Source organism: Sceloporus undulatus, chromosome 4, assembly GCF_019175285.1.
Source record: "Sceloporus undulatus isolate JIND9_A2432 ecotype Alabama chromosome 4, SceUnd_v1.1, whole genome shotgun sequence".
Lineage (NCBI taxonomy): Eukaryota > Metazoa > Chordata > Lepidosauria > Squamata > Phrynosomatidae > Sceloporus > Sceloporus undulatus.
The window spans coordinates 6372882-6435936 of NC_056525.1; the positions used below are offsets into that span (position 1 = coordinate 6372882).

General features: G+C 43.5%; 1 protein-coding gene and 1 non-coding gene across 3 annotated transcripts; both read left to right on the forward strand.

Annotated features, from left to right (window-relative positions):
- Positions 1-18623: 18623 nt before the first annotated feature.
- STK35 (serine/threonine kinase 35) lies at positions 18624-52585 on the forward strand. 2 transcript variants are annotated; one of them, XM_042463688.1, is made up of 3 exons: positions 18624-19417; positions 31922-32673; positions 46610-52585. In XM_042463688.1, the coding sequence occupies exons 1-2, from the start codon at positions 18919-18921 to the stop codon at positions 32632-32634; spliced, it is 1212 nt and encodes a 403-aa protein (XP_042319622.1). In that variant the 5' UTR covers positions 18624-18918; the 3' UTR covers positions 32635-32673; positions 46610-52585. The 2 variants fall into 2 exon arrangements, with proteins under 2 accessions (XP_042319622.1, XP_042319623.1); XM_042463689.1 differs by lacking the exon at positions 46610-52585 and adding an exon at positions 45963-46081.
- LOC121930170 lies at positions 23435-23599 on the forward strand. The gene has a single exon (XR_006103840.1). It is a non-coding gene; the product is annotated as a U1 spliceosomal RNA (small nuclear RNA).
- Positions 52586-63055: the final 10470 nt, after the last annotated feature.

Below are 63055 nucleotides of genomic sequence, written 5' to 3' on the forward strand. Positions count from 1 at the left end.
CAAAGGTTGCACACTGCACGTTTGGCTGTATAAGTTCCAAATTGACTCATGACACTGCACCACTGCCGTGTGACTCTGTGATCGCAAAGTTACACTCTGTCTCCTCGATGTTTGATCTCCGCCTTTGTTATTTTAGCTTTGGCAGACTTACACAGCTACCACCCCTGGTCATAAAATTTCCAGTGGGAGAAGAGATGGGTTTAATCTCGAAATAAGTTGCAGAGTTTAAAGGCATGCCCCCCTGTTCCCCCACCACCACGACCACAGCCACCTACGCTACTTGCTTTGCAAAAGCAGCCCAATCAGCTCTTTCATCACAGAGGCAGTCATTAGGTGACGAAAGTGCCAGGTGATCTGTCACCAGAGAACGACTCCATTCCTTCATGTAAAATTAACTAGCCAAGGAGCTGCTGACGGCACTGAGGACTTTTTCTGGGTTTGCAATTACCTTCTGCCTTCAGGAGTTCTTTTTTAAAGTCACCTTCATCTCAGTGGGGGAGAAATCAGTACAGTTAGCCTCCCTCCTCCTTGGAAATTAACACAGGCCTCCTTTTTCCACCTCTCTTTTCTTTTTTGGTTTGAAAGAATTCAGGGAAAAGGTACTGTACATGGCAGAAACCTAACTTTACATAGCAGGCAGATACTTTACTTTAAAAAATGACAACTCTGTGCACTATGGGAGCAGGACAAGGCAAATTCAGCACTGAACATTATTAGCTCTAATAGGTGGCAGTGGTTCTTTTTGTCGTGTGCCTTCAAGTCATTTCCAATTATGGGGATCCTAAGATGAGCCTATCATAGGATTTTCTGGGGCTGAGAATATGTGACTTGCCCAAGGTCATCCAGTGGGTTTCCATGGCTCAGTGGGGAATTAAGCTCTGATCTCCAGAGCTGTAGCCCAACATTCAATCCACTACACCATACTGGCCTATTATGGCAGTTGTTGCTATTGTTGTTAACTGCTCTCGAGTCGATTTTCACTCTTGGTGACCCTGAGGATGATGTGCCTTCCCCTGAGGCTGAGAGCATGTGACTTGCCCAAGGTCACCCAGTGGGTTTCATGGTTGAGCTGGGAATCGAACCCTGGTCTCTAGAGTCATAGTCCAAGACTCAAACCCTGGCTCTCATACCAAAGACAATACTCCTTTCGGCAGATTTCAGTGTCAGGAGATGTGATGGTGGTCATATGCTCAAGTATCTTTTTTATTTTTATTTTGGTAAAAGAATTAAACACACTCATGAATACAAAGCTATATTAAGGTGGTCAGGATTCTGGAATGGCACATGTTGGGTGAGAAATTAAACAAGTAAAAGAATAAAGAAATTATAAAGAAGTTGGAGACCACCCTAAACAGCAGCACAAAAATCTTCATTAGCAACCCTGCAAATGCAGTGAGGGTGCCAACCTGATCTAACACATATTTTAGTTACAGATGTAACAAACAAAAGCATACCCACTAACGTTTCAGAAATGAAAATTAGGACACATGTGGCCAAGCAACATCTTAGTGTGGTCAAGAGGGGAAAAGTTATTAATGGGGATGTGCACAAGCCTCCTGGGAAAGGAAAGACTTCACCTCCCTGCTGAGTTAGTTGTTTGCAAACTACTTTTGCATTTTGAACAGTTTTCAGCAATTGAAGTAAAACAGGGATGATGGGAGAAGAGGGTGGAAGAGAGAGAAATTGAGAGATTTTAAAAGCAGCTGAAAAAGTAGGATGACAGGATTATTCAGGACTGCCTTGCAGAAAAGTTGGAGGGCATGACAAAATGTGATCAGAACAGGAATGTTGAGAGATTCAGAAATTGTCAGGGTGGCAGCTGCGATGCTGTCCTGTTGTTGTTCAGCACTGTGGTTGTGTGGCTTCAAGTCATTTCTGATTTCATAGAATCATAGAATCGTAGAGTTGGAAGAGTTACCAAGGGCCATCCAGTCCAACCCCATTCTCCCATACAGGAACGCTCAATCAAAGCATCCCCAACAGATGGCCATCCAGCCTCTGATTTATGACAACTCTAACCCTATTTCTTGGCAGAATTTGTTTACCCTTCCTTTCCTCTGAGGCTGAAATAGTGTGACTCACCAAAGGTCACCCAGTGTTTCCTAGTCTATCACTCAAAGCATCCCACCATGCTGGCTCTCTGTTCAGCACTGCTTCCTTAGCATCAGCATCAGCAGCTTCTCCTGGGCTTAATATGTGGTGCAATTTTTGGGGGAATCCCCCACAAATTTCACTAAGAACATCCATCATTTCACCTTGCCTTGTCACCTAGTGATGTGCAAAGCAAGCATTTCTGCATCCTAGATGGGAGATTTTCATCAAACTGTCCTTGGTAGGAGGATTTTTTTCCCTCCTGATGACTGAAAGCCAGAGACTTTTAAAAAGGGTAAAAAAATGCCAGACTGTCAGAAAATGCCCTGTTCCCCAAGCATCCCCTGAATGGAGAGAAAGCAAAATCCAGCAGAGGGGAAATAACCTTTCTCTCATGCTCTTTCTTTTTTAAACAGCAGCTTTTCAAGAGAAGGATTTGTAACTTTGTTAGGGAGACATTTGGAGAACAATGCACTAACTGTCCACCTGGGAAGCAAAACAACAGTGAGAAATGAGAAGGCAAACAGGTATAATTTGCAGCCTGTGACAATGACTGAAAAAGCCATAGGTTAAGTGACTGGGCAGGGGCGTTTTTTGTGCCAAAGTAGTCATTTACCAATTACAAGACTCCAAAGGGGCTTTTGCTAGGAATGTGAATAGCAAATGCCACTCCATTTGAACACACAACCACAGAGAGCCTCACAAGCTCACAGATATCTCAATGTTTTCTTTCAGCGGAACGTGGGGGTTTGCAAATGAGACCTTTTGCAAGACCCTGTGTCCCTGAAATTACACAAGATTGGTATGTTAAGTGTGCTTTTGCTCTTGGGGTGTTATTTCATCCAATTACTCCAACATGGTCTTTTCTCTCTCTCTCTCTCTCTCTTTCTCCTGGGCTGCACCCGCACTGCAGAAATAATCCATTTTGACACCACTTAGCAACCATGGCTCAATGCAAAGGAACTCAGGGAATTGTCATTTTGTGAGACATTTAGCCTTCTCTGTCAGAGAGCTCTGTTGCCACAACAATTTCCCACAATTGACCTCCAGCCCCAACGCAGTTGCCTTCATTTTGTTCACACTAGGTAGACTAAGGCTAGCATCCTGAATTGCATATTCTCCATATCATTTCAAAACTGGGATATATGTGATCAAGCAACATCAGAGTGTGGTCATGATGGGAAAAGCTACTAATGAGGAAGTGCACACAAGGGAGAGGCTGCAGCATTTTGCTTTTGCCTGAGCCTCCTGGGAAGAACAAAAGTGTCCTCTCCTCTCTCCTCTCCCCTTGTTAAGGGCTCATTCCCACTACAGTTTTAACTGGATTGTGAATCAGTTCAAACCGACTCAAATGACCCTGGTCCCCACTTAATTTGAATTTGAAATGATTCCAAAAGGGGGGCCATGATCTTGACCCATTTAACCTGCATCAAAAAGACACTGTTTTTTCCAGTTCTTTTTTGTTGAATCAATTTATTTTGAAATAACACGATTCAGCCAAGTGTGAACCAACATGAGGATTTGAATCTGCTCCCTGTGACGTCCCCAGCTTCCCTGGCCTCTCCAGTCCCCAACCTTCTCCAGCCCCTGGCCTTCTCCAGTCCCCAGCTTCCCTGGCCTCTCCAGTCCCTGGCCTCTTGTCCCTGGCACAAATGTAATGGGAACCACGCTCTGCCACTGAACCGATTCGTCGATTTGGATCAGATACTGAATCAAGTGGTAAGCAAATCAAATGGGCATATCCTTTAAGTTAATCAATTAGTATTAAGCCACAAACAAATACACACACAGGTGTATAATACAATGGTGGACCAGAAGTAGTTGAAACTCTATCACACAGTTTGTTCTCATGTGTCTTTTATAGCCAGCACCGTAACCAGCTGATTGCCCCCTTATTTAACTGTAAGCTGGGCTATTCAGAAATGTATATTAAAATGTTGTTGTAAGATAAATGCATGAATGTTACCTTGTCTGTCAAAACTATCAAAAAGGGGTCAGACTAATGGCAACATACCCTAGAATTAGATGTATAATTATATAACCAGCAATAACCTCCAGTGTTGTGACCCAAGCTGATAATTTAATTTTATGTAAACTTCTTATATCTTTTATGTAACCTTTCTATTTTATATGGTTTTAAGTTATAGCATGTCTTGCCAAGTCGACTGACTGTAAATAAAGATTGAAATAGTTCACTTAAACTATTTGCAGCTGTTTGTATATGTAATAAAGAAACTTGCAAGACATATTTGGTATCCACAAGTAACTGAGATTTAGACAAAAAAACACTTGTATTATAAACAAAATATAATTGATTTAATTAAATACAAACTACAATTGCACTTTGAACACTGTTTTCAGCAATTGAAGTAAAAGGGCATAGGGAGGAAGTGGAAGGAGAAAAGTGAAACTGAGACATATTAAAAACAGCTGAAAAAGTGAAGCAAGAAAGGATTAACTGGGACTGCCCCTACCAAGTTCGGACAGTTGAAGAGTATTTATTATTATTATTTTTATTATTATAGTTTATTTTTATGGTGTTTTCTTGGCAGGATTTGTTCAAAGGAGATTTGCCCTTGCCTTCTCCTGTGGCTGAGAGCATTTCATTTGCTCAAAGTCACCCAATGGGTTTCAATGGCCAAGCTGGGAATCGAATCCTGGTCTCCAGAGTCATAATCCAACACTGTATTAAAAGACAATTAAAGAAACAATTCTCTTAAAAAGACAAATTTCAAACATTTTTTTTTAAAAAAAGAAGATAACATTTCCCATTCCCTCCCACTTTAAGCTAGGCTGCAACAAGGAATTGCAACAGGAGTCCTTGTTCTGATAGTCGTAGCCTCACTTGCTAATAGGAAGGTGCTGGAAACATCATCTTCCTTTCACCCCAATTGGTAACTGAACATTGCTGCTTTGCCCAATGTGGCTCCTGGCCATTAAGGAGAGCTTAGGGAGGGCACTTACATAGCCTTACAGTAAGATTACATTGAATACTAAGCAGTTGTGGATCTGTAATTCTAGATTACAAATCAATAACTGCAATGCAGAATGCCAGCCACAGTATTTAATACAAAAGATTTACATAAATTTAATCTAGAAAACAATGAGATTGAAATAGCCAAAGTTTACTGATACCTTGGATCAATCATCAGTCAGAATGGAGACCTGCGGTTAAGAAATCAGAAGAAGACAAGAACTGGGGGAGGGCAGCTATGAAAGAAGTAGACAAGATCATAAAAAGCAAAGATATAACAATGAACACTAAAGTAAGGATCGTCCAGAGCATTGTATTCCTATCACCATGTATGGATGCAAGAGCTAGACAGTGAAGAAAACAGATTGGAAGAAAATTAATTCATTTGAGATGTGATGCTGGAGAAGCATGCTGAGGATATCATGGGCAGGTAAAAAGACAAACAAATGGGTCCTAGAATAGATCAAGCCTGAACTTGATGCCAGGATGACCAAGGATGGCAGGATGACCAAGATGGGGGTGTTGTACTTTGGCCACATCATGAGAAGGCAGGACATTAGAAAAGACAATTTTGAGCCGGTACATACCGGCCCTTTAAGATGCCCTTGTCACATGCTAGGATTGCCTCAGGGCGGCGCTTCCACGCACTCCTCAACCCTAGCACATGATGAAGGCATCAAAATGGCAGCACCCTGTACACACGGGTGCCCCCATTGTTATGCAAACACCACATGGCATCTGCACAGCGCCGCACGGGACTTGTATGATGAGTGTGCCAGTGGCACACTGTGGCACACTCGTTACACCACCACCACGACATAGATTCCTCCGGCGGGAAGTCGCATGGTTTGGTGGCTGCGGCTTCCCTCCGGCAGAAAAACCGGCTCTAGCATGTGACAAGGGCATCTTAAAGGGCCTCCAGCCTGGACCTTCAGCGAGATATGTACCGGGCCAATGTTAGGGAAGTCAGAGGGCAGCAAAAAGAGGGAAACCACATGCGATGGATAGACTCAGTCAGGGACAGGGAGCTTGCGGCCTGAATCTGCAGGACCTAAGCAGAGCAGTGGAGGATAGGAGGTCTTAGAGATGTCTCATCCACAGGATCAACATGAGTCGGGGTCGACTCAAAGGCAATGTACTGAGGACAGAGCAAGCATGTTTTCTGTTGCTCTAGAGACTAGAACACAGAATAATGGATTCAAACTCTAGGAAAAGAAATTCCACCTCAAGATTAGGAAGAACATCCTGATGGTAATTGCTGTTAGGCAGTGAAAGACTCTGCCTTGGCATGGAGTCTCCATCTTGGGAGGTTTTAACCAAAGACCAGATGGCCATCTGTCAGGAGTGCATTGATTGTGTCTTTTGGGTCTGGGCCTGCAGGACCTGAGCAGAGCAGGTGAGGATAGGAGGAACTGGCGGTGTCTCATCTATAGGGTCTCCACAAATCAAAATCGATTCAAAGGCAGTTATTATACTTCATTATTATTATACTTTATTTATATAGCGCTGTAGATTTAACAACACGAGTCCTGTAGTCATTGTATATATCCTCCACTGAGTACATAGAGAGATCATGCAGCACCTTTAAGACTAACTGAAAGAAAGAAGGTGCTACAAGATCTCTCTACGTACAGATTCTACAGACTTAGGGGCTGTACAGACAGCTCCAAAGGGTGGCATGCAGCTGCCCCTGTTTCAGCCATATTGGGGCCATAGCAACCGCATGTCACGGCCCCAATCTGTCCTTTTTGTACCCTACTGGAGGAGTGCCATGACATGCAGCACGGTGCGCAGTCACTACTCCCTGACTCCACCCGAACCCGGCCCAAACTGCTGGTCTGAACAGCCCCTAACATGGCTATACCTTTGAATTCTCCATTGAGGTTTGCTTTTCCTCCTTTTTATAGTATTTATGGGTCAGATTGGTCCAGCATGTAGCAAGAATGGGACAAGACTGGAAAGGTCCAAAGAAATATTCTACGAAGCAGGAAAAAAGAGGTGGAGATGATTAAATGGGTCTTTGCTGTATATTTCTTTCCCTTTGACAAAAGAATGCTGCGAAAAGCATTGAAAAGGCGAAGACGTTGGGAGACAGCTTAAAAGAAAATGATAAGGTTTTTAGATGAAAAATTTGGCTGGCAGAGATCAGAAGAAGAAGAATGATAAAAGCTTAGAAGATATTATGACTATTGCCAGGGAAATCGTGGACGTGAAAAATAAGTTATCATCTGTAAAGAACTCGATTAGACTCACAAGGAAAATAAGTTATCATCTGTACAGAACACGATTGCGCTCACAGGGGAATAGATTACAAGAAATGGAAAGGAGACTTCAACAACAAGAGACTGTACTCCAGGATCTGACAGCCAAAAAGAAGAAAGCAAGAGTTAGAGATAAGTCTGGAAAGTCAGAGAGAAAACTTAGAAGCACTTGAGTAATGAGGTGCGGAAATATAATCTCAAATTTACAAGGGTCCCTGAAGGCGTAGCAAAATCTGTCCCCATTATAAGACACCCTGGTAAACTACTTATAATTGCTTTCCCAATCTTCTTCTTCTTTTAAAGACATAACCCAACTAGCAGCCAACTCTTTTTCCCCACAGGTGCTTCCAGGTGTACTCTGGAGTGGATTTACTAAGTTGGCTAATACTGCGGAAGAAACACCTCAAGCCAATTAGCTCTTTCTTTTCATTGCTGCTTAATCTTCACTTGAAAACCTCTCTTGCACTTACAGTACCCCCATCCCATGGGCACTGAGCAAAATCAAGAAAGATTGGGGTTGATTTACCCACAGTCTCTCTTCCAAGGCTCTCAGTTGATTGCTTTCTTTTCCGGGAGACAAACTGGCAAATATTTCTTCTTCTTATCCACACCGTCAAAAGCAGAAATAGGAACTGGCTGTGAAAAGATTTTGATAGCATTTCATCTTTGCTTTCCTGACCACTGCCCCTAACATCCCTGGGGAAGTGGTGCTTGACAAGGTGATTATATGGATCGATAGGATTTTACAGAAGAGCAGCATGGTATAATGGTTTGAGCATGGGACTATGACTTTGAAGACCAAGGTTCAAATCCCTGCTCACCCATGGCAACCCGCTGGGTGACCTTGGGCAAGTCACACTCTCTCAGCCTCAGAGGATGGCAATGGCAAACTTCCTCTGAAGAAATTTGCCAATAAACTCTCATTATAGGTTCATTTTAGAATCGCCATAAGTTGAAAATGACTTGAAAGCACACAGTGACATGGATTTGACAGCCCATCAAAAGGCGACAGTTCTGCCATCCCTTGCACTATCTAGATAGTGTGTTTCCACACTGCACAAGAATTTGGAATTCTTCACCAGAGACTGAACTCATGCATTATTCCATTCCTCTGAACCTAAATTCCCAAGGTATTCTGAGTGCTGCCTGTCTACACTATATAATTAAACATATTTCAACCACAGTCACACTCTTTTCAGGGTACCTTCATTCTTTCTAAATAGCTCACCAAACTACAAATCCCATCATTCCATAGGATGGAGCCATGGCAGTCAAAGTAGTATCAAACTGCTATAATTTTGCTGGATGGATATACTAGGGGTTCCTCTACAGTTGCCAGAATACTCTGGGCTGCCCCCCAGAGTATTGTGGCCCTGAATTCCTCCCAAATTCATGCCTTACCTTGTGGGTTTGGCTCTCATCCTCTAACAACAACTTCTCACACGGGTTGCCCAGTGCCACTACTGAGGTCAGACAGAGGCACCTAGCCACACAATCAACACTAGGTGCCTCAGCCCGACTCAGAGTGACTCATGCCTGCAGTAGTGGCATTGGGTAGAGATGGGAACCACAAGTGAAAAGGCAGCTGCAACCATTGCTGAACACCCTCCCCCCCCCAAAAAAAAAACCCTGCAGCAAAAGGTGAGTTTTCCAAATGTGGGTTAGGAGGAGGAAGCCCTGGATTCAGCACAGGACTTGTGAAGACAGTCTGGATGTATTTCAAGGGTTTGGCCCTGCACCACGTAAGCTTGATGCAACAAGCCCGGGGGGGAACTTAGGGTAAAACACCCGTGTAGACAAGTGCTCCTTGTTATCCAAAATACCAGGGTCCGAGGAGAGCACCCATATTAAACTTCCAAATAACGGGATTTCATTAGCTGAAATGAAACCAGCCAAGAGGGCTTGGGCAACTCAAAGCAGGGATCAAGCCTGTTTATTTCATTTCTGAGAAACAGAACTCCAGAGTTCATTTTCAAATATTGTTTTACTTATGATTCAAAGATAATCACCATCAGTGCAAAGACACTCACTCATCTACATGCTCAAGGACTAAGAAATGAAAGATGGTAGCAGATAGTAATTTAAGGGGTGGCAGAGGGATATACTGTGCTGTTTCCAAATGTGGAATCCAATCAGGCGATACTAGGAAGAGAAGTGCCTCAGCAAGATGCCTTAGGATCATGGCATGGCCAGCAATGCTAAGCAGTCAAGCAAGATATGGACAGAGTATCTGTCTGCCCTAAACGAGACCAAATTTTGGGTAAGTAAGCAGGCATATTTTATATATACAGCGCACCTGCGTCATACGTGGGCGCGCCTTACACGGCTTGAACATACGCGCTCAAGCCGTGGGGCACGCGTGGGGCGGAAGGAGCAGCGCGTCCCATTCAATTGAATGGGTGCGCACGCCCATTGCGCCCCACGCGCCGCCGCACCGCCATGCACGAGCCCCATTGTTTACAATGGGGCTTGAGCATAGGCAGAATTTGCCTTACGCGGAGGGATCCGGAACGGATCCCCGCATAAGGCGAGGACCCACTGTATACCAAAACCTGTCCCAGGGCACTATTCAGGATTAAAGGGTAGCTTCCAGGGGAATAGAATGAGAAGGGAAGTTTTGAATGGCTGGACAATCAGTGCAAAGTCCTTGGACAAAAGTGTATTGTTCCCAAGAAGTGTACTTGGATTTCTGTTCACTTGAAACAGCAGGTCTATCGCCCACTATCACTCCTATCAGTGAAGGGACTATGCAGATTCTGATCATGATCGATCTATCCTGGCTATGTGCTCTTGAGTTCCCCCATGCTGAGCCTTTCAGATCTCCTTATATGTGAGCTTTCATTTCCACACCAGGGTGCCCCCATAGCTACAGGCTCTCAGTATCCCTTTTGTGGGACACAGAGGGTTAGACCTTGGGGTAATATCTTCCCTAGAGGATAAGACAAAATCTGAAAATATGGTGAGGATGGTGGAGACATTCTCCTTGTTCCTTGAACTTAGCCAATCCTTTCTCTCACCCTATTGGAAAGAATAGGATACAGCAGAGAGAAGCTGGACAATGCCAAAATAAGATCATTTATAGTGAGCGTGAACTAAAAGCCTGTACAGTGGTACCCCGGGATACGAATTGATCGCGTTACGAAATTTCCGGGATACGAAAAAAATAGATAGGAAAAAACTGTTACGGGTTACGATGTTTTTTTCGGGTTACGAATGTTTTTTTCGGCGCGAAATTCAAACCGCAAAGCGCGGCTAGCGGCTTTCCAGCGCTAGCCGCTAGCCTTTTCAGGTTGCGAAATTACTCGGGTTACGAACGGAGCCGCGGAATGAATTAATTTCGTAACCCGAGGGACTACTGTATATCTGTGTGCTTGGCAACAATCAATTTTGTGAGTTGAGTTGGGCACAAGAGAAGGAAAAGGCAACAATGTCTGTTGGCTTCTATAGTGGGCCCTTATTATCCACTGGGGTTTGGTTATAGGACCCCCCACCCCACCCGTGGATAACAAAATCCATGGATACTCAAGTCCCATTAAACACAATGGCATAGCAAAATGGTGGCCCTTATATAAAATGGCAAAATCAATGTTTGGAATTTATCCTTTTTTTAAAAAAAATCAAGCTGTGGATGCTTGAATCTGTGAATAAAAAAATCCATGGATAAGGAGGGACGACTGTATATTAGTGGAGTAGTGAATCAGTAGGTTGCCTTTGAATCTCTTCAGTACAGTTTTGCCACACCTGCAAACCTTTCAGTAATGATGTTATAAAATTCTTAACATTTCCCGCAGAAGAAGGGACCAAAAAGAATTTGCTTTATAGGTAAGCCAGAGCACCATGAATTTGGACCCTGAAGCAAATAGGTGAGGACTATAATTGGAGCAGAATTGGGTGGGGATCTCTTCATATCTCCTTACCTAACAGCTTCTCCGGAAACCTAAGCATGCAAGGAAACATTGCATAATGTTATGGTTGTAACGGTAGCTCTGCGGCCGACAGTGGCTAGACCCACAAGGATTGCTTTTAGACAGGTAACCCAAAAATGCTGGGGCATATCTGTACAGCTATACCTTAGTTAGCAAACTAGACATGTTCCTGGGATTGACCTTTCTAACAGAAAATTTAGTATCAGAGTCAGAACCAACATGGAAAGGTTTCTGCACTATAAAAAAAAAAGGAGAGCAGCTCCTGTTTCAGCAAAGTTTTTATTCAGAACTATATGCACATGTGAAATGAAACAACCAGGTCAGCTAAGGCTTGCATAAGTGAATCTAGAATCTTCTGGAGCCTGCTTGAGGCTTATTCAAAATGCACCCAGGAATGATTTATTTTCTTATGAGTTTCACACTCATAAATCTGGTGACCAAATTTGCAGAGCTAAGTTTCTTTCATATGATGTGGGGTTGCCGGTGTGATAGTCTTATCTGCTTTCTCTTTTCAGAGCTTTGCTATTCACACATATTTAGAGTGCAGCCACACTGCAGAAATAAAGCAATTTGACATTGCCATGACTCTATTCTGTGGAATCTTGGGATTTGTAGTTCGGCTTGAAAGTATCCAGGAAAAAGATATTGTACTGAAATCATGGCTGTTACCATGATTTCATGCTTTTAAAAATGTCAGTCTGTGCGCTGTGGGTGCAAGACAAGGCAAATTCCTGGACATTATTTACCTTGATAGATGGTGGCAGTTGTTGTTGTGTGCCTTCAGATTATTTCCAATTTATGGCAACCTTAAGGTAAGTCTATCACAGGGTTTTGTGGGGATGAGAGTGTGTGACTCTCCCAGGTCAGCCAGTGGGTTTTTATGGCTCAAACCCTGATCTCCAGAGACATAGGGTTCCATCTATACTGTAGAAATCATGCAAAGGATGGAGCTACAACACCAAAGTCACACCACTTTCAGTGCCGTAGCTCCATCCTATGGAATCCTGGGATTTGTAGTTTTGTTGGGCACCAGCACTCTTTGGCAGAAAGACTAAACACCTTGTAAAAGCCCCTTTAAAATTCAGAGCAAAACTCAACACTAGGGTTGCCAGGTGTCCTTTATTATAGGAACAGTCCCTTGGTTGAGGGCTGGAAAGCTTGTCCTTTAGATGACTGGCAAGTGTCTCTTATTATAAAGGAGGTCCTCTGTTTGAAGGCTGGAGGTTTTTCCTTCTAAAAGACTAAAACTCTCATATTTTGAGGTTCAGGCCCATCATAAAGACAGAAACGTGTCCTAGCTGTAATTCTGAGTATGTGCAATATGATAAATTTACAGGGAAACACATGGCTAAAGGCATGGCTAAACACATTCACCAAAATGGTGAAGGAGCTGGAAACTATTCCCTATGAGGAGCGGCTTAGGGAGCTGTGTATGTTTAGCCTGGAGAAGAGAAGGTTAAGAGGTGATATGATAGCCCTGTTTAAGTATTTGAAGGGATGTCATATTGAGGATGGAGCAAGCTTGTTTTCTGCTGCTCCAGAGAACAGGACCAGGAACAATGGATGCAAGCTCCAGGAAAAGAGATTCCACCTCAACATTAGGAGGAACTTCCTGACAGTAAGGGCTGTTGGACAGTGGAAGACACTCCTTCCTTGGAGCGTAGTCGAGTCTCCTTCTTTGCAAGTTTTTTTAAAAGAGAGGCTGAATGGCTCTTGTGATCTCTTACAGCTCTATGATTCTTACAGCCTTTCTTACCAACGGCAAATCTTCCAGTATTTGATTGGGAAACCTTCCTTTAAATATCTGAAGGGATGTCAAATTGAGGATGGAGCAAGCTTGTTGTTTGTTGCACCAGAGACAAGGACACAGAGCATTCAATCTACAGGAAGAGATTCCACCAAAAGATTGGGAAGAGCTGTTCGATAGTGGAATATACTGCCTCGGAGGGTGGTGGAGTCCCCTTCTTTGGAGGTTTTTAAACAGAGGCTGGATGGCCATCTGTCGGAGATGCTTTGATTGAGAGTTCCTGCATGGCAGTAAGGGGTTGGATTGGTTGATCCTTGGGTTCCCTTCCAATTCTGTTATTCGAAATGCCCCTCATATGCTGCCAATTCCAGGATTCCATAGACAGAACCATGGCATTTAAAGTGGAATAATAGCACTATAAACCTCCAGTGTGAATGGGCTCCAGGTTACCTCAAGTGCCAGTAAAGTCATAAAACAAAGAGCCAAGAAATTGGACATGTCAATTAACGGGGATTCCTGGATTCATATAGGCAGAAAAATGGCATGGATTATTCTATTTATGTCATAAAATAATCGTTCACCGAGCCTTGAAGGTCAGATATGTCTGACGACTGTGTTTTCAATATCACTAAGCAGAAGCTTCCTAAAATCTGTTAGAAAGGGAAGGACAGCTCCTGTCACCATTTTTTAATATAATCAAAACGGAATTAAAAGGGACAGTAGGAATAGCTCAGGCCATTTTCCACTGGAAAACCGCCAACGCTGCCTGACTTTACAAATCCAGTACGCAGTAGTCTTAATTTTATTAGCAGGAAAATAAGCCTTGTGTTAGCTACTAACCCCCATTTCTATGGCATTATGTTTTCAATAGTCAAAAAATGAAAGACACATTTGGCCTCAGTGATCCCTACATTAAGAAATACTGTGCACCCATTCAATGATAAATTTTGTTCTCCTTTGCAGATGTAGTGCAGTGACCTGAATATACTTGAGTTAATATAACAATTGCCATCCCTTTATCCTTCTCTTCTTCAGGCTAAACATATCCAGCTCCCTAAGCCGCTCTTCACAGGGTATGGTTTCCAGACCTTTCACCATTTTGGTCACCTTCCTCTGGACGTGCTCCAGCTGGTCAATATCCCTCTTGAAATGTAATGTCCAAAACTGGGCACAGCATTCCAGATGCAGCCTGATCAAAGCAGAATTACGTGGTACTGTTATTTCCCTCAGTCTAGAGATTATACTCCTGTTGATGTGGCCTAGAATTACATTGGCTTTTTCAACAGTCACATCAAACTGCAGACTCATGTTCACCGTGTGCTCCACTAAGACTCCTAAATCCCTTTTGGACATATTTCTGTCAAGCCAGGTGTCACCTATCCTATATCAGTGTAAGCAGAATAGAGTGGTACAATAACTGTTGTTCAGATATCTTGTAGAATCATAGAGTTGGAAGAGACCGCACGGGCCATCCAGTCCAACCCCCCTGCCATGCAGGAAATCTCAATCAAAGCATCCCCGACAGATGGCCATCCAGCCTCTGTTTGAAGACCTCTAAGGAAGGAGACTCCGCTACACTCCGAGGAAGGAGTGCGTTCCACTGTCGAACAGCCCTTACTGTCAGGAAGTTCCTCCTAATGTTGAGGTGGAATCTCTTTTCCTGGAACTTGTATCCATTGCTCTGGGTCCTAGTCTCTGGAGCAGCAGAAAACAAACTTGCTCCCTCATCAATAGGACATCCCTTGAAATATTTAAACAGGGCTAGTACCTTTGAAACTAACTCAAGAAAGAAGTTGACAGTTGGCAGCATGAGTTATTGTAGTCTTAGGTCTACTTTCTCAGATGCATATAGTGGAGTGGAAACCAGGGGTAGACATATATAGAATCATAGAGTTGCAAGAGACCCCAATGGCCATCCAGTCAACCTCATTCTGCCATGCAGGAACTCTCAATCGAAGCATTTCTGACAGAAGGCCATCCAGCCTGTGTTTAAAGACCGCCAAAGAAGGAGGCTCCATCACTCTCCAAGGGAGTGTGTTCCACTGTCAAACATCTCTGTCAGGAAGGTTTGGGGGCCATAATTATGGATTTTGATATGATCCATGGATAAGTCGAGGGTAAGACTTAGGTGTATGTAATGAAGGATGTAAAGGACAAAGTAAAGGAAAACAATGCCAAAGAACTTACAAAATTCAATCAGACACAACTATTTGTCCTCATAAGGTTGGATGGATGAGAGAGTCAAAGGGAGTCAGTGTTTCCAGCGCAGATTAAACTCTTGCCTTTCACCGTGTGTGTGTGTGTGTGTGTGTGTGTACATTAAAATGCAGTACTTACCTTGTCCTGTGAATAAGCTGACTCAAGTTTTTTGGGTCAATTTTTTAACCTAAATTTAACCTAGACTTATACATGAGTATATACAGTAATTGTTGAGTATAGCATTGTTCTTTTAAACTGTCGAGTCCCAATATTTTTATATTTTTTTTAAAATAATTTTTATTGAACATTTTATTTTATTTTTAAATAGTCTTTATTAAGTAATATCAGATAATACAAAATTAAAATTCTTATACAATCAAATTGAAAGTGGAGTCTTTAGTTCATGATATCAATTTCGTGACCCTGTTTGTGGCTTCCTTCTAGTCCTGTATTTGTAAAGGATACAAATTGTAGCATCAATGTCCATTATAGATTTTTGGTATTTTTCTTCAAAGTACTATACATGAGCAAATGTAATAAATATGCCAAGTCCATTCCTTTTTCATAATTTAAGTGTATCTCCTGGTTGTTTACACTTCTTGCTCTAATACAATATTTTCTCAACTTCTCAGCTCTTTATATCCATTAACAAGCTAAAGCGGTAGTACTAATTTGGATTTTATGTATTTATTTGTTTTAGTTTTCGTAAAAATTAAATTTCTAAAAGATTCTGGTTCTCACTTCTCAGCCTTTTGGCTAAGATCAAGTGAAAATAATCTTTAATGAACATAAAAATCACAAAAAATCTTAAATCATAGCACACAATGTAAATTTACAGTCACAAACTTTCACACAGACACTAACTTTCAAACACACATACGTTATTTTACAACCTTTAGTTATTGTTTTAGTATAGCTAACAACGATGGCCTTCCAATTACTCTTTCCTTTCTTATATCTTCCTATTTTATACCATCCTTTCCCCTTTCTATCTTCCTTAGCTCTTCCTATCTTTGGGGCTCCGGACTTGTTCCGGAGTCAGGCTAAGCCTGAAAATGGAAAAAAAAAAACCGCTTCGAAAACAGCAGAAGCCTTCAAAGAAAAGGCATTTAAAGAAAACCGGAGACAAGGACTACTATGCAGAGGGTCCATTGGATCGTGCCCAGCTAGGAAGAGCCGCGTGGTCAGTGTTGCATAGCATAGCAGTGTTTTACCCAGACAGGCCTGGAAAGAAGGCCCAGGAGCAAATGAAGGAGTTCTTAAACTTATTTGCAAGGTTTTATCCTTGCAGCATGTGTTGCAATGGAATGAAACAAAGAATAACGAAATTTCCATTGGTTGTGTGATTTTCATAACTCAGTGAACAAGAAGCGACAGGAAAAGAGATTCCACTTCAACATTAGGAGGAACTTCCTGACAGTGAGGGCTGTTCGACAGTGGAACACACTTCTCCCTCGGAGAGTGGTGGGGTCTCCTTCTTTGGAAATCATTAAACAGAGGCTGGATGGCCATCTGTCAGGATGCTTTGATTGAGATTTCCTGCATGGCAGAATGGGGTTGGACTGGAAGGCCCTTGTGGTCCCTTCCAACTCTGTGGTTCTACGATTCTATGATTCTAAGCAGAAATTTGTCTGCAGCCTTCTGTCCAAACGCTGGTGGGATGGGCTCTTGTCACTAAGTAAGTGGAGAAAATTTGAATTTGTATTTAAAAAGCTTCAAAGCCAATAACAATTTCCATTAAACATTCTAGAATTTTATCTTTTTAAAAAAAAAAAACAATCTTCCTATCTTTAACTTTCTTTCCTTTACTTCCTCTCCCTTTTCCCTTCTTATTTTCTCCATCTTGTCTAACCTTATCTACTGTAACTTCGTTCTCCCCTCACCTTTCACTCACTCTAACCTTGAATCACTTTCTTACACCTTAAGAGAGGGTTAAGAGGTGATATGATAGCCCCGTTTAAATATTTGAAGGAATGTCACATTGAGGAAGGAGCAAGCTTGTTTACTGTTGTTCCAGAGAACAGGACCTGGAGCAATGGATGCAAGCTCCAGGAAAAGAGATTCCAGTTCAACATTAGGCAGAACTTCCTGAGAGTAAGGGCTGTTCAACAGTGGAACACACTCCCTCAGAAGATGGTGGATTCTCCTTCTTTGGAGGTCTTTAAACAGAGGCTGGATGGCCATCTGTCAGGGACGCTTGGGCTGAGAATTCCTGCATGGCAGAATGGGGCTGGACTGGATGGTTCTTGTGATCTCCTCCAATTCTATGATTCTATGGATTGCGGTGCCCAGAACTGGACAGTCTTCCAGGTGAGGCCTGACCAAAGCAGAACAGAGTGGCGCTATTACTTCCCTCAATCTAGACACTACACCTCTGTCGATGCAGCCTCAAATAGCATTGGCCTTTTTAGCTGCCGCATCAGACTACTGACATATCCCACCGGCGTGTGAGAATGTCAATTCGAATTCAAAATCCCCTTGCGTGTGGAAACGAAGCAGCGACGGTTGTTGGTGAACAAAGCCATTGCGAAGCAGCCTTTGTGCGTGTCATTGTTTTTTGCTGTTAATTGTTTTAATTGCATCGTTCTTTTCAACTGCCGAGCCCCATTTTTTGTTTTAAGAGTGAGAAGCTGGGTGTAAACAAATGCGCTCATGGCCACTGTCATCCCTCTTTAAGCATCCTTTCCAGGGAGAGCAAGGAGCACATGTCTCTCCTGCGTGCGGCTTGGCATCTGCTGCTGAGGCCTGGCTGCCTGCCCCTTCTTCCCTGGAGATGGCCAGTGGCTATTGCATAAGAGGCTTATGTAATGGCTCTCTTCTGCATGAGAGCACCCTCCTCTGCATCCATTCACAGACTCAAAGGAGCATCCTTGGCTGGTGGTCCTCCTTCTCAGGGTGGGACTCCCCCATCTCCAAAGAAAAGGGGGGTCCAGAGGAGAGGCTTCCCAAGGCACCAGGTGAGTGGAGTGACCTTTGAGCCCTTTTCCCTTTGCAAATGGCTGTTTCCTTTTTTTAAATGAGGAAATAAATATTCCTAAAAGGATAAGAAAAAAGAAAAAGATAAGTGAATTCGCCCATTTTGACCAAACACCCCCCGCCTTCAAAATGGACTCTCCCGCCCCAGCTATGAATGAATGTTTACACGCCAAGGAGCGGACTGTTCCAAAAGAAAGAATAGGGGGGTGGGTTCGCGTAAAAGGGGGAAAAACGTAGCCCTTTGTGTCCCTCACTTGTGTCCCAGCGTCAGGGTTTATTTTTATTGGCTTTTTAAAAAACAAAGCTGAGTTTGGGAAAGACTTCATATCACGAATTTGGACGTTTGGGTTTATATTTGCCCCCCTCTGCATGCGCACAAGTGGTACGACCCATGCCCCGCCCCTTTCATTCCGGGCCGCTGATTGGCCGCGCCGTTTTTAAAGGGGCAGGCAAGGCGGGCTTTTTTCCCTCTTCTCTATTGCTAACCTCCGACCTTCCCCTCCCTTTCACGGTCTCCTTCCTTCTTCCGTAGTTCCGTCGGCGGAGGCCGGAGAGAGAGAGGGGGGGGGAGAGAGGAACCGCCGCGAGGGAGTGCGGAAGAGCCCCGTCCCGGAGCTGCGGGGCGGAGGGCGGGATGAAGAAGGGACCCTCCCGGCCGCGGCCACGACGACGACGGCGGCGGCGACACCACTGCTACTCCCACCGCCGCCGCCGCGACCAACTAGGCCGCGCCGCGGCGTTGCCATGGAAACGAAGAACGACGGCGGCCGCCGAGGGACACAAAGGCCACCGGAGCGGCGCCTGAGGCGAGAACGCGTCCCGACGAAGGGGGCCGCCGCCGCCGCCATCGCCGTCATCCCAGCGCCTGCCTCTGCGCCTTCCTCCTCCTCCTCGTCGGCCATGGAGGCCGTCTGCGGCCCGTCCCCCTCGGCGCCCTCGCCGCCGCCGCCGCGGTACCGCCTGGTGTCGGAGATCGGGCGCGGGTCCTACGGCGTGGTCTACGAGGCGGTGTCCGGGCGCAGCGGGGCCCGGCTGGCCGTCAAGCGGATCCGTTGCGACGCCCCGGAGAACGTGGAGCTGGCGCTGGCCGAGTTCTGGGCCCTGACCAGCCTCCGGAGGCGGCACCCGAACGTGATCCGCTTCGAGGAGTGCGTCCTCCAGCGCGACGGCCTCGGGCAGCGCATGAGCCACGGCAACAAGCGCAGCGCCCTCTACCTCCGCCTGGTCGAGACCTCGCTCAAGGGTAAGCCGAGAGTCAGGGACTCCTCCAGGGCCGCCCCTTCCTTCCTTCCTTCCTTCCAGGCAGGAACTCCCGCCCCAGGCACCCCAGGGACATCCAGGGTCATCGAATGAGCCCCACGGGGCCAGAAGGCGGGGGGGGGGAGGGTTTGCCGTTGGCAGCCTCTGAGGCTGAGAGAGTGTGTCTGGGCCGCCTAGGAGCCTTCCAGGCAGAAACTCCCGCTCTAAGCCCTGCCTCTGGCATCCACTTCTGGGCTCCTCTTTCCATGAAGACTCCTCCTGCACTGGCTCCCAGAAGCTTCGCCTGGGATTCTGGGAGCTGGAGTCCAAAAGCCTTTAAAGAGCACTCTGATGTCCTGCCAGGACTGTCTGAATCTCCCCCTGCGTTTCCTTTCCTGTTGGTTCAGGTCATAGTATGTTCTAGTGTAGGAAATGTTCATTGTGTTAGTTGTGGGAGGAGCTATAGCATCCCCTGCATGCTTCCCAGGTTCGGTTTGCCCTTTCCCAGCATGCTCTGCTGGAGCTGGAAGCCTTTAGTTGGGAGCAGTCTTTGCTGTGAGCTGGCAGAGAGCTGTCGTTTGGTGGCAAACAGGCCCAGGCTGCCGGAAAGGGCATTTCTTACACCTTAGCCGAATCAGTTACCAGGAACTAGTTCCCCAATTTAGTTACCAAGAACAAGTTAGCCATTTTAGTTACCAGTAATTAGTTAGCCAAATCAGTTACCAGTAATTAGCTATCTACATCAAGTCAAAGAATTCAGGAGCTGAAAGACCCTGCACCAGCTCCATTGAGTGAGGAGACCAAGCCCAGAGAGACGACATCCTGAAGACTGCTGAAACTCCAACTGTAAAGCATCTTTTATCTAGAGCTGGGCAGGAGAAAACTCTTTACTTTTGGTCTTGAAATTAAACTTCCCCCTTTTTGAACTTTACATTCAGCTTCAGAGACTTTTGGGTAGAAGAGTTTGATCTCACCAGGGTACCAGCGTTGCACAGCCAAATCTGCCACCACCTTTAGTTGGGTGTGTCTTCACAAGCACAGTTTGGGGACCAAAGCATTAAAACCTATAGAATCATAGAGTTACCACAGATTCCAGGAGCCATCCACTCCAACCCCCTTCTGCCATGCAGGAACTCACAAGCAAAGCACTTCCTATGACATCCATTTTTGGACTTCTCTTTCCATTCAAACTGTTTCTATTAAAACATAGAGTTGGAAGAGATCTCAGGATTCAGCCAGTCCAACCTCCCACCTTCTGCCATGCAGGAACTCCCAATCAAGCATCCCCAACAGATGGCCATCCAGCCTCTGCTGAAAGACCTCTAAGGAAGGAGACTCCACTACACTCTGAGGAAGGAGTGTGTTTCACTGTCGAACAGCCCTTACTCTCAGGAAGTTCCTCCTAATGTTGAGGTGGAATCTCTTTTCCTGGAGCTTGTATCTATTGCTCCATTGGGTCCTAGTCTCTGGAGCAGAAGAAAACAAGCTTGCTCCTTCCTCAATATGACATCCTTTCAAATATTTAAACAGGGCTATCATATCACCTCTTAAACTTCTTTTTTTCCAGGCTAAACATCCCCAGCTCCCTGAGTCCTCATAGGGCTTCATGGTTTCCAGACCTTTCACCATTTTAGTTGCCTTCCTTTGGACACACTCCAGTTTCTCAAAGTCCATTTTAAATTGGTGCCTAGAACGGGACACAATATTCTAGGTGGGGCCTGATCAAAGCAGAATACAGTGGCACTTTTACTTCTCTCGATCTAGACACTATACTTTTATTGATGCAGCCTAAAATCCCATTGGCCTTTTTAGCTGCCGCATCGCACTGTTGACTCATGTTCAACTTGTGGTCTACTGGGACTCCTAGATCCCTTCACACATATAAGTTTCTTGTTCAGCCAGGTGTCTCCCATAATCCTATATCTGTACATTTCAGTTTTCTGCCCTAAGTGCAGTACCTTACATTTCTCCCTATTGAAGTTCATTTTGTTAGCTGTGGCCCAGCTTTCTAGTCTGTTCAGGTCATTTTGAAATTTGATCCTGTCCTCTGGAGTATTAGCTATTCCTCCTAATTTGGTGTCAATCTGCAAATTTGATGATTATGTCCCCAATTCTTGGATGAAACATTGATCAAAATGGAGACTGTGTTTGAGGAATTAGAGGAAGACTATGATTGGGAAGAGCAGCTATAAAAACTGGACAAGATCATAAAAAGCAAAGATGTAGAACTGAACACTAAGGATCATCCAAAGCATCATATTCCCTATCGTCATGTACAGATGCAAGCACTGGACAGTGAAGAAAGCGGATAAAAAGAAAATCAACTCATTTGAAATGTGGTGCTGGAGAAGAGTGCTTAGGATACAGTGGACAGCCAAAAAGACCAACAAATGGCTCCTTGACCAGCTCAAGCCTGGAAGCCAAGATGATCAAATTGAGGGTGTTGTACTTTGGCCACATCATGAGAAGACAGACCCCATTAGAAAAGACAATAATATTAGGAGGGAAGTAGGAAGAGAGAAAGACCACACACTAGATGGATAGACTCAGTTAGGGAGGGTACTGGTACAGTATGAGTTTACAGGACCTGAGCAGATCAGTGGAGGACAGGAGGGCTTGGAGATGTCTCATCCACAGGGTCGCCATGAGTCAGGGTCGACTTAAGGACATTTAACAACAACAATGTGATATCTTGGAGGTGAAACCCAAGTCTAAACATGAAATTCATATGTCTTTTATATACAACTTATACACATGCCCTGAAGGTAAATGTATATGTAATATTTTTAGTATTTTTGGTCACGAAATAAAGTTTGTGTACGCTTAAAAGTCGGAAAGCAAAGGTGTCACTATCTCAGCCACCCTTGTGGACAACTTTGGAGTATTTCACAAATCCAGATATAGTAGGAGACTCAACCTGTGTTGGCTTTTCTAGATGTCCAAAGCACAACAGCCTCACTTTAGTCATCTTGGCTTCTAGGGAGAGTTCAGGCATGCTTTGCCCTATGATCCATTTATTTCTCTTTTTAGCAGTCTGTGCTATCTGTAGAACTCTTCTCCAGCACTTCCTTCCAAATGAGTTGATTTTTTTCCCTATCAGCTTTCTTCACTCTCCAACTTGCACAACCATACATAGAAATAGGAAATGCAATGGCATGGGCAATCCTTACTTTAATATTCAATTATATGTCTTCTTTACTTCCAAGATCTTGCCTAGTTCCTTCATAGATGCCCTTCCAAGTCCGAGTCGTCTTCTGATTTCTTGACTGGAATTTCCATTCTGATTAATGACTGAGCCAAGGTTTGGAAAAACTTAAACTATTACTCCTCCCTGTATCGCCAGCCAGGATGGCAATCTTGGCTGAGGGCAAGGGGAGGAGAACAGGGGTTCCTGTGAGTTGTAGTCTTAATAGTTTTTTATCAGAGTACTCAAAGTAGAACAAGAATAGGTGCTGGAGGAGGAGAAATAGCAGTTGGGTGGGGGCAGGGAGCCAAAAAAGAAAAACTAAAGATCTGTAGAGAGAATAGCAAAAAATACAAAGATTTTTAAAGACTTCTGACTGTTTCTTCTGCTGTTTTAAATGCATATAGAATTATAGAGTTGGAAGAGACCATAAGGGCCATCCAGTCCAACCCCATTCTGCCATGCAGGAACTCTCAATCAAAGCATCCCCGACAGATGGCCATCCAGCCTGTTTAAAGGCCTGTAAGGAAGGAGACTCCACCACAATCTCCAAGGGAGTGTGTTCCACTCTCGAACAGCCCTTAGTGTTAGAAAGTTCCTCCTAATGAAATGAAATTCTTTATTATGGTCAAAGACCAGCATCAATATAAAATATAACATAGGAAAATAAAATAATACACCTAAAAAGATTGCTTGGGATAAAAATCTGCCAACTAGAACCCCTCCAAATGTTGAGGTGGAATCTCTTTTCCTGCAGCTTGCATCCATTGTTCCAGGTTCTGTTCTCTGGAGCAGCAGAAAACAAGCTTGCTCCCTCCTCTATATGACATCCCTTAAATACTTAACTGGCAAGGGGAGACACCATGATCATAAAGGTGGTTTTCCCAGGGTGAGACTTATCCATTGCACTCCAGGTGTGCTGACCCCTGCGATTTCCCCAAATGCGGGAAACTTGGCTGCATAATTTGTGGTAGTGGGAGACTGTGTTCACGCTTTCCCCTACCAAAAAAAAAAAAAAAAAATGACATCCCTTCAAGTATTTAAACAGGACTATTGCCCCTTAATCTTCTCTTCTCCAGGCTAAACATACCCAGCTCCCTAAGTCGTTCCTCATAGGACATGGTTTCCAAACCCTTCACCATTTTGGTCGCCTTCCTTTGGACAAACTCCAGTTTCTCAACATCCTTTTTCAATTGTGCTGTCCAGAACTGGACACAATATTCCAGGTGGGGCCTGACCAGAGCAGAACAAATGTTCATACCTCTCTCTGTGAACTACTTTTAACCACATTCTACTTGTAATCTCATACTAATTTTCAAAGCCAACTGTCATTACCTCATTTTAATCTTTTGCCAAAAAAAGTATGTCAGGGTAACTCCTAAGCACTGGGAGAGTCTCCACAGCACTCTTAAGCAGACTATCTTTCTCATACAGTATATTATCTGGTAGCTTTTGGGACCATAAATGGGACTTCCATCCCACAACTTGGAAATGCACATTGGGAGTGTGTGTGTAGAAAAGGTTGGTGTTGCTCCTCGCTCTGTCATCCATTACCAGGTTTTTGAAGTGACCATCTCTAGGACTAGCCTAGGAGGAGAGGATTCTCTTGAATATTTTATAGGAAAGTGTGGGATATGGCTGTCTTGGATTCTGTTCTGGCAAGAAAGCTGAGATGCAAATTCAGGAAATAAATAAAATAAACATGAAATATTTTGTTCCTGCTCCTCATGAAGACGTTCTGTTCCTTGTTTCCAGAATGGAGGAAGGAAAGGTGATTTGTATTCCCTTACATAGGATGTGCTTTCCCCCTTGAACAGTTTAGGAAACATTCCCTAAACTCTTTCCAGCATATACTAATGTAAAAGAAGTGGATGAGAAGCAAGGTGTGGTAGACGGGCTCTGTGCAATATTTATTGGTGGAAAAAAGTTGGTATTCCCCCGCTGTTGGCCTGCTAAACTGCCCTGCACCAGACCTGAGGCGGAAACTGATGGAGATGTGTATGTGAGAGAGGGCAATTTTAATGGATGCTTTTCTTATAGATGAAATTCCTGCGAAACCACACTTTTTACATACTGGTCCTGTAAAATTTCTATGCTTTCAGGCATATAGGGAACCTGTACCTGCTCTTGAATGGGATGCCATAGTGCTAAGCACCTGTATGAACACATACCAATATTTTGGATGTTTAAGATCATGGATGTATGCTCAAAGTTAAATGGAGGAAGACAGGCACATCCTCCTAACAGGAGTTCATGCGCACAGTTTTCATGTATTAAGTTTATTCTGTAGAACTTTGCAAGTTGTTTTACTTAAAATTCAGACATGGCTAGAGATGTCAGGTCTGTAAGTTGAAGCCCTTGTATCTTGGTTTTGCACTGTAAACTGCTTAGAGAGTGCTTAGCACTATAAAGCAGTATAGAAATGTAAGTGCTATTGCTAGTTAATAGTCCACAAATATTTGTCATTGTGCAGTTTTAGTTATTTGCAGTCTAAAAGAAGAGAATAAGCAACTGCTGTATATTTTTTCCATCCTTGTCTTTACATGCAACAGGATCACCATGGTGTTGAGGGCAAAGCTTGATGATAACCACAAGTCTTTTGGATAAGGAACTCATTTAACCTATTGGTCCCTAGGTGTTGTTGGATTTCAACTCATAGAAGGCCTGGGCAGTATAATTAGAGCCTCTAAGAGTTGCAGACCAACAATGCATTGAAGCCCAGGTTTGTGAACCAGTTCTTAGGCCCTTGCAACCATTATTCCCAACAGTGCTAATTCATTTCCTTTGGTGGTAACAGAAGTGCCTTGTTTTCTTTCCCCAGTATTGTTATCCCTGCTGGGTTGCCTCCACACCACTCAGCCTCAACTTGTGGCCCTTGGCTCTTCCAGACTGCACATTTTCTGGCCCAGAAGTTGTAAATTTTCTGAGAGAAGCAGTTCCCAATTCAAATAGGTTTCAGCCCCCCCCCCCACACACACACATTTTAACACGTGTTTTCTTAAAGTTAGATGTAGCTTCTGTCCACATATAGGTTTGAAGCTTTTAGTAGTCTCTGCAACCCCTAACTTTGCTGGGGCAGAATTTTTTCCAATTGATGAGGGTAGTTGACCTAGTGTCCTACAGAAAAGCAGTTCTCCTAAATTCCAGCCAGCATGGCCAAAGATTAGGGGCAGTGGCGTCACCAGGGGAGTGCGGATCGCACCAGGTGACAACGGTTGCTCCCCAAACATCTGCTTTTTGGAAGAAATCAGCTGTGTTCCTTTAAAATGCTGAAGAGATGGTGTGAGTGGGATGAGACTCAGTGGGAGGAGAAAGGAGAGGCTCCAGATGGTTTTAAAACAAATATTTAAATTAATTTTTAAATTTTTTTTACATTTTTACAAAACATCACCTTTTACCAAATTTTCACTTCAACCACATGAAACTATGTACATGTAAATGCACTGAGGCTGTGTGTGATAATATAATTTAAAGGTATAATTTTGATTTTGCTAGTTGTTTTCATGTCACAAGTATTACCATCATAGTGAGTGATATGCAGGAATTATCATTAATGAGTAACAGTAGAAAAAACATCACTAAAGGTTCTGTATGGTGTGGGATTGGAAGAGGTCAATGGGGGGGACAGGTGACACCATGATCTACCACACTGGGTGACGCCAACCCTAGTGATTATGGGAGGTGAAGTCTAAAACATTAAGAGCACAAGCTTACCTATTAGTTTAAGGGAGGGGATGCCAAATAAGAGAGCCAACATGATGTAGTGGTTTGAGTGTTGGGCTACAAATAAAGCAGAAGAGCAAACAGCATCTGGGCCCTTCTGCACAGCAGTTCTTCACCAGAACGTTGCTGGCAATGTTTGTGATGTTGTTGTATTGGGAGTGGGAGAAAGGGTGTGCCACGTGCCACCACAACGTGCGCCGTCCTAGTGCCATAACATTTCCCAGCCTGGTCTTGTGCCGAACTGCGTGCTCTTCATTGGCCCTAGTGTCACTCTGCAGAGCTGGCTTATTATGGATAAGCCAACCTCCCCTCCTTCACGTGTCAGGCTGCATGCTGCAGATGCTGTTCAGCTGCGTGCCATGCAGGAGCTCACAGACCGCCCAGGCGGGCACTACAGACATGTGCGGCATTCATTTTCTGGACATAGGCAGAACTTCTGGTTTGATTGTTTCGGTTGCTGCTAGTCATTCTCTATTAGCTCTTCATTGTAACATGGTGGGTCACTCAAGTGTGAAAAGAGAAGGTGGTCATTGTATGCAATAATACTAGCAGACCTAGTTTTCCTTTGTTTCTAGCGAACGTGGAAGGGGGATGCTGTTTAAGTAAATTTAAGTAAGCTTGTTTAAGTAAATAAATTTGCAAAAATATTAAATTTATAATATGAGATGAGCAGCTGGGAGAGAAGACCACAGCATCCATGAAAGGCCTGCATTGCAACTCTACCTTGTGTTTTACTTGCAAAGATTTGCCCTTGTCTTCAAGTGAGCTTTCTCATACAGTAAGCTTGCTGTCTTTGTGTGTGGCGTCATGTTTATTTTTGTGTAACATTGTCTAAACAGATCCTCATCTTTCCCTGCTACTGGCTGTCATTCTGCTCCATCTAGTTATGCTGTCAAGTTGAGAAAAGTTGAATTGTCTGGTCCCAAAGTGTGTTGCAAAGTTTCTAACAACAGGGCTGCTTTTCAGGATGAAAAAATAAATCTGTGTTAGCCAACAAGCAGGTTTTAAAGCTAGATCTGGCACTCATTAATTGCAGTTCTTACAGAGGAAAACAAGGATGGGGCCCCCTTCTAACCAATTTAAAATTAAATAACAAATAACAAAGCATGCATTGGACATTCCTCTATAGCTAGTTCATTGGAGCATTGCAGGGCTGTTAAGCAGAAGGAAACAAGAGTAAAATAATCTAGCTGTATGCATACTGGTTTCACTGAGAAAACTAGCTGAGTAACTAGTGCCCTTAAGCAAAATGTTGGGCCATTTCAGGAGAAGCTTCAAGAAAAAGGAATTCATGGGCAGTCATAATTTTTGCAGTAAAATAAAAAAGATTGCTTTTTAGCTTGATTCAAGTACATTTAACACAGGATTAACCATTGCCTTTTTTCATCTACCTACTTTTTCTGTAAATAAACCCCACAAACTTAATGGAAAAACCAATCTTAAAGATAAGGAAATCTCTCTAGTATATCTTGCCAAAATCTTTTAACTCTTGCATTTTTGCATTTGCAGTTCTGAAGTTGTGGTTACATAGATGGGATGGATCAACAGTAGCTCAGAGAGAATACTAGTCAACTGAAAACTTTGTGAAACTCCACATTGGTGGTATTGTTGTGTGCCTCCAAGTCATTTCCAATCCTAAAGTGAACCAAATACAGGGTTTTCATGCAAGTTTTGTTCAGAGGGGGTTTGCCTTTGCCTTCCTCTGAGGCTAAGACAGTGAGACTTGCCCACAGTCACTCAGTGTGTTTCCGTGGCAGAGCATGGATTCAAACCCTGGTCTACGGAGGTAGAATTCAAAGATATAGCCATGTTAGTCTGTAGAATCAGTATGTAGAGAGATCTTGTAGCACCTTTGATATTAACTGAAATAAAGAAGTTGGCAGCATGTGCTTTTGTAGACTTCAGTCTACTTCCTCAGATGTATTTAGAGCACACTAAATGCATCTGAGGAAGTAGATTGAAGTTACAAAAACTCATGCTGCCAACTTCTTCATTTAAGTTGGACTCACAGGTGCTACAAGATCTCTCTACATCCTGGTCTACAGAGTTATATCCAGTATACACACCACTATACCTTGCTAGCTCATCCACATTAGTGAACTAAAGCCAAAGTCAGAGCATCGCAGTGGTTCCCAAACTCTGGTCCTTCAGGTGTTTTGGACTTCAGTTGGCCAAGGTGGCAGGGGCTTCTGGGAGGTGAAGTCCAAAACACCTGGAGGACCAAAGTTTGGGAATTGCTGGGCTACAGGAATGCTTGGGCTGATGTCTCTTAGCTGGAGACAGACATTAGGAATTTTTTTTAATAGTATGATGGAAGTATCTTTATAAGAATGAGCATGGTGTAGTGATTTAAGCACTGGACCATAGTTATGGAGATCAGGGTTTGAATCCACACTGAGCCATGGAAACTTTGGTTGAGCCACATCCTCAGCTTCACAGTAGGAAAAGGCAAACCTCCCTCTGAAAAAATCTTGCCAAGAAAACCCTGCGGTCTATGTAAGCTGGGAGTAACTTGAAGGTACACAGCAGCAAATCTTTACCTGTAGTCTCTTTATATGAAGACTGCAACAGGAGCTTTGTTGGCTTTCTGTAGTAAGTTAGAAATCTGCACATCCTGTTTGACCGGAAATGATAGTGGGATGAAGGAGGTAGAAGACATTAGAGGAATGGGGGAGCTCCCTAACTACAGTTCCAACTTGGTTTATCTTTTTTTAAAAAAGCTGTTACAGCAGTATCTGCTGCAATGAACAGACTTTCACAAATGTACCTTTCTAAGAGGGTGAACCATGGCAAATTTATTTAATCCTTTCTGCAAGTGTACTTGGATAGGCCAGTATTTATCTACTGAGAACATCTTCAGGATGTTCCCGTAATAATCTTAAAACATAGTGGCCTCAGCATGTCAAGCAAGGATCACCCCCTCCCTGAAGCATTCTTCATGTGTTGGTTGGCCATACCAAGCAGAAGTTTATGGCACCTGACTGAAAGAGCGGTGGCCACACGAAAGCAATCTTGTTTCTTAACCGGGTGGTATTGAGCATTTAATGGAGCAAAGCTGAGAGCCTTTATGCCTTGTTGCTTCATTAACTGACCCCCAAAGACCTCCATGGTTTGAGTGCAGCCACTGTCTTTTCAGTTTCTATATTGTCACTGCCTTTCCTCTTTCTTTTGTTCACCTCCAGCGATTAGAGGCAACACTGCCCAGCAATTTACAATATCTTCCCCTCCCCACTTTTTCTTGAGTGAAATTAAAGCCTTATTGATCCTGGATTTTTGTTGAGCTACACACCCTTTATGATGTCATTTTTTTTCTTTTTAAAGGTTTTCTCCATCTCTGTTGACAGGACAGGATGGCCAAATTGTGATATAACTTTCAATTTCCATAGTAATAGTCTTGGTGACAGACTTGTTTATGCAAATAATTGGCATTCCTCACTATCTATCTACTACAGAGGCGGTTACTGAAGACTTGGTAGCTTCTTGTTTCATGCTCTGTTCAGTCATACTTGTCTTTTCATTGCAAGGTCTTCCTTTTTGTCTGGTGCACATCCCTAATGTCAACTTTAAAACTTCAGACTTGCTGCAAGGTGGAACAGAAATATGTCTGAGATACAAAAGAACTGAAAAGAGAACACAAGCAATATAGTTCTCCCCTGCCTTATAAAATCAGCTTACCTCATGCCAAGAATTGAGGAGTTCCTACACAATTTTTGCATGTCCTGTTTTTTCCATAGGGTTATCATCTACTGAGCCACTGGGACAACCTGGCAAGGAGTTGGTACAATCATTACTGTTACTCCATTGCATGATTGTACCAGTGCTGCATTACAACGTCACAGAAAATAGACACAGCCTGCAGTTTGATGGAAGTAGATTGGATTATGCATGTTTGTCTCTGCATTCCTTTCTGGCATTAGTGACACTGGCATGCTGCAGTGTAAGCACAGAAGCTGCTAACTGGACTTGCCTTCCTTATTTTTCTCCTTAAGCAATCATCGCAAGGGGGCTTTTTACCTAAATTCAAAATGGGTGAGGTTTTAACTGTCATTTAACTTACTTTGCATTTTGTTGTGACTGGCTTGCCTTGAGCTCTATGTGGAGATGTGTGGTACAGGTTTACCACAAAAGAGCCTGCTCCTAGCAGGGTGATATGCAAATACAGGACCCCCGTCGGTACCAAAATCTGTGGTTGCTTAAGTCCCATTAAATACAATGGTAAGTAAAACAATTCCCCCTACATAAAATGCAAAACACGGTTTGATATTTGGAATTTATACTTAAAGGAGTATCTCTTCCTGTATACACTTGCCTAAACAATGAGACATGCTGCGGAGGTTCTCTATGTCCCACCACTGGAAGCACTATTCTATGTTGATATTTATATTTTATCTTATTATGTAGGTACTTAGGATATATTTGATAGTTTTCCTGTAATGTTTGTGTATGAGATCTTACTGGGCCTGCCACCCTTGTCTGCAGATGTTTCAGTTCAGAGTGAGGAGAGATCTGCAGGATGGAAAAACATGTTTTCTCTCCTTTCCTTTTGTTGGTGGTTTTCTTCCTTATAGTCAGACTCCTTGCAATTTCTACAACAGAACAAAAGCAGCTGATGAGCACTAACTTACTTTTCATCTGAGTTGATTAAATTCCCATCTGCAATATCCTGCTGCTGGAGGGTATGCTGGTGATGGCTACATGATGTTGGATTCCAGGCTGCCAATTTAACACTGATGCTTTTTCTGTCAAATAGCTCCCAGAGGCCTTTTCCCAATGAATGGCCATCTTCTCATCCACTGCAATGCACACCATCACCCAACCATTGCTTGTGTGATGCCTCTGTGTGGATTGAACCCATCAATTGAAAGCTGTCACCTAACAGATCACTGCTAATCAAGATTGGAGAAAACTGGTATCAGTGGTATATTTGCATGAGAAAGGGGCAGTTTTTGTAGAACTGAAATAGAGTGCAGAATTAAAATTGCTTCTCATTATTTAATACTATTCATCCCTAAAAAGCATTCTGAAGTTTGCCAAGTGTCTGAAAGAATAGGGTACAGGTGAGCCTGTGTGGTGTGGTGGTTTGAGTGTTGGACTTTGACTCTGGATACAAGGTTCAAATTCCAGCTGAGCTAGTGTAAACCCACTGGGTGACCTTGGGCAAGTGACTCTCTCTCAGCCTCAGAGGATGGCAATGGCAGACTCTCTCTGAAAAAATTTGCCATGCTAACTCCATGATAGGGACGCCATAAGTTGAAAATGACTTGAAAGCATACAACAATAACAAACAGCCTAATTTAATTTTATATCATGCCTCGCTTCCAGGGCAGTACCCAAGATAGCATCATATTCTGGCATGAATCCCAACTCTTAGCCTCTAATATCCAGCCGTTTGCTTAACCCCCCCCCCACCCCACCCCATCACATTGTTCAAAAAATGACCAGTACATTGTATAGTTTTTGTGTGTAATTGACTTTAAAGAGAGTGGTAGACATATCCCTTAAGTTGTCCATTCCTGCAGGTATTAATTAAGCTTAAGTAACTTTCCAGTCTTGCCTGTGCAGTAATTCATTTGCTTGTCCTTTCTTTCCCCTTCTGGCAAGGTGAGAGGATCCTGGGCTGTGCTGAAGAACCTTGTTATCTCTGGTTTGTCATGGAGTATTGTGAAGGAGGAGACCTGAACCAGTACATTCTTTCTCGCAGACCAGACCCTGCCACCAACAAGAGTTTTATGCTCCAGCTAACAAGCGCCATCGCCTTTCTGCACAAGAACCACATTGTGCACAGGGACCTGAAGCCAGACAACATCCTGATCACAGAGAAATCGGGTGCACCTATTCTCAAGGTGGCAGACTTTGGGCTCAGCAAGGTCTGTGCTGGTTTGACTGCTCGAGGCAAAGATGGGGGGAATGATAACAAAAATGTGAATGTGAACAAGTATTGGCTGTCATCTGCTTGTGGCTCAGACTTCTACATGGCTCCTGAGGTCTGGGAAGGGCACTACACTGCCAAGGCAGACATCTTTGCCCTGGGCATCATTATCTGGGCAATGATTGAGAGGATAACATTTATTGATGCTGAGACCAAGAAGGAGTTGCTGGGGACCTACATCAAGCAGGGGACTGAGATTGTACCCGTTGGGGAGGCGCTGCTAGAAAACCCAAAGATGGAGTTGCACATCCCCCAGAAACGCAGGACTTCCATGTCTGAGGGGATCAAGCAGCTCTTGAAAGACATGTTGGCTGCTAACCCACAGGACCGACCCGATGCCTTTGAGCTTGAATCCAGGATGGACCAGGTTACTTGTGCTGCTTAAACTCAGGTCACCCAGTGTTGGTGTGCTTTGAAAACTGGGGTAAGTTTTATAAAGGCCTATTTTGTTTTGTTTTGTTTCTGCTTCTGTAGGTTGAAAAATGTATTGGAATGATGGAGCCCTTTTGAGTGTCAGCGGCTTGGGGCTATCTATGTACTCACATTCCAATGTGTTGTTGTTTTCCTTTGTGAGCTTTTCATCTACCCTGTCTAGTTCTTCCTTTAAATAAAAGTCCTTCAGAAAGGTAAAACAGAACCAACAGTTGCACACTTCATCAGGTCCCATGAGAGGACTTCATACCCCACAGCTCCCCTTTATGTACTCTACTGAGCCCAAGAAACAGGCCATTACTTTAAAAGCACATCTCATTTTTTATGATACTGTGTAAGCACTGCATGAGCTAGTAGAGTATGAGAATAGAGTAGCAGGCATCATTTTAGAAGACTTCTTCCTTGTGGCCTGTTACAGACTGCCAAAATAAAGCTGCTTCGGGTCTCTTTGGAGGTATGCTGTTTAAATGATGCATGCATCCTAAGAATCCGGAAGCTGCACCAAAGCTGCACTCCAGTGCTTAGGAATGGTGTGTGGCTTTGGCGCGACCTCCGGACTCGTAGGACCCATGCATCATTTAAACAGCATACTTCCAAAGAGACCCGAAGCAGCTTTATTTTGGCAGTCTGTAACAGGCCTGTGTGTGAGAGAGAGAAAAAGCAGAATATGTCATGTAAGATGGTGATTGCCACTGACTGCTATTCAGGATCGCTGGGTCCTACAGTCCAACATCATCTGGAGGATTGCATGATTCCCACTCCTGTTCTGAAGTCCCAGCAGACTGGAGCAGGGCAAATGTTGTCCCCATCTTCAAAAAGAGGATCCCAACAATTATCGTCCAGTTAGTCTGACATCTATACCTGGAAAGATTCTAGAGCAGATCCTTAAACAGAGAGTCTGTGAACATCTAGAAGGCAATGCCATAATCACAAAAAGTCAACATGGGTTTCAGAGAAACAAGTCATGCCAGACAAATCTAATCTCTTTCTTTGATAAAATTACGAGCTTGGTAGATGAGGGGAATGCTGTGGATGTAGTGTATCTTGATTTCAGTAAGGCCTTTGACAAAGTTTCCCATGACATTCTTGCAAACAAGCTAGTGAAATGTGGGCTAGACAACATAACTGTTACACGGATTTGGTAATTGGTTTACTGGCTGAACCCAAAGGATGCTCAAAAATGTCATCCTGGAGAGAAGTGACCGTTGGGGTCCCACAGGGCTCTGTCCTGGGCCCAGTGCTATTCAACATCTTTATAATGATTTGGATGACAGAATTGGGAGTGTACTTAGCAAATTTGCAGATGACACCAAATTAGGAGGAGTAGCTAATACTCCAGAGGACAGGATCAAAATTCAAAATGACCTGAATAGACTAGAAAGCTGGGCCAAAGCTAACAAAATGAATTTCAACACAGAGAAATGTAAGGTACTGCACTTAGGGTGGAAAAATGAAATGTAAACAGATATAGGATGGGTGACACCTGGCTGAATGAAAGTACATGTGAAAGGGATCTGGGAGTCCAGGTAGACCACAAATTGAATATCAGTCAACAATGCGATATGGCAGCTAACAAGGCGAATGCGATTTTAGGCTGCATCAATAGAAGTATAGTGTCTAGATCAGAGGGAGTAATAGTGCCACTCTATTCTACTCTGGTCAGGCCCCACCTGAAATATTGTGTCCATTTCTGGGTACCACAATTCAAAAAGGATGTTGAGAAACTGGAGTGTGTCCAAAGCAGGGCGACCAAAATGGTGAAGGATCTGGAAACCATAAAGCCCTATGAGGAACGACTTAGGGAGCTGGGGATGTTTAGCCTGGAGAAGAAAAGGTTAAGAGGTGATATGATAGCCCTGTTTAAATACTTGAAGGGGTGTCAGATTGAGGAGGGAGCAAGCTTGTTTTCTGCTGCTCCAGAGACTAGGACCCGGAACAATAGATGCAAGCTACAGGAAAAGAGATACCACCTCAATATTAGGAGGAACTTCCTGACAGTAAGGGCTGTTTGATAATGGAACAAACTCCCTCAGAGTGTAGTGGAGTATCCTTCCTTAGAGGTCTTTAACCAGAGGCTGGATAGCCATCTGTCAGGGATGCTTTGATTTAGATTTCCTGCATGGCAGAATGGGGTTGGACTGGATGGCCCTTGTGATCTCTTCCAACTCTATGATTCTATGGTCATTTGGTCTCAGTCAGGGAATTTGACTAAGGTCCAAAACACACTGTACAAATAATCCAGTTTGAGATCGCTTTAACTGCCTTGGCTCAGTGCTAGGGAATCCCAGGAATTGTAGTTTATTATGACACCACAGCTCTCTGACAGAGAAGGCTAAATGTCACACAAAACTACAGTTCCCAGAATTCTCTAGTATTGAGTCAGGATAGTTAAAGTAGTCTCAAATTGGATTATTTCTGTAGTGTGTTTTTGACCCACAGTCTTCTCTACCATCCTAAAATTTAAAATGGAGACAAAGGACACCTTGTATCCATTCCAGGCATTGCCAGCCAAACACCTACACATTTCAGGAACAGGAAGACTTTTCAATCATTTGCAAAGCTATATACAGTCCGTTACCAAGGATGTGCAGTCAGAAAACTTGGCTTGAAATGATGGAAAACAGCCTTTATTTTTTTTGAGAGGTGTTCCCAAAATGCTGCTGCAGTGGATAAATGTTTATGGCGAACAAACCTTTCTACTAGAATAAAATTATGGAAGCCAATATTGCAGGATGCAAGTAGATGTGGGGGAGTAGGGTTAGAAATTTTGCAAGAATGATGACTCTTGGTACATGGTAATGTGAATGTGGATTATCTGAAGGGTGGAGAAGATGGAAAGATGCATATTTTATTCTTAGGGGAGGCCTGCTTAGATTATACAGAATTTCAGACCACAATCCAGAACCCACCTGCATCTCAATAAAATTGAATCCATGGCTGGAAGTTACCAAGGACTCAGACACACTCCACATTGCTGGGGAACTGCATGTGATTTGGTCATGATTTATGCAGGCTTGTGATAGGGCCCAACTGTTAAAAACTAAATCTTGCATCCATAACCCTTGGTCTCCCTGTTCCAGTAGTAGGGAGCATATATCTGAAAGGTGTCCTGGCAGCTTCATTTCCAAATTTTCTGCAACTGTTGTCCTGCCCTTCAGCACGGATTCCAAAAGTTACATAAAAAGTGATGTGCTGTTCTTTTCCCTGTTCAGCAAGACTTTGCATAACATTGTTATATGGGTTATCACCTAATGCTGCCTGTTGCCTTCTCAAAAACCCTGTTTAATATTTGCTTTTATAAAGAAAAATGTACATATCACCATCTATTTGATATGAAAGCAAAAAGAGCATTTAGCCCCGATCTGTTTGCATTCAACTGTAAGCCGGTTTTCTGGCAGGTGCCAGTCTTGGGCCTGGGACCTTACGCTGTCCTGATACATACTGCAACAGTTTTTCCATTTGGCCCTAAATGTGGTGCATCCTTCAAATGCAAGAAGTAAAACATCACTTTGGATCTCCTTTGTAGCTTTTGGCTAACATAACTGCATGTTTTAGTTTGAGCTACCAAGGCTACAAAGTTCAAAAGGACTGCTGACTTTTCCCAAAGAACTTGTGTGAAAAGGCAATGCTGCTATAATGCAGTAAAATGAAATGTGTTGAGGGTCTGTCTCATGAAGAGCTCTGAATTTTCTCATCAAAGTGACCCATCCAAGTCAGCTAAATGGCCTTTGACATGATTGGTAAAGTGGATCCATTTAAAGATGCTTGTTCCCAAAGCCCCCTCCATGCGACAAAGGTAAAATTCTTCTCTGTCCTGACCTAAATGCATCCCTCTCCAAGCTGGTGCCATATCACCCTTGGAGGCATGCCTGCTTGTAGGTTAATGCCCAACATGAAGGGGTCAACAATGCTTTGGATGTACAGGTAGTACCTTTAAACGTTTCTAACGTCCAAGCACAAAGTGTTGCCTTCTTTTTTGTAGGTTTTCTAGGAAGTGAAAACATGGGAGAATTTTACTTCTGTAGTCCTCCAGACAAACAGATAAGAATGCAAGTTTAATGCTGCCTCAAGTTTTCATCCATGATGTAATGACAGGATTCTCTCAAACTATTTGATAGGCTATCAGGGAGCTGGATTTGGGAGATGATGGTGCCATCGCCCAGCACTCATCTCCCCCCCCCCCAACATCTATGTTTGCCATCTGTGATCATCCATGCTCTGCTAACATGCTGCTGCTGAGTTGCATAACCAGGCTGTGCCCTTCGGGGGAAATCCTGCCCCGTCTCTTTGGAATGGGAAATGAAAAACTAATAAACACAGTGAGGGGACAGACCTGCCTTGAGGCTATTTAGTCTAAGGCCCAGCTGCCCTTTCCTGGGTCTAAGATGGTAATAACTCCTTGCAAGAGCACAGCTGTCATAAAAGGGGTTGCCCCTTATATAACAGAAAAAGATGTGCCACACTGACCATCTACTTGTTTGCATTTGAGCAGTGCTTTCTGAGATGAGTGTGGCAGTTTGATGGAAGCATAGTCTTGTTGTTTGACTCTGCAATGATCGTTGTGGTCATCTATTAGCCTGACAGACTCTTGTGGAGGACAGCAAGTCATTGTGGCCAGGCTTTTCTGGCCACTGCTTTCGCAGCATTTAGCCCAGGGCACAAACTTAAAAGAGCTAGCTTGATGTGGTCTGAGTGTTGGACTACACCTCGGGAGACCAGGATTCGAATCCCAGCTTGGCTATGTAAACCCACTGGGCAATCTTGGGCAGTTCACAGTCTCTCAGCCTCGGAATAAGGTAAAAGCAATCCTCCTCTGAAGAAACTTGCAAAGTAAACCCCATGATAATGTCACCTTAAAATCGCTGTAAATCAAAAACAATTTGAAGGCCCACAACAACAACAACAAACGAGCTTATCCTGAGTCATGGTATTTGGTCCATTAACCCAATACAGTCTTCAAACACACTGTTTGATTCACCTGGTTTAACTGGAGATCCCTGGGATTGAACCTGACACCTTCTGCATCTAACCTTAGATCCTAAAGCATGTATTCAACTGCCTCCCCTCCCCAGCCCCATTTGTTTGTGTGCAAGAACTGGCATGAGCTGAAAATCATCAACCTTGTGGATTCTTGAATTACCTCTTATCCTGGGATAAGCCAGTCTTGTAAACAGCCACCCTGCTATTATCTCTGGAGCACAGTTCTCCAGAGAGCTACAGTGAACTGTGAATGACCTGAGTCAGGCAACAAGGTACCTAAGAGATGCCCCAGAACTTGTTAATGTAAGGGGGTGAGGTACCTTCCCCTCTTGAGAGAGTCTGAGGTTTTATTGTCTAAACAGGCTCAAGCTCTCCCAAATCGCTAGTGGTAACCTCTGAAGAGAAGGCAAGAGCTATTGTGTTCAATCAAGCATAGAGTTGTCCACTGTTATTTCCATCGACAGGGGTAGGGTCTGTGTGCTTCAAGTCACCTGTCTACTCATGGTACCCCATAAATTTCATAGGGTGGGGAACATGTTGTGGTGATTTTGCCAGTCCCTTCCTCTGAAATATAGCCTTCAGCACCAGCTTTTCATTGGCAGTCTCCCATCCAAGCACTAAGCAGGACTGACTCCAAGATCGGATGGAATCAGGTGCCTTGGTAGGCTGGGTCATAAATTCTCTCTGCTAGTATCTGCAGAGGGAATTTTATCACACACACACACACACTAAAGTGGCCATGGGGAACAAAAGGAAAGCAGAGCTTTGCACTGCTCAAAGAGCTGCTGTCCTAGAAGATCCTTTATTGTATTTAATTGAACTCAACTGGCCAGACTGTAACCATTTATGTCCTGGTAATGGGCACAGTTTGTAGTTCTTTGCTCAGTGCAGTGAGTCTCCAAGATACAGGAGGGTCAACTGTCTGTGTCCAGCTGTATGTTGGAGTAAACTCAGTCTCAGCTTGATCTGTTAATCCTTCTGGCCTTTTGTCTCTTGCACATGCGGTGCCAGTGAGAAAGGTTGAAGTGTAAAACACTTGGAGGATCAAAAGTTTGGGAATCACTGCTCTAAGATGGTAGACATCATACTAGTTCCCCTGAGTTGCAAGGATTTGGATGGGCTTCTGAAGTTTGATCCATCTTGGTTTATACACTACCCCCCCCCCCCCAAGATTATGAGGAAGGACATGTTTCTTTAAAGCCATGACGTTGACTTGAGTCAAGCACTCTTTAGTGAAGAGTGGTTTAATAAGTCTCATGGTTTTCTGTGCTCTCCATGAGGCGTCTGCCTCCACTCTTCTCATGATTCATAAGCACCATTGGGTTATATACAAAGTGAAGAAAGCATGCTCATTTTGCATCATGCTTATTTCCCTGTTTCAAATAGAGGGGGGGGGAGACCTGGAACATCTGGGCAAGAGCACAGGTGGCAGGAGCACAGTGGAAAGAACCAAAATGCAGTCTAGATTTTCAAGCATTCATTGTAGAAGGGAATCTCCAGTCTGTTGAGATCCTTCATCTGGCCCAGAGAGGTTTCCTCTGTTGGTCTCTGCCCCCTGCTCAAGTCCTGCCTTCATCCCCAAGTGAAGTGGAAAATTGTCTCAGAGCAGAGATCAAAGAAATTGTCATGGATTCCTAGCACTTCATCTTCCCTCCCCTAAAAAAACAAGCAGGATGTGGCAACATGGGAGGAGTCTATTCCAAGCCCCAGATGGTTTTTTGCCTATATTACATTCTCCTCCACTGGAAGAGATACCCTTTACTGAGCCAGCCAGTGAAATTGGGAGGTGGAAGGAGAATCACACCTGCCATCATCTGGCCTCCCTACAGAAATGCCCTTCAGCCTAGAAATGGCTTGCTATGTGAGAATAGTGTATATATTTACAGTTGTCCCAAGTACACGCACACGCATTGGAATCCTCTGTCAGTTTTAACCAGAGCTGAGCCTTATAATGACCCACTCTTTCCAATTGCACACTGTCTCTGTCAACCAGTATCTGAACCAGAAATGTTCTTGCTTTTCTCCACTGATCCTGTAAAATAGGTGCTCCTGTTCTGTTCAGGGTTTCTCTTATTATAGCAGTTTCAGCAGCTCCCTCCTCTCTTAAGGGGCTGTTTCTAGCTCCACTTTCAGAAAAGTATTCTTGCAAGAAAATTAGTGCCTGAGAAGATCCATTGCTAATTAATGCAGACTTGACATATTTCAGTTAATTGGGCCTTCTGCCGAGGGGTTTGCCCCAGCAACCTTGGGTTTGTATGTTGAAGAAAAAACTAGCCCAAACCTCTCTTCTCTTGAGATTCCAGTGCTTTGTGTCAAGGAGGCAGAGGCAAGGGGCCTGATCTGGGAGCCCAATAATTGACTTGATACTTGTTTGTGTTCCCTAGCCAGGCTGCCTGTTTACAGAGATCTCCACAGGGGTGTTGACACTTGACTTGTTCTGTCATTTCAGAAAAGAAATGGATGATCCCCATGGAGCAACTTAAAACCATTTACAGATAGTGAATGTACGCAAAGTGAAGGCCATTCTACAGTGAGACCTTGTCATCCTTGGGCTTGTCATGCACAGATTTCAGCATCTGCAGATGGCAAGCCCCATTGTCCCAAACGGTGGCACGTGCATGCAGCCACATACATGTCTTATTGTCATTAGGAACAACAAGAGTAGAGGTCCTGCTTTTTTTCTAGACCCGCGATTCCCAAACTGGTCCTCCACATGTTTTGGACTTCAACTCCCAGAAGTCCCAGCCATCTTAGCCAGTGGTCAGAATGTCTGGGAGATGAAGTCCAAAATACATAGAGGATCAAAGTGTGGGAACCACTGTTCTAAATAATCCTTGTAGTGCCCTGAGAAAGGTATTGGTACTCTATGTAATAGGCCTAAATGACTGAAAGGCGCCAAATCCTTTCTGATCTTGGAAGCTAAGCTGGCTCAGCTCTGGTTAGTACTTGGATGGGAAATCGCCAACGTGAGGTGCTGTAGGCTATATTTCAGAGGAAGGGATTGGCAAAGTATCTGTGCATTATTTCCCTAAGAAAACCCTATCAAATTCATGGGTTGCCAGAAGTTAACAGGCAACTTGAAGGCACATATGTACACTGTTTCTGTATGCCTTTGTATTGGGAAGTTGGACAGACAAACAGTAGAGCTGAGTGTGATCCACCTAAGTCCACTTAGGAGCTGGAGTGAAGTGAATTCAGGACTTCCTTGCTCCTTTAAGCCCATTATATAATACCAGTTTACACTGAGGGTTTGGTAGTAGATATCATAGGACAATTGTATTTGGTAGTATCCAGTTTCATGGGACCATAGCATGCTTAGGAGACCTAAATGTATAGCCCTATTAAGTAGTTGGTGATGCCAAAAAAAGAAAAAAATCTTCCCCCAACTCTGGCATATTCTTATTCATTATTTGGTTTGCCCTGTCATATTTTGATTCGTGGACTCAAATGGATTGCACGTTTTATTAAGCAATTGGCAATTGATGGACAGGTGGCTCTTTTTAAATCTCAAGAAAAAGGAAAAGGAGCCAATCCAGCTCAGGATCCTGGCATGAAGATGTTAGGGAGGTTTGCCCTTTGCCATCATGAAAAACTGGTCCCCTTATTACTACTTGTCTGAATCTCATTTGGCCCTGTTGTTCTTGCTCCTCCCTTCAGTTGTGCCAGCCCTTTTTTTCAGTGACTGTACTCAAAAGTTACTGAGCAATATGATAAAACCTTCCCAAGTCAGGATTTATAAGCTGAAATAAACACAGTGCATAGGAAAGGGAAGATCAAAACTTGAGCTAGTACAGTTTGCCTGAAAGGTACGGCCGAAGAGGCTTGAACAGATGAAAGAAGAAGCGAAACATAGTCTATATTGGAAGAAGCCAAAATTAGCAGCTAGTTGGATTACTGTAACTCTTGAGCTCAACATGTAATGCATTACATAACAATTGAGTGACGATAGCCGCAGCAGCTGGTGTGTTGGGAAGTGTAAAATGGAGGAAGAAAGTCCTATGTAGATACACTGGAGTTGCACAGATGGTTTGTTGTTTGCAGAAAAAGATAGGCAGAAACCTAGGACCTGTTGATTATCCTTTGGATAAACCTTATGCTCAGAGCTTCTGCACTTTGAATCAGTAAAACAGTTCCTTCCCAAGGATGTACACACTGCTGGGGAGTGATTTTTTTGGGTAGGAAGACTATTATAAAAATCAGTTAGTCTTGCAAATAAAGTTGAGGTCACATGTAGCATTTGCAAGGGAAATGTTTATTCCTGAGACACCCTCTGATCTTTTTACAGCACAATCCACCAGACTCCTGTCCCTTTGCACTCCAAGACATTGAGGGTGGCACAGCATAGAAAAGTTGGGATTTCTTTTTAACCAAACCAAGTTCCTGCAATGAAAGTTCCTGAGCTAGGATTTCTTAACCAGGATTCCTTGCAATGCTAGGGTTCTGCGAGAGATTGTGATGGGAATGGGGAATACAGCTGTAGATACAATAATTTTATGCAGTGGTTCTCTGACATCTGAAAATAATTTCAAGGGTTCCCCCAGGGTAAAAAGGTCATGTAAGGTTGGCCTAAGCATTTCTTGATGTGCACTCAATTTTTACATTTATTTCTGTAGAATAAATGAGGTTTAATGTTTCTATTTCACCTATATATGGATATATTGCAAGAGACTGTTTTGCTATTGATTGTAAACTCCCAAAGTAATTAGATGGCATACTGTTCACATCAAGTACTAATAACCCAAAAATAAACTTGCAAACCCCTTGGCTTACGTGTGAAAATATGATACTACAAGGCACATAACATTATTTTATCGCTCACAGAATATACTTGTATGCTTTTTTCTTTTATGGGTAAACTTTGACTGAAAATTTATATGCATTTTTCCCTTGGCATAACTTCATTCTAGGTAGAATTCAAATATATAACTGTGTTAGTCTGTGGAATGAGATCTTGTAGTACCTTTGAGACTAACAGAAAGAAAGAAGTTGGCAGCATGTGTTTTGGTAGACAACTTCTTTCTTTCTGTTAGTCTCAAAGGTGCTAGAGGATCTCTCTATGTATTCATTCTAGGTAGTATATAATCATGCTACCATTGTAGTCTGTTGTTGTGTGCCTTCAAGTTGTTTCTGACTTATAGTGACCATTAAAGTGAGCCTATTATGGGGTTTTCTTGGCAAGATTTGTTCAGAGGAGGTTGCCATTGCCTTCCCCTGAGGCTGAGAGAGAGTGACTTGCCCAAGGTCACCCAGTGGGTTTCATGGCTGAGTTGGGAATTGAAACATAGACTCCAGAGTCATAATCCAACACTCAAATCACTACGCCACGCTGTCTCTCTCCATTCAAGTTAAATTATTCTGAAAGCAGTTCTTCTCATCGTGTAACAAAGGTAGGGATTGTGGCATTTGCATAGTCCTTTGTATGCCTTCTTACAGCTAGTGCATCAGTTCACAGCCTTTCAGCTGTGAGAGGTTGAGAGATGTCCCTTTTGGTTGCCAGTGAAGTCCACTTTGCTCAGCCGAACTGTCTGTTGTTGATCTGTGAAATACTTCCCCCGTGTTTGCCCTTCCTGATAGACGATGTGGTACTTGACAGCTGCTTGTGTTGATTTAATCCTTCCCACGGATCCTGACCTTCCTTAGAATAGGTGCCTCTTTGCCTCAGTAATGTTCCATGTGTCAGAGGCTAACTTTTGTCTTTTCTGGTAAAGTCACAACACACTCAGTGAGTGTAGACCCCTGTTCTTAACTATGCCTGGGCAAAGAATGCTCAGAAGACATTGGAAGCTGTGTGTAAAAGAGTGTTGCCCTCAGCAAAGTAGTGGCAGAGATGATGTAACATCTTACAGAAGCCACTGTCTTTGAGATTTGGATATTTAACAGAAGATGAGCTTTGAGGTCTTTACCCACCGTTTCTTTATTTCTGTGTATTTTGGCTGTCAACAAAATGGTCCCATTTATTTGACAGTGTCTTAACATTCACATGTGGTGAAGGTGGAAGTATATCAGTTTGAAGAAGACACTCTTCTGAAAGTCTAAGTGTATGTCTGGGTTGGCCCAAGCCTTATTGCAGGGAATACACCTGTGGGTCCATGTCTATATATGTTGAGTGTAATTGGCATGAAGGTGCCATGTTTAACCATATGTCCAAGTACTGAGCTGGATGCAGTGGTATGTCACACTCCTGAAGACTTGGATGTAAGACTGGGGTGACCCAAAGCTTCATTTGGAGGACACAGCTCCAATCCTTTGTTTATACTTGTATTCCTCACTTAATGAAGTGGATGTGTTCCTAGGCATGACTTCTTTAACTGAAAATTTGGCACCAGACATAAATAACATGGAAGTAAAAAACCCAATGTGACATAGTGGTTTGAGTGTTGGACTACAACTCTGGAGACCAGGATTCAATTCCCTACTTAGCCATGAAATCCTCTGTGTGGCCTTGTGCAAGTCACATGTTCTCAGCCTCAGGGCAAGGCAATGGCAAACCTTCTCTCAACAAATCTTGCCAAGAAACAAAAACAAGAAGGCCAAAATACCCTAAAGGCACCAGTTCCCATCTGATCTTGGAAGCTAAGCAGGATCAGCCCTGGTTAGTCGTTGGATTGGAGACTTCCAACAAATACCATGTGCTGCAGACTATACTGTATTTACAATGAAGGAACTGGCAAAATCACTTCTGAGTATTACTTGCTTAAGAAAACCCTATGAAAAGGCACATAAACATGCACAATATGGATAGTTCCTGTATCACAAAAAAGAGCAGTTCAACATGTTTCTGCAAGCAATCTATACAAAACTTAACAATACACCCATGCAAAAATGAAATAACCAGGTCAGATGACTCTTACATAAGCAAACAAATATGTTCAACTTGCTAGGGCCAGTAAAAAAAAAAAAAACACCACCAAACTTTGCCAAAATGCACCACCGGATTTAGTTTTTCCATCAGCTTCCACCTTTCTTATGGCTTCCATTTTGGTGACCCATGTATGAGCAGTAATGGATTCTTCAGACAGCTGCTCTTTACCTTGCCTGGAGGTGGGCCCATGCAAGTACAATATGATCAGTTAAAGCAGCATCCCATTTTTCCCCATCCCAAGCTTTATTGCACTGTTTTACCAAAAGTCACCATTTCCCCTCCCTTCCTTCCCCACCCTCCCTGTGCCAATGCTGCTAAAAAAAATTCAGCTAGAGGACATGAAAGAAAAGTGGAGGTTGGTGTAAAAACACTTTGTTTAAAAAAAACTGCATTGACAGAGGCTTTGTTAATTTTAGGTATGCATTTACTTATTCTGATTATGATTTACCAGTATACGGTAGCTATGAACTCTCCAGTTTCTGGTTGGTAAACAAAGCATTACACCAGAAATAATACTGATTCAGTTCATATAATACACTGTACAGGAAAGATAGGCAGCCACGCAAAGCACTCTGGGTCTTGTATTTCTTCCGTTCTTGTCCACCTGAAGCATAGCAGGGCTTACTAAGTGACAGGGCTGGCCTTAAGTTTTACATAAGACTTATGAACATTGTAAATGCATATCGGTCATGTGTGTAATCACATTCAGTGTTATTCTTATTATTTATATCCAGCATTTATGTGCCATCCTGAACAAGACTGATCTTGTTTGATTTCAGAAGCTAAGCAGGGTCAGCCTGGCTGGATCTTGGATGGTAAAGTATCAAGATATTTCAAGTTACATCTAGGAAAGAATCGTAGTTGAAAGGAAGAAGAGCCCTGGTTGCCAGCCAGTGTTAACTCTGTTGGGACTAGACTCTAGAGGAATCAATAGTCTGGTTCAGAAAAGGGCAGTTTCCTGTGTTACTATCATATAGCAAGGGGAGGAATTGTCAAGGCGGGTGGACTCCAGCAGAACAGCATATTTGTCGGTCTCCTGTCTTGAGATGTCAGGGAGTTTGCTTACTAGAGGAGCAGGATTGCTCCCAGAGTCCCAAGGGCTGCACCACTCAATTTTCAGCTCCTCCAGAATGCAAGAGGGCTATTGTCATATTGGATCAGGGGCCATTTTGAATGACCAGAAGTGACATTGCCTCACTTCCAGCTGCTGTTTATGACTTTCCAGGGACTTTTTAGTTTTGTTCCTTGGTGTTTCAAGATCAGTGGATCTGACAACATTTTAAACCTTTTCTTACATGAGTCAGCAATGTGATGTGGCGGCTAAGATAGCCAATGCAATTCTAGGATGCATCAATAGGAGTATAGTAGTTAGATAATGGGAAATAATAGTGCCACTCTATTCTGCTTTAGTCAGACCTCATGTAAAATATTTTGTCCAGTTTAGGGAACCACAATTCAAGAAGGATGTTCGCAAACCGGAGAGTGTCCAGAGTATGGCAACCAAAATGGTGAATGATCTGGAAACCTTGCCCTGTGAGTAGCGGCTTAGGGAGCTAGGTATGTTTAGCCTGAAGAAGAGAAGGTTAAGACGTGACATGATAGTCATGTTCAAATATTTGGAGGGATGTCATATTGAGAATGAAACGAGCTTGTTTTCTGCAGCTCTAGAGAACAGGACACAGAACAATGGATTCAAATTAAAGGAAAAGAGATTCCCTTAAACATAAGGAAGAATGTCCTGATGGTAAGAAGTGTTTGATAGTGGAACACGCTGACTGGGGGAGTGGTGGAGTCTCTTCAGAGGTTTTTAAAGAGAGGCTGAATTGCCATTTGTCAGGAGTGCTTTGATGGCAGAATGGGGTTGGACTGGATGGCTGTTGTGGTCTCTTCCAACTCTATGATTCTTACAGCCTTTCTTACCTACTACATATCTTCCAGAATTCCTTGGTTTGGGGAAAATGGTATGCCAGTACATGAAGTGCCTATTCCTTATCAAGGCTGGTTGTTATAAACATTTAGATACAAAGAGTTTGGAGGCCGGGACAAAAAAACAATATGTAATTATTACATTTCCCTTTTCTTCCAGGATTTCTTACCAGGGACCTACAATCACCATGATTTACATGGATCAAGAAGAGCTGAGGATGGTCCAGGTCAAACACCAGGATCTCTGACAAAGTGAAGCCTTGAGAGATTCTTCTTCAAAGTTCCAGTGATACACCAGAAGGGCAAGAGCTATTGAAACCCATTCCATTACCAGACTATTAACATTTTTCTAAATTTATATATTCCCCTTCCCCTCCCTTCTGCCAACTCAGCTTTTTTATCGGCTAAATCTGTGCAGGTACATCTGGAATTCCTCTTTTATCTAAACAAAATACTGGGTAAAATCTGCATATTTTTTTTCTGCTGCTGCTAAGCACTGGAATTCTGGGCCAAGATATTCATAACATTTGTTCTTTGTGCAGTTTTACGCAGGGAGAGATTCAGTTCGGGTGCTGAGGCTAGTTCCTAAATATGAGTAATTTTCTTGTGGCTGCTACTGAGCCTCTAAAGTCAGAAACAAAAAGCAAGATGGGAGATCCAGCAGCCCCCAGACCTCACTTCTCTTTCTATGACTGTTCTTTGGTGTTGGCGCTTGAAAGGAAAATGTCTGATGACAATTAAAGTAAGAAAACCCTTGTTAAGGTGGCCCACAAATTAGAAGCACTATGGTAGCAATGAGAGGCCTGCACTTCAGTGTGCCAAGTTTTACAAGTCAAGAAGCTGGTGATATTTGGGAAGGATGGAAGGTGTTCATACGTGTGTGTGTAATTCTGTGTGCGTATGGTTTGCAAGGGACTGGTGGCTTCCTTGGTTCTGTATTTTGTTTGCTTGAATGACCATGAGATCCTAAAACTTCAAGCGGATCCCTCTTCATAGGTCTCTTGAGTGTGTTACCTGTTTTGAGGACTTTTGGGGCAGATCTTGAGTAGATCTGTCTCACTGTAAATGGGAGTGTACAGCACAGTTTTTTCCTTGCTCTTTGTAGATAGGCCATTGTACATACCACATACACATACAGAGAGAGAGAGAGAGAGAGTTAGCCTTGTTCTGTAGGCCTCTGGTTTGAAAAACACTGTTGCTGACACTCCTTTCATACCTGTAGATCTAGCTGACCTCATCCAGTGAAGAGAAGATCTTGACACTACAGGTTCTGGCTGCTGTTGAGGGCAAGATTCTGCTCTGGTACTTCTCTTTGTTTGGTCTTGGTTTGTGGTATGTAAACTATAGGAACCTCACTGATTTGTTCCTTGCACTATTGTGCTACATAGCAATGAAGGAAAGTAGCTCAATCACAACCGGAAAACCAAGTCAACACTTTGTAGTAGACCACTTGTATGATTGCTTGTGTATATCTTCACACTGCTACTGAAACCATTATCTGTAGCCTTCGTCTGTGGGACTTTGGAGAAAATGTTCTGTTTTATGCCTCTAGGAAGACTGCTCTTTATAATGGAGGCCATGAAAGAAGTCACTTTTATCTACTATGCTGCTCTTTGCATCCCCTCTCTTCCCCATTTCATATCGTTCTGGGATGTGTACTTTCACATGAACCAGCTTCTTCCTTCGGTGGTCATTTGTGGATTAGAAAATTTGCTTGTGGCTTTCCAGACCTACCATTTGCAAATTCGGCTTGGTTTTGTCTGGATTTTTCTTAACTCCCAAATTCTAGTATCTTTTCTTCCGCAAACCCCCACTCAAATAGTGTGGTCATTGCATTAGACTTCCAAGGAGAAATTGACTTGTAAACTGGGAAAGCCAAATAAGAGAATGAAAATTCCTTACTTTGTAATAGATGCAAAATCCAGGGCTGCGAGGAATGCAGCTGTAGGTCCTGGTCTTCCTGATTTAGGCCATAATCTCTCCAAAGGAAACTTTTGCAATTTCCTTGAACAGAATGACTACAAAATTCTAAGGGACACAGAGACCTTGTTCCTTATGGCTAGTAATAAACTGCAACCCATTAAATCACAGCAGTTTAAAATAAGCTTTCATAAACAGGTTTTCTTTCATCCTTTGCTGCTATAACAATCCTACCCAGCTAGGAAGCAGAAGCAGCAGTCTTCCAAACAATAAGGTTATTGTTTTTCTCTCTTAAGAAGATTCATAAGAGTTGGTTTAGGTCTGGAACTCATCTGGCTAGCAACTTGAAACTATTTTCTAAGAGGAGACTCTTGGACACCTTTCTGGGCTGTTTGTACCTTTCAGTATCACAGCACAGTAGGATAACAGAAGTCTGAGGCACTGATCATCTGTTTTGACACTGCCTATGGCAGCCTGGGAACTATGCACTGGGCAATACACTACTGTTAACTAGTTAGTAATTGTATTGGTCTGCAGTAGAGATCTTGTTGTGCAGCCCATCTTAAACAAACTGCATTTTTGGACCAAATAAGCGTTTGTATTCCTTCCTTTGTACCAGAGCGTCTGTGTGAAGCCTCGTTAGCACCCAGTAGCCCTTACCTTTCATTTCTGCACTTTGGATGGTGGAGGAAACCAAGAGGGTGGATGCATGATCCAGTCCCAATAAAAAGTTGTCCATGCAAATACATAGCTCAGTCCATCCTGAAATGTCATCACCTCAGTACTTTTGTATCTTCAAACACATCCCCTCACTTTTGTTCATGCTGCAGTTAGGGTTGTGCTTTTGTTGTGGTAGCTAGACCACAGTGCCTTATTGGAGGTTTGAAGGACTCCTATAGAGGCAGCATTAGGCTGCAGAAGTGCGTTTTGTTTTTCTTTCGATTTCACTGTCCTATGAAGTCATCTCCTCCCTCCTATATCTTGCCTGGATGGGTTTCGTTCATTGCTGACAGGGTTGCCACTGAGATCTTCAGATATGGCCAAATGTTTTCTCTGTTGACCATTTCAACTTCCAGCCCATGTCTTTTTGAGCATATCTATCTCGGGAAGCAGGATAGCCTCTTTGGAAAAGCACTCTTCTAATCTCTAAGGAGAGACGATCCCCCAGCTCACCCTCAATCTGGCTGCTGACTGATCAGTTTGGATCTATGTCTGAATGTGCTGTGGTGTTACAGCCAGCAAGAAATTGTTGGACCTGAGATCCCAGAGTCCTATGAGTGCCAGGTAAGTCTGTATTCATATAGGGTTGTCTCCCAGAGGAAATTGCTTACTCATTCTTCAGGGATGTGAAATAATCACTGACAGTCTATGGCACATGGATTTCTGGGCTAACAGGACTTTCTTTTATTATAAGTGTGCTTTTAATGAACTGTTTACATCAAACTGTTTACAACTGGTGGTGTGGGCTGAAACTTGCCAGACATTTTCTCAGATGGCTGCAGTGGCTAGTAGAGGGACTGTCAGCTGCATTTCACGCCTGGCTTCAGCTTCATAGCACTTTGCCATCACCCGTTTTACTTGGCTTCTTCATTGACATAGCAGGGACAGGAGGACCCAGCCATGAAACTGGGATTATTGACATCCCTTCATGTGTACAGTATGGTCTGCCTGTGTCTGCCCTCCCATGCTTTACCTTCCTATATATTGTGGCATCCCCTTCTTCTCCCCTCCCTGTCCCCCAGTGCTGCACACTGGTTGCACCATTGTGTCCCCAGTTCTGCAAGAGAGAAAGGAAAGTCTATCCATGTTTTGTTTTCTTGGCATTTGGATATAGAATACCAGGCTTGAACTGTTGTCCACCCTGAGTCTGGGTTCTGGAGCTGGAAGTGGAAAAGAAGGCCCTAGGTTTGGCCATGCAACAGTGCCCTGGGGTAAAAACCATAAAGAGGGAAGGGGACACAGTGACTAGTTGGGTAGATTTCTTGATCACCAGCATGTATTCCTATCACTGAGCAATTAGCTGCAGCACCCCAAAGACATAGGACTGTTACCTTCTTAGGTTGTGTCCTATGTGCTTTGGGGGACAAAGTGGTAGTGTTGGCCGAACCAGGACATGAACATTCAAATCATAATGGCACTATGCAAAAGGTCCCACTCCCATGCCCACTACACCCCCTTGCTGGCTAAAGATTTTAAGCTGTCCATGGACCTACAGTAATGGTTCTGGCCAGTTTTGCAAGTGTGCATATCTCCAGAGGAATGGTGATTATTAGCCTGCATTAGGTGTGACTGGGCATGGGTTTGTGTTGCACTGGATTGGGATTGAGTGGCCACTTCATCCTGGCTTGCAGGAGTTTACAGTTGCCTGCTGCCTGTTCAGGGTGCTGCTTAAACCAGAAACATGTCCTGGTTGAGCTCATGCTTTCACATTTATCAGCAGCATCACAAGGGAGCCAAGGAGACAGAAGCCTAAAACCACACAACTTCACCTTTAGAATAAAGTTTCCTGGGAGTCAGCCTATTTGTAGGCTCTTGAAAGTTGCAACTGTTCTTTCAGCAACTCCCTGCCCTTTTTCACACCTTCAGTATCGGACTTTTGTGCTGCCCTTTTAGTGGAGCTGGTTTCATGACCTTGTTTCTTTCCTCTTTCTCCTGCTGCTACTCCTGTTGTAATTTTAAGGGTCATGGTGCTAGCATTGGGTGGTAATTGTCTTCCTTTCTCCTCCCTTTCCTTTAGGATCCCACACTGTGCCTCCCTGATACCTTGCAGAGGTTTTTTTTTTTTTGGGGGGGGGGGGTAAAGCAATAAGGTTCCCTGCCCTGATCCCAGTAAGAGAGAGACAGCCTCTAAATTTCCTTGTTGTTGTTTATGCTCTTTGCATATGTCTATTTTTTGCAAAAATCCTGAGTTTAAGCCTGCCTGAGTTCCACTGTAGTATCCTTTAAACCAAGATGTCAGGTGAATGATGTACAGTTTACATCTTTTCCCCCCCAACACTAATTGTTGTTACCATGATCATTATTGGAGCAATCAAATACAAGCTTCAGCTCTCTGTTGCAATAATAACAACAGAGTTGTCCAGTATCATTGTCTGGATTGCTTTGCTCCCAGACATGAATTCATGGAATGCCAGGACTTGATAAGCAAGATGGAAAAGCTACCTCACAGCCTCCCCTTGTAGTTGGGCACATTGCATGTGGATGTCTGTGCCAGTGTCCTTTTAGAGGTGAAATAGAATCAAATCCATGGGGAAGAGGGAGCATTTGCCCCCAGAAACTCTCATCTCATTCATCTGCATCACTTCACTTTGCACCAGGAAAAGGGGAGAGGCGTGTGATGAAATTCTCTCCCTGAGGAAATTACATGGAAAATTGCCATGTTGTGGTGGGAGAGGTTGCCTGCTCCCTAGTTCATTTCTCTGTAGACCACATTTGTGTGAGAGTCCAACAGACACAGAGAAATTACTCCTGTTTTTCCGTTGTGATCTCAGGTTTATCGAGACACCAAGTTGTTAAACCCACCTGCTAAGTGTAACAGAGAAAGGCTTAAACCCAGGCTTCTCAGAACAGTTCATTTCCAATGTTTGTCTTTGGGAGGAGAAACCCTCCTTTTTCTTTGCACAGAAGCTGGTAATCTAGGACCTGTGTGTGAACAACTTTATATTTTTGTTATTAAAAAAAAAAAAAAAAGAAAGGAAAAATTTTGGTTTACTTGGGTTGGTGTGAGACATTGTATTTAAGTTCCTTTTGAACACTGTGGAAACCCTGATTGTGTGTGAATGGCAGCAGCTTTGTAAATTAAAGAAACCGTTTGTGTGAATAAAGCTAGTGGATGGGGTTGAAAAGCCATACCCAGTTTTGAAACAAGGTGTCTTTGTCTTTGTGTTCATAATTGACTTGCTTGGTGCATCCAATGGAGGCAGGAGGAGGAAGAGGATCCATTTATCAGTTGGGGGAATTCCACTTTTGTTCTTTCAACACATGGGTTGTGGAATGATTTGGGAATGGGCTTCTTTTAATGAGGAGAATCCATCTGAAAAACTGTCAGAGTGCAGTCAGTTATGTAAGAAGATTCTGGACTGGAGTTATATTAGCCAGGGTGAAAGGGTTTATGTGCCTCGCTTAAGGTAATGCATGCACTCTGCCAAAAACCACACAACGTATGTCACTTGTATTTGTTTCCATTAATTTGCTTCCAGAATACAAGTTTTCCAAGGTCTGGTGTGAATTTTGAATTGCAATGAGGGAAAATGTAAGAGAAGGTGGAACAAGATTAAAGGCAGCTAATATGGTTGCTATAAGTCCTACCCCAATAGCACCAGATATCATCTGATCTTGGAAGCTAAGTAGGATCAGCCCTGTATGGGCACTGTCCTGGTTTTTAGTGCCCTTGGCTAGTATTTACATGGCAAAATCACCATCGAGTGTTCCTTATCTAAGAAAATCCCCAATCCATGGGGCTGTTATATGTTGACAGCTAACTTGAAGACACATATATACACACTAAAGGCCTCTGATTTGGGAATTTTTAATGCCCATTGCCTAAACTGCAAATTCCAGCATTCCATAGTTACCATCAAAGCTGAGTGTGATGAATTTAAGCAGTCTCTTCCAAGTGAAAAAAATATGGGAATTAAAGCCCTGTTACATGGTTCTTGAGTCAAAACCTGTGTTAACTGCTGTTTTTCTGTCAATACAAACACATGTTTAAGATGTTCCAGCAACAAGAGAGAGCTGGTCTTCTGGTATAGCACATGCCACAAGCTAATGTTTTCAGGTAACATTTTAATAATGTTGGATCAAGGCAGGTAACAGCATATAAAAAGAGAAAACAATAATATCAAAAGTATTCAAATTGGTCTGAAGAGAAACAATTTAGACACGCGGAGAGTAAAATTAGGGGATCAATTTGGGAAGGTCTGCCGGAAGAGATCTGTTTTTATTGCCTTCTTAAAGGCCTCAAAAGATGTTAGTTGGCGGATCTCATCCGGCAGATGGTTCCAGATTTTTGGAGCGGCAGAAGCAAATGTCCTCTGGGAGGTAGTTACTAGTCTAGTTCTCTGTGACTGTAGTAGGTTCTTCCCTGAGGACCTGAGAGTGCAGGAAGGATTATATGGGAGGAGGCGTTCCCTCAGGTAAGCTGGACCCAAGCCATTTAGGGCTTTATAGGTAATAACCAACACCTTATACTGTGCCCGGAAGCTAATAGGCAGCCAGTGTAGGGATTTTAAGATAGGTGTGATAGAATCAAACTTGGAACTCCCAGTCACCAATCTGGCTGCTATGTTTTGGACCAGTTGCAGCTTCCGAACATGGCATAAGGGTTGCCCCATGTAGAGCACATTGCAGAATTCGAGACGAGAGGTTACCAGCGAATGTACAACAATTTCAAGGTTTTCCCATTCCAGGAAGGGGCGTTAACTGGCGTATCAGCCAAAGCTGATAACAGGCACTCCTGGCTGTCGCGTCAACCTGCGATGACAGGTGAAGCGACGAGTCGAGGAGCATCCCCCAAGCTACGAACACAGTCCTTTAGGGGAAGTGTGACCTCGTCCAGTACTGGAGAGCTTATCACCATTCCCGGATTAGTATTGTCTATAGCGAGTACCTCTGTTTTATTTGGATTCAATTTAAGTCTATTTTCCCTCATCCAATCCATTATCGACCTCAGACAGTCATTCAGAGGAGAGATGTCATGCTTGGTCACTGAAGCAGTCCGAGACATAGAGAAACAAATTTGGATGTCATCAGCATACTGATAACACCCCGCTCCATGTCTCCGGATGATCTCACCCAGCGGCTTCATGTAAATGTTGAAGAGCATTGGCGATAGTATCGTGCCCAGAGGGACACCCGATTTGAGCTCCCTCTTGGCCAAACAACTGTCGCCAAGTGACACCATCTGAAATCTGCCTGACAGATAGGACCGGAACCACTGCAAAGCAGTGCCCTCGATTCCCAACCCTCTTAGGCGTTCCAGAAGGATACCATGGTCTATGGTATCGAAGGCCGCTGAAAGGTCTAAGGCCACACTTCCCCTGTTGATGCACAGACAGAGATCATCAACCAAGGCGACCATGGCAGTCTCCACTCCGTATCCTGACCTGAAGCCAGTTTGAAATGGATCAAGATAATCAGTGTCATCCAAGACTGCTTGGAGTTTTCTCTTCTATACAGGCTTCCTATACAGATTGAACTGAAATGAGAATTACTAAGCTTGGTTCCTTTTTTCCAATGACTTTGAGAGAGATTTTCTGCCTTTTCTCCCACTTGCCTTCCATATTTGTCACTCTGAGGTTGCTTCATACATTCTCAAGTTCAAATACACAATGAATCCAAATGCTTCTTTTTAAGTTTGTTGCTGTGTTTCTTCAAGTTGTTTCTGACTTATGGCAACCCTAAGGCAACCCTTTGGCAGGATTTGTTCAGAGGGGCTTTGCCTTTCTGAGACTGAGAGAATGTGACTTGCCCAAGGTTTACATGGCCGAGCAGGGATTTGAACTCTGGTCTTCAGAGTCATAGTCCAACACTTAAACCACTACACCACACTGGCTCTCTAGGAGATAATCAAACCCATACTAGAAATTGGCCTGTTTGGCCTTTGCAAAAACCCAGACACTCCTAGTTTGGCCAGACAGTAGTTCTTGCAGCAGCTAGGATTCCAGCACTCCACCCTGTCCCAAGCTGACAGAGGTTAGCATAGACTACTATGTTAACCACTCTGTTTCTTTCTCTTGTGTAATTTGGATGGAGATTTTGTATTCGCTCATGGTCTAGTTGGCAATGTTAACTACCATTTATTTAGGCGTAGCAGATTGAAAAATATGTATGAACAAGAGGCCAGAGAATTCAATTCTGTTCCTGTAAATCGCTTGACATAGTTTCCAAGGGGCAGAGCAGCTTTAATAAAGCTGGACAGTTATGTCCATCCATCTCCTCACTTCCTATTTCCCACTGAATCTGAAAAGGAGCATTAATTTTATACTTCTTTCTCACGGTGCTAAAATTCATCTGCCGGCAGCTAGCTAAACTCATTGTTTGCCCTTGGCTACCCTGGAGGCAGGTCTTCATCTGGGGCAGCATATTCTTACTCATATACTGTACATCAAAAGGGGATTACAAAGGTAAAAGGTTTGAGAACCACTGGCATAAGTATTGCTTTGGTTGTGCAGTCAGTTGCATCTTTGGTTACATAACATTGCCATTCAACACACACGGTCATTGAGTAACTGAATGCGGAGATTTACATTACAGAAGTCTGATGTAGGAACTTGGGCACTAATCATTTTCCATTTATGTGACCTGCTCTGGGGATATACAGAACATGAGCATTCAAGTGGTGGCGGTGGTTGTATTTAACACTTTTTTTCCCAATTTGAGATGCAGCACAGCTCACAAAGGTTTAAAAAGATAAAGCTTTAAAATTTATATACAAAAATTGAAAAGATAATTACACTAACAATAGAATTAAATTCAGACATAGCTATGCTAGTTTGGAATATTAGTATGCAAAGGGTCATCCAGAACCTTTGAGACTAACTGCAAAAGAGGTTGTAGCATGAATTTTTGTAGACTCGGTCTACTTCCTTAGATGCATGGAGTGAACGGAAGAAGTAGACGGAGTCTACAAAAGTTCATGCTACAACTTCTTTTGCACAGTTAGTCTCAAAGGTGCTGCAAGATCCCTTTGCAATAGAATTAAAAGAAGACCCCTGCAAAGGAAGCAATAAATAAAAAGTAAAACAAATTCAGAAAGGCCTTTTCTCCCCTGAGCAATTAGACATCAAAAGTCCACCAAAACAAAAAGGCCTTTAGCTGCCTACAGAAAGGATGGTGGTGATATGTGCCATCAAGACATTTCTGACTTATGGCAACCCTGAGAATGTGTCACTCACACAAGGTCATTCAGTGACTTTCCATGACATTGTGGGGTATCGAACCCTGGTCTCCAGTTGTAGTCCAGTGCTCAAACTACTACACCACACTGTCTCTCACAGAAGGGGTGTTGAGGAAAGAAGAAAAGAAAGAGACTGATGGGTCCTTTCTTAGGCACATGCAGCTATGAGAACAGGAAAGCCTCTCATGTCTCAGAATTTAGCCAAATATTCCAAACAAAGCTGGGGGGAAATCATGTGGCCCTCCACAATGCCCAGCAGCCTCCAGCCAACATAGGGATGAAGAATGCTGGGAGTTGCAGTCTCTGAAGGGCATCAGATGTTATGATTCTATGCATATTCCCATTCCTAGAGTAAGTATATGGAAAGAACTGGTGTTTTCTTAGTGCTGTCTGGCTGTTAATGTGTATACAAACCACAGAAGCTGTTACCTTGGTGATACTTTATTTCCTATTCCTCCTTTCTTCCAGCACAGGATCCAAGACAGCTTACTACAAATTGCAGTGAAAATGATAATAACAAAAGTTAATTTTGTATTGCTAAATGGGCCCAGGAGGGAGGCCAGTATGGGAGAAATTTGGTGTTTAGAAACTGGATGCTCTTCCTCCTGCCCTGTTGCAAAGCCTTTTGCAATACAGCTGCAAGGTGAGGCTGAAAAGTCATTAGGAATTATTTCCTGCTCAGTGCATCCTCCTTGTTGACAAAGTGGGGAACTCGAGCCCTACTTTGTGGGTAGGTGTCCAACATTTCTCCAGGTTGTACCGCTTCAGACAATAGGTGTGGATTTTAGGAGTGGAACATTCATGTAGCAGGCCAGGTGTCTATTGCTTCTTGGTATTCTCTGTGGAAGAATCCTTTCCAATGGAGACCCATCCTATAGCAACCTGCACTCCATTCAACCTTGGAGAGAAGTATCTTGAATAAGGGAAGAAAAACAAGGAATGTTCCAAAATGTGGGAGCTGAATCAAGATGACCTAGAAGAACTTGCCCTGGGAAAAGCAGAAAGTGGCAACTGAATGAAAAGTGGGAAAAGCTGTCTGAGTGAAAGGGAAACGCATCAGGTAAGAGAAGGGTCCCTACCTTTCCAGTGTGCCACATCCAGCCCTGCAGTGATCAATAGGCTGCCTCCCTGTCCCCCTTGACAGAGCATGGATTTGCTATTTTTCAAAGGCAGCCTGTGGTTTGGCTCTTCCCCAAAGGCACAGCTGGGGGATTACAACAGACAAGCCAAAAACAAACAGCCACATGGGATGCATCTCTGTTTTTCCTCTGTCCGCAATGCAACCTGGATGACTGCAACTTGGCAGCTCAGCTGGGATTTAGCCTTGTACCTCTTGGAATGCCATACATTAGATGATACTAGAGCTTACAAAGCAAAGCTGCCTCTTTGGACTTAATGAGATGGGATGCAGCTTCCAGCCACTGGCTTTTTGGACCCTAGAGAATGATGGCTTTTTTCGGCTGCCCTCCATGTGACAGAACAAGCCCCCTTCAGATGGGATTATTTAGCTGATAAGGATGCCTGGAGGCAATAAGGGTGTAGAGGAGAGAATAGGAAGCATTTTCCAGGGTGGGATTAAGGGAGAGGAGGGGCTCTTCAGAAGATACACTGAAGAACCAAAGTGTTATAATTCTGATGGTTTTCTATTCAGTACAAGCTGTTGAGGGCATTGTCCAAACAGCGAAACATACTGGGTATAACAATCCACATTCTGAATATTTTTGGACATACGTACAAGAATATATTCATATTTATATGCAAATAGAATCAGAGTTGAAACAGATCTCAAAGGCCATCCAGTCCAACTCCCTGCCATGCAGGAATATACAATCGAAGCATTCCTGACAGACTCAGGTTAAGAACTGTCAGGAAGTTCCTCCTAATGTTGAACTGGAATTTCTTTTCCTGTAATTTGCATCCACTGCTCCAGGTCCTAGTCTCTGGAGCTGCAGAAAACAAACATGCTCCATCTTCAGTATGAAACGCCTTCAAATATTTAACAGGGCTATCATGTCACATACATACACTACCATTTTCTGTGCTTGGGCAGTATTCTTTAAATATGTGTGAGTGTGTGTAAGATACACAAGGAAATTTCTAATAGTAAAATTTCACCTCACATCATCTCACAAGAGCTTGGAAATGTTACTTTTTTGGACTACTCCACTGGCGTGGTTGCATTTGCTTTTTTGATAGTTCACACATCTAACTTTTCCAAACTCCGTTGTGTTTTACAGAGTGGTCACCTCAAACTAACATTTTGGACAGATCTGAGAGGGGTACACAATGCACTAGCATGCATCCAGATCTGACACACACACAAAATATTTTAAAAATTGCCCTTAGTACATTATGCTTCACAAACATAGTGCATGTGTGCATTCAGCATGCTGCTTCAGCTTGCCAGAATCTTCCAATGAGCCCAGTTGGATTGCTCTTATTTTATTTTTTTTCTTTCCCTTTTAAAGTGCATCTCAGCAGGTCTCTCAGGAATTGAGAAAACTATATTTAACTTGGAGAAGACTGAGGGGGGGTGACAATTAACGTTAAATATCTGAAGGGATGTCATGTAAAAGATGGAGCGAGCTTGTTTTATGCTGTTGCAGAGACTAGAACACAAGCCAATGGATTCAAATACCCCCCCCCCAAAAAAAAGAAAGAAAGAAAGAAAGAAAATCCACCTAAACATTAGAAAACACTCTCCTTTTTTACTGTAATTGCTGTTTTGACAGTGTAATTTACTGTCTTGGTAGGTGGTGGACTCTCCTCCTTTGGAGGTCTTTAAACAGAAGTTGGATGGCCATCTTTTTGGAATGCTTTACTTGTGTATTCCTGCATGGCAGGGGGATGGACTGGATGACCCTTGCAGTCCCTTCCAACCCTATAGTTCTGTGGAAACATTGTTTCCCAATGCAGTGATTTCCAGACCTCCCAGCTAGGTTCTGTATCCTTTGTGAGGTAAGGATGCTCTGAGCCACTTTGCACACTTGGGTGTCACAAAAAGTCTCAAATCAGAGAAACAGAAACACCAGGCTGCACTTAATGTCAGGTGTGCTGTGTTGCCTTCTGTAATCATCAGGGCTTTGGGGACATGCAGAGCTACAGGTAAATGATGTGTCTGTTTCGTGCAATTTAGCAGGCGTCCCAGGCTGAGAATGACCGTGGCTCAGGACGGAGGCATGTGACGCAGCTTTCCTAGGCATTGCATAACGGCTGATGTCGGGTTATGTAATCACCCAGAGCCTCATCCCTGGGAACGTGGTCGGTTTGTTTTGACCGTGCTTTTGTGGGCGGATTTTCTGTCTGTCACCTGCCCGCCCCACACCCAGCTACGGTTTGGAATAAACCAGGCACAAATTGCAGCAGCAGCAACAGCCGCCTCCAGCTCCCAGAGACAGATCTCATCAGCATTGTGCCCCTTAATGGCTTCCGACAATGATCTAAAATCGATTCATTCAGCCTCGCTTGGCTTGAATGTGATGTGTCAATCCCAGCTTGCTGCTGTATGAGACGAGTCCCTGACGCATCTTCACAAAAGTGTAGTGGTTCATCATTCATGCCAAGGCCTCCTGTGTCCATAAGGCCCCAATGGCCTGGGAAACAGGGTCACAACCTTGAAAGGGTGCCTTAATTCTTCCCTCTTTTTAATGGTATCTGTTCAGTCAAGCCAGAGGACTGGAAAGCAGTGATCCCAGACCATTAGAGTTCATATTGGCTCACACTAACAGTTTCAGCACTTCCAGTAATTCCCCTAAACATTTCACAGATGGAAGCTGGATACATATGGCCAGGTAATATCAGAGTGCAGTCAAGACAATGAAAGGTATTAATGCAAAAGAACACACAATCTAGGAGAGGCTGCAGCTGTTTGCTTTTGCCTGAGCTGACTGGGAAGGGCAAGATTCTGTCCCCTCCTCATCATTCTGCTGGGTTTATTGAGGGCAAACTACATTTTAGTATCTTATATTGAAGTATTGTAGTCATAAATGCTGACCAGGCAGGCCCAGCTCCATCAGGGCTAGCCTGGAAGAAGAGACTCCTCCCTCCATAACTGCCATCCTCTGGCCTGCGAGGGAATTGACCAGACAGGCCCAGCTCCATCAGGGCTAGCCTGACAGAAGAGACTCCTCCCTCCATAACTGTCATCTTCTGGCCTGTGAGGGAGTTAACCAGGCAGGCCCAGCTCCACCAGGGCTTGTCTGAGGAAAGAGACACCTCCCTCCATAACTGTCATCTTCTGGCCTGCGAGAGAGTTGACCAGGCAAGCCCATCTCCACCAGGGCTAGCCTGGAAGAAGAGACTCCTTCCATAACTGTCATCTTTCGGCCTATGAAGGAGTTGACCAGGCAGGCCCAGCTCCACCAGGGCTAGCCTGAAGAAGAAGAGCCCTCCCTCCAGTCCATCTGCCTTGGTCCAGGCCTCAGAGGGAGAGAAGAATGCTGGACCTAATCCCCTTCCCCCCCCCCCCATTCCCTTCTCCTTTTGTGTTGTGTCTTTTAGATTGTAAGCCTGAGGGCAGGGAACCGTATATTATCCCCTCTGTTGTAAGCCGCCCAGATTCCCAGTGATTGGGCGGCATATAAATAAATCCTATTATTATTGTTGTTGTTGTTGTTGTTGTTGTTGTATTATTCTGTTGTAAAGTGCCATGTGCATCAATGGTGCTATATAAATTAATAATACAGTGCACCCGTTGCATGCGCAATCGCACCATACGCGGATTCAAGCAAACGCTGAAGCTGCACGACAATAAAGCAAATAGTGTCCATGCCTGTGGTGTGCATGCTGTGCCGCACCATGAGCACACACCCCATTGTTTGCAATGGGGTATGAGCATACGAGGAATTCCCCTTACATGAGGGGATCCAAAACATTCCCCACATAAGGGAAGGGCCCACTGTAATAATAAACAACAAATTACTTTTGAGCTGAGGGAGGAGTACCTCTTTTCCCTTACCTTTCAACTCAGACTGTCTGGCACAATCATCCCAAAATAGCTCTTGCCTCCCTGGTGGAGGATGGGAGGGTATGGGCCAGAGGTTCTAGTGATAAGAACAGAGTCTGGGGTTTTCCAGCAAGAAAGGATAAGCCATATTGGGGAGGATAACTGTGCCTGAAAGTTTGAGGCTGAAAGGTAAAGGAAGACAGGTACCTTCAGCCAACTTGATGGAGTTTTATGGTACTTCATCCTGCTTATCAGTCTTTTGGGGCTTAAAGTTACAAGGCACATGACATGTATCCAACCTGACAACCCTAAAAAGCACAGCAGATTGCATCTCTGCCAATGTGTCTGTTTATTGATCCATATGCAATGGGAAATAAGTGGATGCTTTCCCTGCAAGCCCAGTGAATTGAGTACATTGAATACACCAATGGCTGACTTTCTTCCCAGTGCCTCAATGGTCAGAAAGAGGAGGGATCTGCTTGCTTTGATATCCCTCCAAAGAATAATACCAACGACACCTTGAGAAAATGCAAACCTAGGATTAACATTTACATTTCTTTTTCTCCTGTATGATTAATATTTTTGCCTTATGGAGAAGCCAGTGGAGCTTCAACAACTTGCGTCATGTATTTTGTGTGTTTGGTTTCCCGATTAAAGGTATCACTGTTTTGTGGCTTTTGGATGTTATTGTACTTTGCTATATGGCCAACACACCTACCCCTGAATATCTATCATGGATGTCACACATGGTTTCTCTGAAATGTGTTCTACTGTATTGCATCCAAGCCAGTGTGGTATAGTGGTTGGACTACAACTCTAGGAGACCAGAGTTCAAATCTCCTCTCAGCTGTGAAAACCCATCATGTGACCTTAGGCAAGCCACACGCTTTTAGCCTCAGAGGGAGTCAAAGGCAACACTCTGAACAAATCTTGCCAAGAAAACCCCACAATAGGTTCGCCATAAGTCGGAAGCAACTTGAAGATCCACAACAGCAATATTGCATCTCCACTTCTGGGTCTGTCAATGGCTGTCCATCTGCTGAACAAAAAGGATTAGTTTCTCTGGTCTCTTCTCAGAAAAGAGCCTATATAGTGCCACTCTCTGCTTCTTCCTCCAGGTGCTGGAAGACAGTAATGGAAATCCCCATTAATAGTCTCCCTAATGGCATTTTTTCTCTCCTAGGTGCCTGAGTGAGTGTGACGCTCATTCCCGCTGAACACCTTCTAGATCATTAAACACAATTTTGAGAAGAAGACCCTCTGGCAGGGATCAGGCTTTATGAGGGTGTTTTTTTTCCTTTGTCAAAACATAAGAACAAAAGAAAAATGACAAAGAGTCTTGTTCTTGTAACTTTATTAGGCTTATCCATCAGCAGTGCAGCCCAGTCTTAAGTTATGGTGGTTGCTCATCCCAATACTACAACGGAGGTAGACAAATGACTTAATTGGGGGCGTAGTTATCAAATTTGCAGATGACACCAAATTAGAAGGAGTAGCAAATGCCCCAGAGGACAGGATCAAAATTCAAAATGACCTGAATAGACTAGAAAGCTTGGCAAAAGCTAACAAAATTAAATTAAATACAGAGTAATGTAAGGTATTGCACTTAGGGTGGAAAAATGAAATGCACATATATAGGATGAGGGACACCTGGCTGAATGAAACTATGTGTGAAAGGGATCTGGGAGTCCAAGTAGACCACAAGTTGAACATGAGTCAACAGTGCGATGTGGCAGCTAACAAGGCCAATGCGATTTTAGGCTGCTTCAATAGAAGTATAGTGTCTAGATCAAGAGAAGTAATAGTGCCACTCTATTACTTCTCTTGATCTAGACACTATACTT

Bases quoted from the DNA above. Each gene is read 5' to 3' on its own strand.
- STK35 (XM_042463688.1), top strand. From the start codon at position 18,919: ATGGAAACGAAGAACGACGGCGGCCGCCGAGGGACACAAAGGCCACCG. The intron at 19,418-31,921 runs GTAAGCCGAGAG...CCTTCTGGCAAG, and splicing joins GGTCGAGACCTCGCTCAAGG to GTGAGAGGATCCTGGGCTGT.